The sequence below is a fragment of the Salmo salar genome, unplaced genomic scaffold (assembly GCF_905237065.1).
Source record: "Salmo salar unplaced genomic scaffold, Ssal_v3.1, whole genome shotgun sequence".
NCBI lineage: Eukaryota > Metazoa > Chordata > Actinopteri > Salmoniformes > Salmonidae > Salmo > Salmo salar.
Genome location: NW_025550623.1, coordinates 1 through 51034, shown reverse-complemented (window position 1 = coordinate 51034; position 51034 = coordinate 1). Strand labels below are relative to the sequence as shown.

The 51034-nt window shown below is 42.8% G+C and overlaps 1 protein-coding gene across 1 annotated transcript; it reads left to right on the top strand.

Moving 5' to 3' along the window:
* The first annotated feature begins 1740 nt into the window (after positions 1–1740).
* On the top strand, positions 1741–17012 carry LOC123739581 (isoleucine--tRNA ligase, cytoplasmic). The gene is made up of 6 exons (XM_045713896.1): positions 1741–1988; positions 2388–2508; positions 3488–3613; positions 10237–10383; positions 10777–10929; positions 16333–17012. Exons 3-6 carry the CDS (start codon positions 3535–3537, stop codon positions 16413–16415), a joined length of 462 nt encoding a protein of 153 aa, XP_045569852.1. The 5' UTR covers positions 1741–1988; positions 2388–2508; positions 3488–3534; the 3' UTR covers positions 16416–17012.
* The last annotated feature ends 34022 nt before the right edge of the window (positions 17013–51034 follow it).

Here is a 51034-nt window from a genome sequence, read left to right as displayed (position 1 = left end):
CAGTTACAGGCCATAGCTTAGACAATGAGTCCTGTCCATCTTCCTCCTGAAGCTAGGGACAGCAGAGTCCCTGTCCATCTTCCCCCCCCTGAAGCTAGGACAGCAGAGTCCCTGTCCATCTTCCCCCCTGAAAGCTAGGACAGCAGAGACCCTGTCCATCTGCCCCCTGAAGCTAGGGACAGCAGAGGCCCTGTCCATCTTCCCCCCTGAAGCTAGGACAGCAGAGTCCCTGTCCATCTGCCCTCCTGATGCTAGGACAGCAGAGTCCCTGTCCATCTGCCCCCCTGAAGCTAGGACAGCAGAGTCCCTGTCCATCTTCCCCCCTGAAGCTAGGACAGCAGAGTCCCTGTCCATCTTCCCCCCTGAAGCTAGGACAGCAGAGTCCCTGTCCATCTTCCCCCTGAAGCTAGGCCAGCAGAGTCCCTGTCCATTTTCCCCCTGAAGCTAGGACAGCAGAGTCCCTGTCCATCTTCCCCCTGAAGCTAGGCCAGCAGAATCCCTGTCCATCTTCCCCCTGAAGCTAGGACAGCAGAGTCCCTGTCCATCTTCCCCCTGAAGCTAGGACAGCAGAGTCCCTGTCCATCTTCCCCCCTGAAGCTAGGACAGCAGAGTCCCTGTCCATCTTCCCCCTGAAGCTAGGACAGCAGAATCCCTGTCCATCTTCCTCCTGAAGCTAGGACAGCAGAGTCCCTGTCCATCTGCCCCCCTGAAGCTAGGACAGCAGAGTCCCTGTCCATCTGCCCCCCTGAAGCTAGGCCAGCAGAGTCCCTGTCCATCTGCCCCCCTGAAGCTAGGCCAGCAGAGTCCCTGTCCATCTTCCCCCCTGAAGCTAGGACAGCAGAGTCCCTGTCCATCTGCCCCCCTGAAGCTAGGACAGCAGAGTCCCTGTCCATCTTCCCCCCCTGAAGCTAGGACAGCAGCGTCCCTGTCCATCTTCCCCTGAAGCTAGGACAGCAGAGTCCCTGTCCATCTTCCCCCCTGAAGCTAGGACAGCAGAGTCCCTGTCCATCTTCCCCCCTGAAGCTAGGCCAGCAGAGTCCCTGTCCATCTTCCCCCCTGAAGCTAGGACAGCAGAGTCCCTGTCCATCTTCCCCCCTGAAGCTAGGACAGCAGAGTCCCTGTCCATCTTCCCCCCTGAAGCTAGGACAGCAGAGTCCCTGTCCATCTGCCCCCCTGAAGCTAGGACAGCAGAGTCCCTGTCCATCTGCCCCCTGAAGCTAGGCCAGCAGAGTCCCTGTCCATCTTCCCCCCTGAAGCTAGGCCAGCAGAATCCCTGTCCATCTTCCCCCTGAAGCTAGGCCAGCAGAGTCCCTGTCCATCTTCCAAAAACCACCTGAAACCCTACCTCTTCAAAGAGTATCTTAAATAAATGTACCACCCATCAATAAGATCAAATGAAGGTCACTTTAGTTCCGTCTGATGAGATCACAGTGTGCTACAGCTGTGAACGAGCAGTATATTCATTTTTACCTGAACGACAAGGCGATTCAGTAATCCAATAGATGCAGACCTTTCTTACCTTTCTTGGGTAACACCTGGTGCCCTCAGATGAGATCACAGTATACCAAGGTTGGGCTCCATTCCATTTCAATTCAGAAAGTAAACCAAATTCAACATTTTCCCCATTGAAAAGCTTGGAAGATAATTGACATAATTCAGTGCACTTCCTGAATTGAAATGGAATTGACCCTGATCCTGCAGTGTACTACAGCTATGAGCCCGGCAGGTGATTACCTGGACAGTGTGATCCAGGTCCGAGGCCCTGTTTTGATCCAACCCTTTACCCTGTCTGTGTATTTACCTGTCTACAGGGTCACCTGGTGCCGTCTGATGAGATCACAGTGTACTACAGCTGTGAGCCTGCAGGTGATTACCTGGATAATGTGATCCAAGCCCACACGGACTTCATCCTGGCAACCACCAAAGCACCACTCAAGACCTACCCCGTCCCCAAGGGCTCAAGCGTCATCGTGCAGGAGAAAACACAGGTTGGTTGGGTTGACATTAAACACCACATTATGAGACAGAACATAAAGTGCTTTCAATCCCTCCATGTGGGTTGGGTTAAAGCAACAAACTAATATATATATTAATGTAATTTAAAAACTCCTGTTTCTAAATATGAATGGTTTTCATGTTTCTCCCTCTGTGGTTGTATCTACATTTTACATGTCTACATTTTAGTCATTTATCAGACGCTCTTATCCAGAGCGACTTACAGTAGTGAATGCATACATTTCCATACATTTTTTTTCTTCTCCATACTGGTCCCCCCGTGGGAATCGAACCCACAACCCTGGCGTTGCAAACACCATGCTCTACCAACTGAGCCACACGGGACTGTCGGTTTTCCTAATGTTTATTCTGTGGTTGGTACTGTAATATAGTTGAAGGGTTCGGACCTGGACCTGACCATAGTGAAGGGAGCAGCCGCTTCTCGAGCTCCTCTGACTGGACCAGCCTGTGCCTACATCAACCTCCAACTCAAACTCAACAACAAGGAACAAGGTATATTTAGACTTATAATTAGATTGACTGAGCTTTTTACATTACCTTTGGTCGTGGTCCCACTATTGGAGGCACCCAGGGCTCAATTGGATTGGAACACAATTCTGTGTTTGTTTATCTAAATTGTCAGTATTGGTGTGTAATGGAACACAGTATAGCAAGGGGTTAATTTTATTTCATTAAATTTGGGATGTAAATTGAAATTCCAATTCAATAATGGATGAATCCTCACCCTAAAAGCACCAAGAGAGGTACATTTTTTTGTATTTTTTTTAAAGTATAATTTCGAACCCCTTTTTTTTTTTTAATCCTTCTGAAATTGGTGGACTTGGAGGAATGAAAAATAATCTATTGTATACTAGTCGTGGCTTTAAAGGTGGACTCGATAGTAAATAGAAATGTGATAAAAGCACTAAATTTGGCAACAGAGGGTGCGTTCAGAAAGTATTCAAACCACTTGACTTTTTCCACATTTTGTTACGTTACAGCCTTATTCTAAAATCGAAATTAAATAAAAATTAAAACATCACAATCTACACACACTACCCCATAATGACAAAGCAAAAACAGGTTTTTAGAAATGTTTGCAAATGTATTAAAAATAAAAAAACAGATACCTTATTTACATTAGTATTCAGACCCTTTGCTATGAGACTTCAAATTGAGCTCAGGTGCATCCCGTTTCCATTGATCATCCTTGAGATGTTTCTACAACTTGATTGGAGTCCACCTGTGGTAAATTACATTGATTGGACATGATTTGGAAAGGCACACACCTGTCTATATAAGGAACCCACAGTTGACAGTGCATGTCAGAGCAAAAACCAAGCCATGAGGTCGAAGGGATTGTCCGTAGAGCTCCGAGACAGGATTGTGTCGAGGCACAGATCTGGGGAAGGGTACTAAAAAAATAAAAGCCCTGTTCATGCTTTTAGGGTTTAAACAAATAAATGCTAATGTTTTGTTCTGTCTCTGTCAGAGGGTGTGGCTCTCCTGGAGAATCCTAAAGGAGATCTCTGTCTGGACATGTTTAAGCTGAGACAGATCTGCTCCAGTCTCTTTGGTCTCAACAACACCAAGCTCTGTGTTTTCAACGGCAAGACTGGTAAGATGGCACGATCACACTTTTTGAATCCTAAATCAACCCCTATGTCAATAGAGCACCACAGTGGAGGTGTGTGTCATAATTACCCATAAAACCTAGCGGTCAAACAAGGGAAATGTTTCCAATTGTTTTTCCACCATTTGTTTTTTTTTCCCCACATAAGTGATTTTAGAAACTAGGTCTGTGTTTCGTGTAGGTTTACCCTGTTTTGATAACCGTGTAAATCTCTAGGACAAGGAGACTTTTATCAATATATTTTCGGCTCTATTTACTCTCCGATTCAAAAATGCTAATTAGCATCAAAGTAGACATCATGCAAAACTACAAATCCCTGCAAGCTGCTGGACGTTGTCTCGGACACTTTTGCTCACAAGTATTGCCAATTTAAAATGTGTTCACAGAATTGTCCATTGAAAGAAATGTAGCCATTTATTTATTTTTTTAATTACTACATTTAATTAACATTAGATAGTTCATCCAGAGATTCTTACCTATGCCTCGATTCGTCAGTCTCGTACAGATCATCATGGTATTTGTAGTTCTTTATGATAGCCACGTTAGCAGCTAATTAGCTTTTCATTTTTGGCAGGTAAATATGGGCGAATATATTGATGAAAGTCACCTTGTCCTAGAGAGATTTATACGGTTATGAAAACGTCACACCAGGGTAAGAAACACAGCCCTTATTTTTAAGTGTTTCTAAAATGATTGGAATCATTTCCCTGTTTGACCTCTAGGTTTTATGGGGTATTATGACTCGTTCTGTGATACTCATTATATACACTAGTAAGATGGGACACTCACAAGCCTCCTATCTATCTATCTATCTATCTATCTATATATATATATATATATACATGCCTTCAGAAAGTATTCACACCCCTTGACTTTTTTTACGACCCAAATTTAAAATTGATTACGTTTCAAAAAAAAAAAAATTGTCACTGACCTACACACAATACCCCATAATGTGGCAGTGGAGTTTAACATTTTATTTGACTAATTAATAGGAAATAAAAAGCTGAAATGTCTTTAATCAATACGTATTCTACTCCTTGGTTATGGCAAACCTAAATAAGGAAGAAGAGATTTCACCATGAGGCCAATGGTGACTTTAAAACAGAGTTTAATGGCTGTGATTGGAGAAAACTGAGGATGGATCAACAACATTGTAGTTACTCCACAATAATAACCTAAAGGACAGAGTGAAAAGAAGGAAGCCTTTACAGAATACAAAATATTCCAAAACATGCATCCTGTTTGTAACAAGGCAAGAAAAGGCTGCAAAAGAATGTGGCAAAGCATTTAACTTTTTGTCCTGAATACAAAGTGTTGTGTTTAGGGCAAATCCAATACAACACAATACTGAGTATCACTCTCCATATTTTCAAGCGTAGTGGTTGCATCATGTTATGGGTATGCTTGTAATCGTTAAGGACTAGGGAGTTTTTCAGGATTAAAAAGCTAAGCACAGGCAAAATCCTAGAAAATCTGGTTTAGTCTGCTTTCCAATAGACACTGGGAGATGAGTTCACCTTTCAACAGGACAACAACCTAAAACACAAGGCCAAATCTACACTGGGGTTGCTTACCAAGACGACATTGAATGTTCCTGAGCGGCCGAGTTACAGTTTTGACGTAAATCTGCTTGAACATCTATGGCAATTCCTGAAAATGGTTGTCTAGCTATGATCTTACAACCAATTTGACAGAGCTTGAAAATGTTTGCACAATCCAGGAGTGGAAAGCTCTTAGAGATTTACCCAGAAAGATTCACAGCTTTAATCACTGCCAAAGACTTTTCTAACATGTACTGACTTATCAAATAAAGACATATTAGTGTTTTATTTTTCATGATTGTTTTTTTACAAATGTTTGAATTTTTTCTTCCACGTTGACAGAGTATTTTGTGTAGATCATGAACAAAAATGTAATTAAATCCATTTTAATCCTACAACAACAAACAAATAAAGGGTTTGTGAATACACAGTAGCTCAGTAACCGTGTTCTGTCTGTCAGTAACTCCCACGAAACGTCAGAATTATTGTCATCATGAAATGTTTACTAACCCATTCAACCTCCCGGCCTTAAGAGTTTGGCGGTATTCCCTGCCTATGACTAGAGACTGACGGGGGATTTTTAGAATCACTCTCGTGATGAGGTAGCCCAGCTTGAGACTTGTATAGTGCATCTTTGGAAGAAATTAGCTTTAAAACTACTACATTACTCTCAGCCCCATGATAAAAATGCGTAGGGTGATGGCTCGCTGGACTGGAGTAGCTTAGCCTGCATGTTGGGTGGTTCTGGAGAGTATCCCATCCTGCATGTTGGGTGGTTCTGGAGAGTATCCCATCCTACATTTTGGGTGGTTCTGTCTCTAGCTTAGCCTGCATGTTCGGTGGTTCTGGGGACAAGCCACTAGCTTAGCCTGCATGTTGGGTGGTTCTGGGGACTAGCCACTAGCTTAGCCTGCATGTTGGGTGGTTCTGGGGACTAGCCACTAGCTTAGCCTGCATGTTGGGTGGTTCTGGGGACTAGCCACTAGCTTAGCCTGCATGTTGGGTGGTTCTGGGGACTAGCCACTAGCTTAGCCTGCATGTTGGGTGGTTCTGGGGACTAGCCACTAGCTTAGCCTGCATGTTGGGTGGTTCTGGGGACTAGCCACTAGCTTAGCCTGCATGTTGGGTGGTTCTGGGGACTAGCCACTAGCTTAGCCTACATGTTGGGTGGTTCTGGGGACTAGCCACTAGCTTAGCCTGCATGTTGGGTGGTTCTGGGGACTAGCCACTAGCTTAGCCTGCATGTTGGGTGGTTCTGGGGACTAGCCACTAGCTTAGCCTGCATGTTGGGTGGTTCTGGGGACTAGCCACTAGCTTAGCCTGCATGTTGGGTGGTTCTGGGGACTAGCCACTAGCTTAGCCTGCATGTTGGGTGGTTCTGGGGACTAGCCACTAGCTTAGCCTGCATGTTGGGTGGTTCTGGGGACTAGCCACTAGCTTAGCCTGCATGTTGGGTGGTTCTGGGGACTAGCCACTAGCTTAGCCTGCATGTTGGGTGGTTCTGGGGACTAGTTTAGCCTACATGTTGGGTGGTTCTGGGGACTAGCCACTAGTTTAGCCTGCATGTTGGGTGGTTCTGGGGACTAGTTTAGCCTACATGTTGGGTGGTTCTGGGGACTAGCCACTAGTTTAGCCTACATGTTGGGTGGTAGCTAGCTGGACTAGTGGTTCTGTCTCTAGCTTAGCCTGCATGTTGGGTGGTTCTGGGGACAAGCCACTAGCTTAGCCTACATGTTGGGTGGTTCTGGGGACTAGCTTAGCCTACATGTTGGGTGGTTCTGGGGACTAGCTTAGCCTACATGTTGGGTGGTTCTGGGGACTAGCTTAGCCTACATGTTGGGTGGTTCTGGGGACTAGCTTAGCCTACATGTTGGGTGGTTCTGGGGACTAGCTTAGCCTACATGTTGGGTGGTTCTGTCTCTAGCCTGCATGTTGGGTGGTTCTGGGGACTAGCCACTAGCTTAGCCTGCATGTTGGGTGGTTCTGGGGACTAGCCACTAGCTTAGCCTGCATGTTGGGTGGTTCTGGGGACTAGCCACTAGCTTAGCCTGCATGTTGGGTGGTTCTGGGGACTAGCCACTAGCTTAGCCTGCATGTTGGGTGGTTCTGGGGACTAGCCACTAGCTTAGCCTGCATGTTGGGTGGTTCTGGGGACTAGCCACTAGCTTAGCCTGCATGTTGGGTGGTTCTGGGGACTAGCCACTAGCTTAGCCTGCATGTTGGGTGGTTCTGGGGACTAGCCACTAGCTTAGCCTGCATGTTGGGTGGTTCTGGGGACTAGCCACTAGCTTAGCCTGCATGTTGGGTGGTTCTGGGGACTAGCCACTAGCTTAGCCTGCATGTTGGGTGGTTCTGGGGACTAGCCACTAGCTTAGCCTACATGTTGGATGGTTGTCAGTGATGACAGGCATCATCCTGGGATTGAGACTAGTTCTATTCATAATATGTAACTCTCCTGGGACCCCTGGACCAATATAGTACTGTACCATTCCCTGCCTGGTTTCCCCTACAAACCTGCTGTTTCTCCCACACACACACACACACACACACACACACACACACACACACACACACACACACACACACACACAGGAATACAACAACAAACAACATTGGAGGAGTCATGAAATGATTGATTTTATTGGACAGGTTAGTGATGAACAGATGGTGTTTTAAAGAGCAGTTCTCACACAACTCAAAAAAAAAATGTATTTTCCTCATGTGAATTATTACAAGAGATTGAAGTGTGTTGTATGTTTCAGACCTGTCCAGTAAATGAGGGCTGTATGTTTCAGACCTGTCCAGTAAATGAGGGCTGTATGTTTCAGATCTATCCAGTAAATGAGGGCTGTATGTTTCAGACCTGTCCAGTAAATGAGGGCTGTATGTTTCAGACCTGTCCAGTAACTGAGGGCTGTATTCAGACCTGTCCAGTAACTGAGGGCTGTATGTTTCAGACCTGTCCAGTAACTGAGGGCTGTATGTTTCAGATCTATCCAGTAAATGAGGGCTGTATGTTTCAGACCTGTCCAGTATATGAGGGCTGTATGTTTCAGACCTGTCCAGTAAATGAGGGCTGTATGTTTCAGTCCTGTCCAGTATGTTTCCGACCTGTCCAGTAAATGAGGGCTGTATGTTTCAGTCCTGTCCAGTATGTTTCAGACCTGTCCAGTAACTGAGGGCTGTATGTTTCAGACCTGTCCAGTAAATGAGGGCTGTATGTTTCAGTCCTGTCCAGTATGTTTCAGACCTGTCCAGTAAATGAGGGCTGTATGTTTCAGACCTGTCCAGTAAATGAGGGCTGTATGTTTCAGACCTGTCCAGTAACTGAGGGCTGTATTCAGACCTGTCCAGTAACTGAGGGCTGTATGTTTCAGACCTGTCCAGTAAATGAGGGCTGTATGTTTCAGACCTGTCCAGTAAATGAGGGCTGTATTCAGACCTGTCCAGTAACTGAGGGCTGTATGTTTCAGTCCTGTCCAGTATGTTTCAGATCTATCCAGTAACTGAGGGCTGTATGTTTCAGACCTGTCCAGTAACTGAGGGCAGTATGTTTCAGACCTGTCCAGTATGTTTCAGACCTGTCCAGTAACTGAGGGCTGTATGTTTCAGACCTGTCCAGTAACTGAGGGCAGTATGTTTCAGACCTGTCCAGTAAATGAGGGCTGTATGTTTCAGACCTGTCCAGTATGTTTCAGACCTGTCCAGTAACTGAGGGCTGTATGTTTCAGACCTGTCCAGTAACTGAGGGCAGTATGTTTCAGACCTGTCCAGTAAATGAGGGCTGTATGTTTCAGACCTGTCCAGTATGTTTCAGACCTGTCCAGTATGTTTCAGACCTGTCCAGTAACTGAGGGCAGTATGTTTCAGACCTGTCCAGTATGTTTCAGACCTGTCCAGTAACTGAGGGCTGTATGTTTCAGACCTGTCCAGTAACTGAGGGCAGTATGTTTCAGACCTGTCCAGTAAATGAGGGCTGTATGTTTCAGACCTGTCCAGTATGTTTCAGACCTGTCCAGTATGTTTCAGACCTGTCCAGTAACTGAGGGCAGTATGTTTCAGACCTGTCCAGTATGTTTCAGACCTGTCCAGTAAATGAGGGCTGTATGTTTCAGACCTGTCCAGTATGTTTCAGACCTGTCCAGTATGTTTCAGACCTGTCCAGTAACTGAGGGCAGTATGTTTCAGACCTGTCCAGTATGTTTCAGACCTGTCCAGTAACTGAGGGCTGTATGTTTCAGACCTGTCCAGTAACTGAGGGCAGTATGTTTCAGACCTGTCCAGTATGTTTCAGACCTGTCCAGTAACTGAGGGCTGTATGTTTCAGACCTGTCCAGTAACTGAGGGCAGTATGTTTCAGACCTGTCCAGTAAATGAGGGCTGTATGTTTCAGACCTGTCCAGTATGTTTCAGACCTGTCCAGTAACTGAGGGCTGTATGTTTCAGACCTGTCCAGTAACTGAGGGCAGTATGTTTCAGACCTGTCCAGTAAATGAGGGCTGTATGTTTCAGACCTGTCCAGTATGTTTCAGACCTGTCCAGTATGTTTCAGACCTGTCCAGTAACTGAGGGCAGTATGTTTCAGACCTGTCCAGTATGTTTCAGACCTGTCCAGTAACTGAGGGCTGTATGTTTCAGACCTGTCCAGTAACTGAGGGCAGTATGTTTCAGACCTGTCCAGTAAATGAGGGCTGTATGTTTCAGACCTGTCCAGTATGTTTCAGACCTGTCCAGTAACTGAGGGCTGTATGTTTCAGACCTGTCCAGTAACTGAGGGCAGTATGTTTCAGACCTGTCCAGTAAATGAGGGCTGTATGTTTCAGACCTGTCCAGTATGTTTCAGACCTGTCCAGTATGTTTCAGACCTGTCCAGTAACTGAGGGCAGTATGTTTCAGACCTGTCCAGTAAATGAGGGCTGTATGTTTCAGACCTGTCCAGTATGTTTCAGACCTGTCCAGTATGTTTCAGACCTGTCCAGTAACTGAGGGCAGTATGTTTCAGACCTGTCCAGTATGTTTCAGACCTGTCCAGTAACTGAGGGCTGTATGTTCTTGTTATTCCAGAGTTGACTGGTAAGTGTGATCTGCTGTCTCTGAATGGGAAGACCCTGTCGGTGACATCAGGCTCCAGTCCCAGTGACTCGTCTCCCAACTCGGACTCTCTGTTGTGCCCCTTCGTCAACCTCCAACTGGTCAACTGTCAGCCTGCTGGTATGTTTAACTGTTCCTCCTCTCGCTCCACTACACACCTGCTTCCCATTTCAATCAACTTTTTTTGAAAGGTTAGTTTTCAGTTCGTTATGTCAATGCATCTTCAGACATGTATGATGTTATACTAGTATATTGAGATGAACAAGGTCCTACTGGTTTACACCAAACCCCTGCCAGCAAGTGACTTGGGGCCCAATGGCAACTACGATTTGATACCATCAAATATCCGGTTGCCAGCTCATTTCCTGACAGATTTTTCTTTTTGCCGCCTCGTCAGACCCAGGATTCGAACTGGGAACCCTCCGGTTACTAGTTTGGTTTGTCTCTCTAACCGCTAGGTTACCTGCTGCTACTGATTTCTACTGATACTATGTATGTCCTGTGTCTCTGTAGAGTGTCAGAGTGGAGATGTGGGGACCCTGCTGCTGGTCAATCCTGTCGGACACGACTGCCTGACCCACAATGCTTTGCTGTCTGAGACGGCCAAGTTGTTCGGCCTCCGCGGCCGTAGGCTGAAGCTCTACGTGGACGATGCGCTCACCCAAGGTAAGAACGACACCACCAGACCGAAGTCCTATTTTGGTTCTGTCTCCGGATGGCTACAGGCCAGGTCTAGCATTGCTCAAAGAAATGTTGCTGGGAAAACGCTCTCTTGACTTGGCAAGAGCAGGATCTTGGAAGCTCCACTTGAACAGTACTTGTGTCCTGCTTTAGCTGTGTTCTTTCTGCTACTGCTACTTTCCACCTACCCACATCAATCCAACTGTGTTTACGTTCAGGCTAGAGGACATTTACTGCTCTACTACTCTTTTTTACTGTAGCCTGTACTACCACCTCCTCTACACGTTTAACTGTAGCCTGTACTGCCACCTCCTCTACACGTTTAACTGTAGCCTGTACTACCACCTCCTCTACACATTTAACTGTAGCCTGTACTACCACCTCCTCTACACGTTTAACTGTAGCCTGTACTACCACCTCCTCTACACGTTTAACTGTAGCCTGTACTACCACCTCCTCTACACATTTAACTGTAGCCTGTACTACCACCTCCTCTACACGTTTAACTGTAGCCTGTACTACCACCTCCTCTACACGTTTAACTGTAGCCTGTACTGCCACCTCCTCTACACGTTTAACTGTAGCCTGTACTACCACCTCCTCTAGACGTTTAACTGTAGCCTGTACTACCACCTCCTCTACACGTTTAACTGTAGCCTGTACTACCACCTCCTCTACACGTTTAACTGTAGCCTGTACTACCACCTCCTCTACACGTTTAACTGTAGCCTGTACTACCACCTCCTCTACACGTTTAACTGTAGCCTGTACTACCACCTCCTCTACACGTTTAACTGTAGCCTGTACTACCACCTCCTCTACACGTTTAACTGTAGCCTGTACTACCACCTCCTCTACACGTTTAACTGTAGCCTGTACTACCACCTCTACACGTTTAACTGTAGCCTGTACTACCACCTCCTCTACACGTTTAGCTGTAGCCTGTACTACCACCTCCTCTACACGTTTAGCTGTAGCCTGTACTACCACCTCCTCTACACGTTTAGCTGTAGCCTGTACTACCACCTCCTCTACACGTTTAACTGTAGCCTGTACTACCACCTCCTCTACACGTTTAACTGTAGCCTGTACTACCACCTCTACACGTTTAACTGTAGCCTGTACTACCACCTCCTCTACACGTTTAGCTGTAGCCTGTACTACCACCTCCTCTACACGTTTAGCTGTAGCCTGTACTACCACCTCCTCTACACGTTTAACTGTAGCCTGTACTACCACCTCCTCTACACGTTTAACTGTAGCCTGTACTACCACCTCCTCTACACGTTTAGCTGTAGCCTGTACTACCACCTCCTCTACACGTTTAACTGTAGCCTGTACTACCACCACCTCTACACGTTTAACTGTAGCCTGTACTACCACCTCCTCTACACGTTTAACTGTAGCCTGTACTACCACCTCTCTACACGTTTAGCTGTAGCCTGTACTACCACCTCCTCTACACGTTTAGCTGTAGCCTGTACTACCACCTCCTCTACACGTTTAACTGTAGCCTGTACTACCACCTCTACACGTTTAACTGTAGCCTGTACCACCTCCTCTACACGTTTAACTGTAGCCTGTACTACCACCTCCTCTACACGTTTAACTGTAGCCTGTACTACCACCTCCTCTAGACGTTTAACTGTAGCCTGTACTACCACCTCTACACGTTTAACTGTAGCCTGTACTACCACCTCCTCTACACGTTTAACTGTAGCCTGTACTACCTCCTCTACACGTTTAACTGTAGCCTGTACTACCACCTCTACACGTTTAACTGTAGCCTGTACTACCACCTCCTCTACACGTTTAACTGTAGCCTGTACTACCACCTCCTCTACACGTTTAGCTGTAGCCTGTACTACCTCCTCTACACGTTTAACTGTAGCCTGTACTACCACCTCCTCTACACGTTTAGCTGTAGCCTGTACTACCACCTCCTCTACACGTTTAACTGTAGCCTGTACTACCACCTCCTCTACACGTTTAACTGTAGCCTGTACTACCACCTCCTCTACACGTTTAACTGTAGCCTGTACTACCACCTCCTCTACACGTTTAGCTGTAGCCTGTACTACCACCTCCTCTACACGTTTAACTGTAGCCTGTACTACCACCTCCTCTACACGTTTAACTGTAGCCTGTACTACCACCTCCTCTCCACGTTTAGCTGTAGCCTGTACTACCACCTCCTCTACACGTTTAACTGTAGCCTGTACTACCACCTCCTCTACACGTTTAACTGTAGCCTGTACTACCACCTCCTCTACACGTTTAACTGTAGCCTGTACTACCACCTCCTCTACACGTTTAACTGTAGCCTGTACTACCACCTCCTCTACACGTTTAACTGTAGCCTGTACTACCACCTCCTCTACACGTTTAACTGTAGCCTGTACTACCACCTCCTCTACACGTTTAACTGTAGCCTGTACTACCACCTCCTCTCCACGTTTAGCTGTAGCCTGTACCACCTCCTCTACACGTTTAGCTGTAGCCTGCTAGCCACCGCTCTGTAGTTTGCTAACCCTGTGCCAGTGATCCTTGACTTTTAAACTTGGTTTAATGTTGACCTTGAACCAGCAGCAAAGCAGAAAGTCCTGGGCTGTGGAAACCTCTCTGTCCAATTACTGTGTTTGACAGACTGCCTGACTGGCAGGTTTGACTTTACGGCTCATAGGTCTTCCTACCTAATTAGGTGGGACTTGAGAAGCGTAACTCGCGACTGTAAATCTTTGTCGTACTTGTTCTCGTTCTTCACGCGCGCTGCTCCTCTTACACGTTCAAGCTAGAAACGTCGTTCAAACTTTTAAAACGTTTGGAATGATCTGGAATAGTGTGCTTACATTTTGACTTTTAGATTTTTAAAAAAATACTTTTTTAACTATAAAATGTTGCCTTTTTTTCCATTCATGTTAATGGGACTTTCCCCCCCCCCCATTCATGTTATTGGGACTTTTCCCCCCATTCATGTTAATGGGACTTTCCCCCCCCCCCATTCATGTTAATGGGACTTTCCCCCCATTCGTGTTAATGGGACTTTCCCCCCATTCCTGTTAATGGGACTTTTTCCCCCCCATTCCTGTTAATGGGACTTTCCCCCCCATTCATGTTAATGGGTCTTTTTCCCCCATTCCTGTTAATGGGACTTTCCCCCCCCCATTCATGTTAATGGGTCTTTTTCCCCCATTCCTGTTAATGGGACTTTCCCCCCCATTCATGTTAATGGGTCTTTTTCCCCCCATTCCTGTTAATGGGACTTTCCCCCCCATTCATGTTAATGGGACTTTCCCCCCCATTCATGTTAATGGGACTTTCCCCCCCATTCATGTTAATGGGACTTTTCCCCCCATTCATGTTAATGGGACTTTTCCCCCCATTCATGTTAATGGGACTTTTTCCCCCATTCCTGTTAATGGGACTTCCCCCCCATTCATGTTAATGGATCTTTTCCCCCCATTCATGTTAATGGGACTTTTCCCCCCATTCATGTTAATGGGACTAATGGGTAGCTAGCTGTAGTCAGGCAACATATGTGATGTAAATGAGCAACATTTAATTCCAAAGTCGGAGTGTATTTTCTACCAAGAAACACAACACAACCTAGAAACACCACACTACCTAGAAACACCACACAACACTACCTAGAAACACCACACTACCTAGAAACACCACACAACACTACCTAGAAACACAACACAACACTACCTAGAAACACAACACAACACTACCTAGAAACACAACACAACACTACCTAGAAACACAACACAACACTACCTAGAAACACAACACAACACTACCTAGAAACACAACACAACACTACCTAGAAACACAACACAACACTACCTAGAAACACAACACAACACTGCCTAGAAACACAACACAACACTGCCTAGAAACACAACACAACACTGCCTAGAAACACAACACAACACTACCTAGAAACACAACACAACACTGCCTAGAAACACAACACAACACAGCCTAGAAACACAACACAACACAGCCTAGAAACACAACACAACACTACCTAGAAACACAACACAACACTACCTAGAAACACAACACAACACTACCTAGAAACACAACACAACACTGCCTAGAAACACAACACAACACTGCCTAGAAACACAACACAACACTGCCTAGAAACACAACACAACACTGCCTAGAAACACAACACAACACTGCCTAGAAACACAACACAACACTGCCTAGAAACACAACACAACACTGCCTAGAAACACAACACAACACTGCCTAGAAACACAACACAACACTGCCTAGAAACACAACACTGCCTAGAAACACAACACTGCCTAGAAACACAACACTGCCTAGAAACACAACACAAGACTGCCTAGAAACACAACACAACACTGCCTAGAAACACAACACAACACTGCCTAGAAACACAACACTGCCTAGAAACACAACACAACACTGCCTAGAAACACAACACAACACTGCCTAGAAACACAACACAACACTGCCTAGAAACACAACACAAGACTGCCTAGAAACACAACACAACACTACCTAGAAACACAACACAGCCTAGAAACACAACACAACACTGCCTAGAAACACAACACTGCCTAGAAACACAACACAACACTGCCTAGAAACACAACACAACACTGCCTAGAAACACAACACTGCCTAGAAACACAACACAACACTGCCTAGAAACACAACACAACACTGCCTAGAAACACAACACTGCCTAGAAACACAACACTGCCTAGAAACACAACACAAGACTGCCTAGAAACACAACACAACACTACCTAGAAACACAACACTACCTAGAAACACAACACTGCCTAGAAACACAACACAACACTGCCTAGAAACACAACACAACACTGCCTAGAAACACAACACAACACTGCCTAGAAACACAACACAACACTGCCTAGAAACACAACACAACACTGCCTAGAAACACAACACAACACTGCCTAGAAACACAACACAACACTGCCTAGAAACACAACACAAGACTGCCTAGAAACACAACACAAGACTGCCTAGAAACACAACACAAGACTGCCTAGAAACACAACACAACACTACCTAGAAACACAAGACTGCCTAGAAACACAACACAAGACTGCCTAGAAACGCAACACAACACTACCTAGAAACGCAACGTAAAACATAACAATGAATGGAAGTTAACAGAGTAAAGTGCATTGCATAAAGAGAGTTTGAAAGAGCAGTCAGTGGTCAGCAGCCCTCCAATAGGTGATTTCAAACCGCTCAGAAATAAAATGATCTAGTTTCACGTAGTGGAGACAGAGCTTTGACAGGCTGCTCTCTTTCTTTTGCCAGGAGATTGTTTTCCATCATACTTTTCAATCATTTGTATATGTGTTTCAGAAATCCCAGCAGAGTGGTCAGTGAAGATGCTGGACAGGAAGACTCTGTATGTTGGAGTTCTGCCCACCACTGCAGAGGCATAGGACCGGGAACAGCCAGGCTGAAGAAGAGAGAGAGGCTGTGTCCCAAATGGTATCCTATTCCTTGTATAGTGCACTACTGTTGACAAGGGCCCAATGGCGCTTTGAGCAAAGCTAGTGCACTACTGTTGACAAGGTCCCAATGGCGCTCTGAGCAAAACTAGTGCACTATAGAAGAATTGGGTGCCATTTCAGAAACAACCAGAGAGAACGTCTAGCTTCAAACTTCAACGAAAACCCAACATTTTGATATTAAAGTGTTTCTGCTGCTCTGTATTCCCCCCGTAAACTCTTTCACTGTCCGATTCATCCTGTAGTCCAATCTCCAGTGACTATCCTATGGGCTTTAACACGAGTTTATTAGTTAACCTCAACCTACTCTGTACCAAATAGTGTTGACGAACCAGCTCTGTTTGCAGACAGTACAGTGGATTATTCTGTGGGTAAGAAGTAACATTCAGTAGTGTCTACCTTCTTTTTTCCCCCCAAGTGTCTGTTGTAAACAAACGTTTCAGAACAACAATAAAAGAGAAAGTGCTATTTTTGGTGAAATAAATAAAGGAACAATGGAATAAAAGTGAAACCACAATGGAGAAATTACAGATGTTTGTTTTTTTCCCTTTCTTGCAAAGAAACCACAGATCCACAGCATACAGCCGGGCGTCTGCAGGGCACCGGCCGGGCGTCTGCAGGGCACCGGCCGGGCGTCTGCAGGGCACCGGCCGGGCGTCTGCAGGGCACCGGCCGGGCGTCACCAGGGCACCGGCCGGGCGTCTGCAGGGCACCGGCCGGGCGTCTGCAGGGCACCGGCCGGGCGTCTGCAGGGCACCGGCCGGGCGTCACCAGGGCACCGGCCGGGCGTCTGCAGGGCACTTTGTGACAACTGCTAGATGTAAAAAGGACTTTATAAATACATTTCTGCCATTCTGCTTTTTATTATACAATTCCTCAGCAGTTATACAGCAGGTAGCCTGTCAGTTAAACAGCCTATCGGTTGGAGTCAGTTAAACAGCCAGGTAGCCTATCGGTCAGAGCGTTGGGCCAGTAACTGAAAGGTCGCTGGCTCCGATATCCGAGCCGACAAGGTGCAAAATCTGCCGATGAGCCATTGAGGAAGGCACTTAACCTTAATTTCTCCTGTAAGTCTCTCTGGATAAGAGTTTCTGCTAAATTACATCTATGTAACACTTGGAGAAGTGACTGACTGTCTGTGTTGGGCCTGAATACTGTTCAACTGGGGTTGGAAGAAACAATTCTCTGGCCCTCTATCTTGTCCCCCATCTAGCCAACGAGGTTATCTTACTGATAGGCTGCTATGTTCTGAGTACCACTGATCTGGTATTACAGCTGCCTATGGTAAAATGTTTTCATCTTTTCCTGGTACCTTTCAGGTCATCCATTTCCTTTTAAACCATAGGAGTATAGGAGGTGGGTAAAGTGAAGTTGCCCCTGGACACAAAAAATGGAATCAAATGTTTATTTGGTATTATGCACATGTTTCAGCAGATGTTATTGCAGGTGTAGCGAAATGCTTGTAAACACACCAATACATTATTATACTGTAAAGTTGGTTAGGAGCTGGAAACAGAATGGCCATGTCTGTCGCACGCCATCTTGTCATTAATGGTTTAGGTCAATCTTTTCACTCGGGGAGGGTCTCCTTTCCAGCGTTGGGTAACATCTCGCGCTCCTGCATGCATCACGTCTAATTCTATAGGTACAAGCACTGTTCATGACAACAAACTGTTCATAAACTTCTTGTTGGTGGGAGAAAACATTTTGTAGGTTTAAAGATTATTTCCTGCAGTTCTACACGTTTTGTCATGGGGTGCAGAGAACATGTTGCAGTTTTTAATATATATACTGCTCAAAAAAATAAAGGGAACACTTAAACAACACATCCTAGATCTGAATGAAAGAAATAATCTTATGAAATACTTTTTTCTTTACATAGTTGAATGTGCTGACAACAAAATCACACAAAAATAATCAATGGAAATCCAATTTATCAACCCATGGAGGTCTGGATTTGGAGTCACACTCAAAATTAAAGTGGAAAACCACACTACAGGCTGATCCAACTTTGATGTAATGTCCTTAAAACAAGTCAAAATGAGGCTCAGTAGTGTGTGTGGCCTCCACGTGCCTGTATGACCTCCCTACAACGCCTGGGCATGCTCCTGATGAGGTGGCGGATGGTCTCCTGAGGGATCTCCTCCCAGACCTGGACTAAAGCATCCATCAACTCCTGGACAGTCTGTGGTGCAACGTGGCGTTGGTGGATGGAGCAAGACATGATGTCCCAGATGTGCTCAATTGGATTCAGGTCTGGGGAACGGGTGGGCCAGTCCATAGCATCAATGCCTTCCTCTTGCAGGAACTGCTGACACACTCCAGCCACATGAGGTCTAGCATTGTCTTGCATTAGGAGGAACCCAGGGCCAACCGCACCAGCATATGGTCTCACAAGGGGTCTGAGGATCTCATCTCGGTACCTAATGGCAGTCAGGCTACCTCTGGCGAGCACATGGAGGGCTGTGCGGCCCCCCAAAGAAATGCCACCCCACACCATGACTGACCCACCGCCAAACCGGTCATGCTGGAGGATGTTGCAGGCAGCAGAACGTTCTCCACGGTGTCTCCAGACTCTGTCACGTCTGTCATATGTGCTCAGTGTGAACCTGCTTTCATCTGTGAAGAGCACAGGGCGCCAGTGGCGAATTTGCCAATGTTGGTGTTCTCTGGCAAATGCCAAACATCCTGCACGGTGTTGGGCTGTAAGCACAACCCCCACCTGTGGACGTCGGGCCCTCATACCACCCTCATGGAGTCCTTGTACAAAGGCGGAGGTAGCGGTCCTGCTGCTGGGTTGTTGCCCTCCTACGGCCTCCTCCACGTCTCCTGTTGTACTGGCCTGTCTCCTGGTAGCGCCTCCATGCTCTGGACACTACGCTGACAGACACAGCAAACCTTCTATCCACAGCTCGCATTGATGTGCCATCCTGGATGAGCTGCACTACCTGAGCCACTTGTGTGGGTTGTAGACTCCGTCTCATGCTACCACTAGAGTGAAAGCACCGCCAGCATTCAAAAGTGACCAAAACATCAGCCAGGAAGCATAGGAACTGAGAAGTGGTCTGTGGTCCCCACCTGCAGAACCACTCCTTTATTGGGGGTGTCTTGCTAATTGCCTATTATTTCCACCTGTTGTCTATTCCATTTGCACAACAGCATGTGAAATTTATTGTCAATCAGTGTTGCTTCCTAACTGGACAGTTTGATTTCACAGAAGTGTGATTGACTTGGAGTTACATTGTGTTGTTTAAGTGTTCCCTTTATTTTTTTGAGCAGTGTATAATTTTCTTGCAATTCTATAAATTTTTTACACGTCTAAATGTGTATTCATGTGATATTTGAGTGAAAAATAAAAACTACAACACTATCTATGGACTAAAGAAACTACAACACTATCTATGGACTAAAGAAACTACAACACTATCTATGGACTAAAGAAACTACAACACTATCTATGGACTAAAGAAACTACAACACTATCTATGGACTAAAGAAACTACAACACTATCTATGGACTAAAGAAACTACAACACTATCTATGGACTAAAGAAACTACAACACTATCTATGGACTAAAGAAACTACAACACTATCTATGGACTAAAGAAACTACAGCACTATCTATGGACTAAAGAAACTACAACACTATCTATGGACTAAAGAAACTACAACACTATGGACTAAAGAAACTACAACACTATCTATGGACTAAAGAAACTACAACACTATCTATGGACTAAAGAAACTACAACACTATCTATGGACTAAAGAAACTACAACACTATCTATGGACTAAAGAAACTACAACACTATCTATGGACTAAAGAAACTACAACACTATCTATGGACTAAAGAAACTACAACACTATCTATGGACTAAAGAAACTACAACACTATCTATGGACTAAAGAAACTACAACACTATCTATGGACTAAAGAAACTACAACACTATCTATGGACTAAAGAAACTACAACACTATCTATGGACTAAAGAAACTACAACACTATCTATGGACTAAAGAAACTACAACACTATCTATGGACTAAAGAAACTACAACACTATCTATGGACTAAAGAAACTACAACACTATCTATGGACTAAAGAAACTACAACACTATCTATGGACTAAAGAAACTACAACACTATCTATGGACTAAAGAAACTACAACACTATCTATGGACTAAAGAAACTACAACACTATCTATGGACTAAAGAAACTACAACACTATCTATGGACTAAAGAAACTACAACACTATCTATGGACTAAAGAAACTACAACACTATCTATGGACTAAAGAAACTACAACACTATCTATGGACTAAAGAAACTACAACACTATCTATGGACTAAAGAAACTACAACACTATCTATGGACTAAAGAAACTACAACACTATCTATGGACTAAAGAAACTACAACACTATCTATGGACTAAAGAAACTACAACACTATCTATGGACTAAAGAAACTACAACACTATCTATGGACTAAAGAAACTACAACACTATCTATGGACTAAAGAAACTACAACACTATCTATGGACTAAAGAAACGACAACACTATCTATGGACTAAAGAAACGACAACACTATCTATGGACTAAAGAAACTACAACACTATCTATGGACTAAAGAAACTACAACACTATCTATGGACTAAAGATACTACAACACTATCTATGGACTAAAGAAACTACAACACTATCTATGGACTAAAGAAACTACAACACTATCTATGGACTAAAGAAACTACAACACTATCTATGGACTAAAGAAACTACAACACTATCTATGGACTAAAGAAACTACAACACTATCTATGGACTAAAGAAACTACAACACTATCTATGGACTAAAGAAACTACAACACTATCTATGGACTAAAGAAACTACAACACTATCTATGGACTAAAGAAACTACAACACTATCTATGGACTAAAGATACTACAACACTATCTATGGACTAAAGATACTACAACACTATCTATGGACTAAAGAAACTACAACACTATCTATGGACTAAAGAAACTACAACACTATCTATGGACTAAAGAAACTACAACACTATCTATGGACTAAAGAAACTACAACACTATCTATGGACTAAAGAAACTACAACACTATCTATGGACTAAAGAAACTACAACACTATCTATGGACTAAAGAAACTACAACACTATCTATGGACTAAAGAAACTACAACACTATCTATGGACTAAAGAAACTACAACACTATCTATGGACTAAAGAAACTACAACACTATCTATGGACTAAAGAAACTACAACACTATCTATGGACTAAAGAAACTACAACACTATCTATGGACTAAAGAAACTACAACACTATCTATGGACTAAAGAAACTACAACACTATCTATGGACTAAAGAAACTACAACACTATCTATGGACTAAAGAAACTACAACACTATCTATGGACTAAAGAAACTACAACACTATCTATGGACTAAAGAAACTACAACACTATCTATGGACTAAAGAAACTACAACACTATCTATGGACTAAAGAAACTACAACACTATCTATGGACTAAAGAAACTACAGCACTATCTATGGACTAAAGAAACTACAGCACTATCTATGGACTAAAGAAACTACAACACTATCTATGGACTAAAGAAACTACAACACTATCTATGGACTAAAGAAACTACAACACTATCTATGGACTAAAGAAACTACAACACTATCTATGGACTAAAGAAACTACAACACTATCTATGGACTAAAGAAACTACAACACTATCTATGGACTAAAGAAACTACAACACTATCTATGGACTAAAGAAACTACAACACTATCTATGGACTAAAGAAACTACAACACTATCTATGGACTAAAGAAACTACAACACTATCTATGGACTAAAGAAACTACAACACTATCTATGGACTAAAGAAACTACAACACTATCTATGGACTAAAGAAACTACAACACTATCTATGGACTAAAGAAACTACAACACTATCTATGGACTAAAGAAACTACAACACTATCTATGGACTAAAGAAACTACAACACTATCTATGGACTAAAGAAACTACAACACTATCTATGGACTAAAGAAACTACAACACTATCTATGGACTAAAGAAACTACAACACTATCTATGGACTAAAGAAACTACAACACTATCTATGGACTAAAGAAACTACAGTGAGGGAAAAAGTATTTGATCCCCTGCTGATTTTGTACGTTTGCCCACTGACAAAGAAATGATCAGTCTATAATTTTAATGATAGGTTTATTTGAACAGTGAGAGACAGAATAACAAAAAAATCCAGAAAAACGCATGTCAAAAATGTTATAAATGGATTTGCATTTTAATGAGGGAAATAAGTATTTGACCCCCTCTGCAAAACATGCCTTAGTACTTGGTGGCATGAGAAGATACCATTGAAATAGCATTTTGGTCCAGGACCTAGTCGGTTTAATCTGCGCCCCGGGAAACTGGCCCTTAACCCGCTGAGCAGTGAGAGACAAATGTTAGCATTTGAAACAGGTGGTTTTATTGTGGAGGGAAGGAGGAATGAGTACATCTGGAAGAACTGTTTATTATTCACACCTTTACGTAAATCACATCAACGCAGGATCAGACAGACACCGCTACATACATATAGTGCACTAGTTTCCCCACTACATCTCATCATATATTCCCTATATAGTGCACTAGTTTCCCCACTACATCTCATCATATATTCCCTATATAGTGCACTAGTTTCCCCACTACATCTCATCATATATTCCCTATATAGTGCACTAGTTTCCCCACTACATGTCATCATATATTCCCTATATAGTGCACTAGTTTCCCCACTACATCTCATCATATATTCCCTATATAGTGCACTAGTTTCCCCCACTACATGTCATCATATATTCCCTATATAGTGCACTAGTTTCCCCACTACATCTCATCATATATTCCCTATATAGTGCACTAGTTTCCCCCACTACATCTCATCATATATTCCCTATATAGTGCACTACTGTCCCCACTACATGGCTGGGGCTTAGCTGAGTGAGCATTAAACACACCTTATCCCATCTGTTCACAATTCTCTCTACACACACACACACACACACACACACACACACACAGAGAGAGATATCACTCTGAAACATTTACATCTGCGGGGACACACACCATGCCAGCCAGTGAGAAGTCTTCAGGCATCAGAAGTAATTGTATCAGAGAGACTGAAACGGAGAGCTATGATTCCATTAGATTGGAGTGTTTTTTTGTTTGTTGATACAACCTGTTTCATCATGCCATAGATCCTGATCTAAGTTCACTTACAGGTAGGTGTGTGTGTTGTGCTAAAGGGGACCATTATTAGAAGTCTTCGGGAAAACCTAAAGTACTCCCAAGAGACACAGTAGCCGGGTTTAATTTCCAATGCATTATTGCAAGAAGGGGAAACTAAATAAAATGCTTTGAATTATATTACTGTGTTTATAGAACTTGCAGCATCATTAGCAATTGTGGTAGACCAATGATAGCTGCGTCTCCAAAGGTCAAACTGTGGACATTAATAATAGCCTATATAGTATGACCAATATGCAGCTGTAATAAACATTTTATGTGCCTATGTCCTCTCGAACCCACACTGTTTTCTAGTGGGGCGATTCTCACGGCTCTGTCTTCGGTCAATGAAAACACATTTTACGTCCCAAATGGCATCCTATTCTCTATATGGTGCACTACTTCGTTTGACCAGAGCCCTGGTCAAAAGTTGTGCACTAAATAGGGGAATCGGGTTCCATGGGATGCTGCTGCAGCCGTCATAATGCGCCCACTTTGTTCTAAACCCCCCCTGGGCAATATGGTACGCAATGGAAAAATCTCAGTCACTAAATCAACTTTTAGGGTCTCTTATCCTGCGTTGACAGGATCTTTAGCTCCGTGGATAGACAGCCATCCCAGGACCGCCAAAACACACACTAGGAACGTGACATAGGTAAGGAGACATCTTGGTTAAAAAAGGATGGTGACTTTATATACTGTAGTTCGGTAGGATTTTTTTTCCTCCAGAGGGCGAGGATACACGTTTTGAAATGATGTGAGAGAAATGTTACTACATGGTGTTACGTTGCACTGTTTGTTCCCTTTTGTAGTCCAGTAAGCGCTTTAGGAACACGGACTAATATGCCGACCTATGTAGTGCATTTAAACTATTTCATGTTCATTCGAAGTTTTTGGAAAAGTTCGGTCATTGCTGAGTAATTTTGCCTCGTTTTGTGTATTTCTGATTTGCATTGATTGTTGTCACACGTGTTGAATAGTCACATAAAGAACTAAAACGTGTCCCATAGGCCTACCCAATATTACCTAAAATAAAAGAAACAACACGATTCGAGTCAAACCAATAATATTTGCAGAAATTCAAGCAACTGGTGTGCATCTTTCCTTAGCCCACAAGTACGTGGCTACTCAAAAACATGCGACAAATGAGTTAGTCATTCAAACGATCTTTTGGGACGTGATTTTCACAGCGCAAACGGACTATCATTGTTCGGACAGCAGTCGTTATAAATGCTGCGTCTCCCTTCTGAAACAGCGGGTACAGGTAGGACACGACAGCTGGTCCTAATACACAGATAACGTTACCTACATGTCTTGCTTACAGATGTCAGCGGTTCGTATGATCATTTTTTAATAGCCTAGTAAGGCGCTACGCTGCGGTTTTCATTTTACCGCTGTCAGCTGTCATACGACTGGTAATAGTCATGAGGACCAAGAGATGATTTTATATTTTAGGAGGCATCTTAAAGGATGAGCCGGTTAGGAAAGTCACACTGTTGCTACCCTGTACTCTCTTCTCATTCAGTGGAGCCGATCATTCATATCATAACCTCCTAAACCTTTTGATGTGTGAGTATTTTCCTACTGAGAAAAACACTGATCAGCATTCGTTGTATCGGTCTGGTTGTTGCTTCTAGTGATCACGCCAGTATATTTCAGTGATGGATGATGGATAGTGCGCAACAGAGCACATCCAGTTGGGGAACCTCGTTATTTTTTTACGGCCTTCATACATTAGACATTTTGTTGATAATAGCAGACGCTTTTATGCAGAGCGACATACAGTTAGTTAGTGGATGAATCTTGATATAGCTAGATAAGCATGAGTGTAGGTGGGACAACCAGGTTCAGATAATAAGATAGAATAGAAGCCATTAATATTTCAGTTGGGATATTGAATAGAATTAAATAAAAGCCATAGTACACCCAATATTATTTCGTTTTTAGTGCTGGCTTTAGCTGAAGCTAGATTGACACTGTTTGATGCCCTTGTATGCATGAAGTACTTGCATTTTAAATGCAAATTCTTCTGTTTGTAGGCTATACATTCTTTATGTATACATAGCCAGACTATACATATGGAAGGCCAGAGAGGACATATGAATAAAAACCCATATTCCTTATTTATTTTTCTCATGATCACTACATAACAAAAGTTGTTTTGTTAATATCACCAGGTAATTTATCTCATGATAATGACATATAACACAGGTGTTTTATCAATACCACCAGGTAATTTATCTCATGATAATGACATATAACACAGGTGTTTTATCAATATCACCAGGTAATTTATCTCATGATAATGACATATAACACAGGTGTTTTATCAATATCACGACTTATTTATCTCATGATCACTACATAACCAAATTTTTGTAATTTTTTGTATTCTTCATATGTCCTCTCTGGACTTCCGTATACACATCCTGTTTAAACTATGTTACCCAGGAAACGTGATTAATTAACGTCTGTAAATAGTCCCACCGCCACCTAGGTCACACCAATTAAATTGTACTTATACAACCTTACAAGTTAACCATACAACCCCTTTCTCCCTCTATTAAAGTGAAAGTGACAACATTTGAGCAACATTAAATCTTATTAAAATCTGTTCACCCCCAGGAAAAATTACACTATTTTCTTCTTCTTCTTATTATTATTTTCTGACATATTTTCTAACATCTATTATGGTTATTTTTCGTTTTCATAAATTCATAGAATTTTGGGGAATTACGTATACTAAAGCAATTGTGAAAAGCAGTATAGGGTAGGAAAGCGGCTGTGCGTTTTGGACAATTTAATAGACACTGCAGCGAATAAAACCTAATAAAAACATCTGTCTTGTCCAGGACCAGAGTCTAGGTACGCAGACCGGTGCGCCATAGCCAATCAGAGCTACAGTAGGCCTTTATGCAAACGAGCCATTTGCCACAAGGGCCTGTCATCATTCACTTTGAACTGGACTGTGTGTTTACAGGAAGTAGGGACCTGTCATCATTCACTATGAACTGGACTGTGTGTTTACAGGAAGTAGGGACCTGTCATCATTCACTATGAACTGGACTGTGTGTTTACAGGCAGTAGGACCTGTCATCATTCACTATGAACTGGACTGTGTGTTTACAGGCAGTAGGACCTGCCATCATTCACTTTGAACTGGACTGTGTGTTTACAGGCAGTAGGACCTGTCATCATTCACTATGAACTGGACTGTGTGTTTACAGGCAACAGTGCAAATAGATCATTAGAACACATTCGGCAAAAGCCACAAAATACACTTGAATGGATTTCTGCAAACATGTAAACACCACGGGAGTTGTCTTTTACATTTGGGAACTTTACAGTCCTATTGATCAATCATAAAAAGGTTGACTATTTTTCCTTATATGCACATCAAATACAAGATCAATAACTAACGTTAATGCTAACCAGAGCGAGATGAGCTAAAATCTAACGAAGGAACATTTAGATAATCCATATCAAACGTTTCCAGCTAGTTGCCTGTCAAAATTACACTGATTTAAACAATGCTCTTCTTTCTTCAGCTTCAAATCAGATGTTATTGGTCACATCCACGTGGTTAGCAGATGTTATTGGTCACATGGTTAGCAGGTGTTATTGGTCCATACACATGGTTAGCAAGTGTTATTGGTCCATACACATGGTTAGCAGATGTTATTGGTCACATGGTTAGCAGATGTTATTGGTCCATACACATGGTTAGCAGGTGTTATTGGTCACATGGTTAGCAGATGTTATTGGTCACATGGTTAGCAGGTGTTATTGGTCCATACACATGGTTAGCAGATGTTATTGGTCACATGGTTAGCAGATGTTATTGGTCCATACACATGGTTAGCAGGTGTTATTGGTCACATGGTTAGCAGATGTTATTGGTCACATGGTTAGCAGGTGTTATTGGTCCATACACATGGTTAGCAGATGTTATTGGTCCATACACATGGTTAGCAGGTGTTATTGGTCACATGGTTAGCAGATGTTATTGGTCACATGGTTAGCAGGTGTTATTGGTCCATACACATGGTTAGCAGATGTTATTGGTCACATGGTTAGCAGATGTTATTGGTCACATGGTTAGCAGGTGTTATTGGTCCATACACATGGTTAGCAGATGTTATTGGTCACATGGTTAGCAGGTGTTATTGGTCACATGGTTAGCAGATGTTATTGGTCACATGGTTAGCAGGTGTTATTGGTCCATACACATGGTTAGCAGATGTTATTGGTCACATGGTTAGCAGATGTTATTGGTCACATGGTTAGCAGGTGTTATTGGTCACATGGTTAGCAGATGTTATTGGTCACATGGTTAGCAGATGTTATTGGTCCATACACATGGTTAGCAGATGTTATTGGTCACATGGTTAGCAGGTGTTATTGGTCCATACACATGGTTAGCAGGTGTTATTGGTCACATGGTTAGCAGATGTTATTGGTCACATGGTTAGCAGGTGTTATTGGTCCATACACGTGGTTAGCAGATGTTATTGGTCACATGGTTAGCAGATGTTATTGGTCACATGGTTAGCAGATGTTATTGGTCCATACACATGGTTAGCAGATGTTATTGGTCCATACACATGGTTAGCAGATGTTATTGGTCACATGGTTAGCAGATGTTATTGGTCCATACACATGTTTAGCAGATGTTATTGCGGGTGTAGCAAAGTGCTTGTGCTCTAGTTCCGACAGTGCAGTAATATCTAACAAGTAATGTTAGCAGTGACAGTTTCACAACATATACCCAAAATACACGTAAATCTAAGTCCCACGGGGGACCAGTACGGGAAAAAAAATGTATGCATTCACTACTGTAAGTCGCTCTGGATAAGAGCGTCTGCTAAATGACTAAAATGAAATGAAATAAAGAATGTGTCACGTCCTGACCAGTTTAGGTATTAGTTGTATTGTAGTTTGGTCAGGACGTGGCAGAGGGTGTGTGATTTGTTAGTTCTGGGTTTTGGGTATGTTCTAGGTTGTATTTTCTACGTTCTGTCTAGTTTAGTTTTTCTATGTTTAGGTTTGGGTGTGGACTCTCAATTGGAGGCAGGTGTTTCTATTTTCCTCTGATTGAGAGTCCTATATACAGGTATGTGTTTGGGGTTGTTTATTGTGGGTAGTTGTATTTCGCACTGCTGTTATTATTCAGCCTGTAAAACTGTCGGTTTGTCGTTCTTTGTTTTCTTGTTTTCCGTGTTCACATTTATTTAATAAATTATAATGATGAGCACGCAACCCGCTGCGCCTTGGTCCTCTCTCTCCTACGACAGCGTTACAGAATGGATTAAGAGTATGTGTATGTATGTATATATATATATATGTCAGTCAACCAAGCACCCATAGAGCGCAGGGATGTGACCTATAAGGAGCGTTGGTGGCAAATCTGATGGCCGAATGGTAAAGAACATTTAGCTGCAGCTAGCGACTGGAACGAGCTGCAACAAACACTCAAACTGGACAGTTTTATCTCAATCCCTTCATTCAAAGACTCAATCATGGACACTCTTACTGACAGTTGTGGCTGCTTTGCGTGATGTATTGTTGTCTCTACCTTCTTGCCCTTTGTGCTGTTGTCTGTGCCCAATAATGTTTGTACCATGTTGTGTTGCTACCATGTTGTTGTCATGTTGTGTTGCTACCATGCTGTGTTGTCATGTGTTGCTGTCTTGCTATGTTGTTGTCATGTTGTGTTGCTACCATGCTGTGTTGCTACTATGCTGTGTTGCTACCATGTTGTTGTCATGTTGTGTTTCTACCATGCTGTGTTGTCATGTGTTGCTGCCTTGCTATGTTGTTGTCTTATGTCTCTCTTTATGTAGTGTTGTTTCTCTTATCGTGATGTGTGTTTTGTCCTATATTTATATTATAATTTTTTACCTACGTTTAATGACACCAGTCATATTCAGCGAGTCTTGAGCGTTCATAAATTCTCCAGTTATTCTGCTCTCTGGCACAGTCAGACGAGAGTGCTCTGAAATCGGAATAAATAGCTAACCAGAGTGAATTTGCGTACGCAAGAGAAATGCTAATTGGATAACAAGTGATTCACATTTTCTCACCCACTCGTCCAATGACGTGAAGTCCTCCTAGCTAGCTAGCTAGCTAGCTATCGTTAGGCTCTGTGTTTTTAGCTTGCTACATAAATAGATACGCTAGCCTATTAGCCATGTTATGACTGACTTGTGATCGTTGCCCTTGCTAGTTTGATTGTATTGACATTCCCAGCCTTAGTTACGTTCCTGGTTTTTGTCCAAAATGTTGACTCATTGAAACTGAAACGGTACATCCTGAATGGGTGGAGGCAGCAGACAATGTACCAGACCAACTGTGATTTACAATCTAATAATATATTTTGGGACTACCAAGCAATCTATTGGTGAATTATTTTAATCATTGAACTGCATCCGTCTATTCTGCCAACAACGCCTTACTGTACGTCATGGAAATCTTGAGTCAAATAGAAACTATTTTTAAAACCTTTTATAAAGTCGGTTTTGTAGCATAAACTGGGCATTAGATATTGTTGACTGATATTATGATTGTCTGTTTGTTTCATATCTGCAAAGCGGTTAAAACGCTGTCAGTTCCACTTTAAATAATTCTACATATACTGTACAGTACATTTTTCTGTTTCCATCCTTGTAGTCACCTTTAGTGTATTCTATTGTGTTCTATTTTATCTCCTTCTGGGAAGACAGTGACAGGAAGAGGCTACCTGCTGATTGTTGAACTAACTATTTTCTGTACTAAACTATTTCTGTACTAAACTATTTTCTGTACTAAACTATTTCTGCACTAAACTATTTTCTGTACTAAACTATTTTCTGTACTAAACTATTTCTGTACTAAACTATTTTCTGTACTAAACTATTTTCTGTACTAAACTATTTCTGTACTCAACTATTTTCTTTACTAAACTATTTTCTGTACTAAACTATTTTCTGTACTAAACTATTTCTGTACTCAACTATTTCTGTACTCAACTATTTTCTGTACTCAACTATTTTCTGTACTCAACTATTTTCTGTACTAAACTATTTTCAGTACTGAACTATCTAAAATGGTAAATATACTATTGCTGTTTATGTTTGGTAAACTACTACTACACATGACCACAATCTGATAGAGAGAGAGTGTGATCAGTCATACTGTATAAGAAAGGTCCCCTTTTTTATTTAGCTGATCATTAAATATGAATTTAAACAAAAACTGTCTCATTAATAACATGTATTCTAATGAGACAGCTGTTGATTAGTGTTTTATACAGTACGGTGACTCTGTCACTCATCTGCATATTATATGATAGTAAATTAATCATAATGAATTAACTATGACAAGTGATAATGGTGAAAAATAATAATAAAGAATCAGGGCATTATTTAGTAGATTTTATATCCGGTGCACATGAGAACACGATTACTCATCTCCTCCACTTCCAGCAATTTATTTGCTGATTTGTTGAAAAATTGTTAACTCAGGAGTTACCATGTGACCGATATCAACAGATGTAGTATTTAGCGCTCTTCTTGATTTCTGCTCAGATTATCAATGGGACCCTGACTGTGTTTGTTTGAAGGGATTAATATCTGAACAGTGACCCTTGATATCAATAACACTTTTATTATTCTCTTGAGGACAAAAAGAAACTTTGTTTTTACAGCTTTTTCATTTGTTGTTACATTTACGTTCTACACACATTCTACACACATGACATTTACATTCTACACACATTCTACACACATGACATTTACATTCTACACACATTCTACACACATGACATTTACATTCTACACACATGACATTTACATTCTACACACATGACATTTACATTCTACACACATTCTACACACATGACATTTACATTCTACACACATGACATTTACATTCTACACGCATTCTACACATATGACATTTACGTTCTACACACATGACATTTACGTTCTACACACATTCTACACACATGACATTTACATTCTACACACATTCTACACACTGACATTTACATTCTACACACATTCTACACACATGACATTTACATTCTACACACATGACATTTACATTCTACACACATTCTACACACATGACATTTACATTCTACACACATGACATTTACATTCTACACACATTCTACACACATGACATTTACATTCTACACACATGACATTTACATTCTACACACATTCTACACACATGACATTTACATTCTACACACATGACATTTACATTCTACACACATTCTACACACATGACATTTACATTCTACACACATGACATTTACATTCTACACACATTCTACACACATGACATTTACATTCTACACACATGACATTTACATTCTACACACATTCTACACACATGACATTTACATTCTACACACATGACATTTACATTCTACACACATTCTACACACATGACATTTACGTTCTACACACATGACATTTACGTTCTACACACATTCTACACACATGACATTTACATTCTACACACATTCTACACACATGACATTTACATTCTACACACATTCTACACACATGACATTTACGTTCTACACACATTCTACACACATGACATTTACGTTCTACACACATTCTACACACATGACATTTACATTCTACACACATTCTACACACATGACATTTACGTTCTACACACATTCTACACACATGACATTTACGTTCTACACACATTCTACACACATGACATTTACATTCTACACACATTCTACACACATGACATTTACATTCTACACACATTCTACACACATGACATTTACATTCTACACGCATTCTACACACATGACATTTACATTCTACACACATGACATTTACATTCTACACACATGACATTTACATTCTACACACATGACATTTACGTTCTACACACATGACATTTACATTCTACACACATGACATTTACATTCTACACACATTCTACACACATGACATTTACATTCTACACACATTCTACACACATGACATTTACATTCTACACACATTCTACACACATGACATTTACATTCTACACACATGACATTTACATTCTACACACATGACATTTACATTCTACACACATTCTACACACATGACATTTACATTCTACACACATGACATTTACATTCTACACGCATTCTACACATATGACATTTACGTTCTACACACATGACATTTACGTTCTACACACATTCTACACACATGACATTTACATTCTACACAAATTCTACACACATGACATTTACATTCTGCACACATTCTACACACATGACATTTACATTCTACACACATGACATTTACATTCTACACACATTCTACACACATGACATTTACATTCTACACACATTCTACACACATGACATTTACATTCTACACACATGACATTTACATTCTACACACATTCTACACACATGACATTTACATTCTACACACATGACATTTACATTCTACACACATTCTACACACATGACATTTACATTCTACACACATGACATTTACATTCTACACACATTCTACACACATGACATTTACATTCTACACACATGACATTTACATTCTACACACATTCTACACACATGACATTTACATTCTACACACATGACATTTACATTCTACACACATGACATTTACATTCTACACACATTCTACACACATGACATTTACATTCTACACACATGACATTTACATTCTACACACATTCTACACACATGACATTTACGTTCTACACACATGACATTTACGTTCTACACACATTCTACACACATGACATTTACATTCTACACACATTCTACACACATGACATTTACATTCTACACACATGACATTTACAAATGTCACAGTAGTTACATAGCAAGAATAAAGTCATTTGATATACGTTACATCTGGATAGATAATAAGATAGATAATAATGATATATTGTGTTTTCAGTCATAACTACTATAGAACATGAGCTTTTAACTCCACCCCTCAGCTACTCTCAGTCCATCCCACCTATCACCTTAACCCCTCAGCTACTCTCAGTCCATCCCACCTATCACCTTAACCCCTCAGCTACTCTCAGTCCATCCCACCTATCACCTTAACCCCTTAGCTACTCTCAGTCCATCCCACCTATCACCTTAACCCCACCCCTCAGCTTCTCTCAGTCCATCCCACCTATCACCTTAACCCCTCAGCTACTCTCAGTCCACCCCACCTATCACCTTAACCCCTCAGCTACTCTCAGTCCATCCCACCTATCACCTTAACCCCTCAGCTACTCTCAGTCCATCCCACCTATCACCTTAACCCCTCAGCTACTCTCAGTCCACCCCACCTATCACCTTAACCCCTCAGCTACTCTCAGTCCATCCCACCTATCACCTTAACCCCTCAGCTACTCTCAGTCCATCCCACCTATCACCTTAACCCCTCAGCTACTCTCAGTCCATCCCACCTATCACCTTAACCCCTCAGCTACTCTCAGTCCATCCCACCTATCACCTTAACCTCTCAGATACTCTCAGTCCATCCCACCTATCACCTTAACCCCTCAGCTACTCTCAGTCCATCCCACCTATCACCTTAACCCCTCAGCTACTCTCAGTCCATCCCACCTATCACCTTAACCCCTCAGATACTCTCAGTCCATCCCACCTATCACCTTAACCCCTCAGCTACTCTCAGTCCATCCCACCTATCACCTTAACCCCACCCCTCAGCTACTCTCAGTCCATCCCACCTATCACCTTAACCCCTCAGCTACTCTCAGTCCATCCCACCTATCACCTTAACCCCTCAGCTACTCTCAGTCCATCCCACCTATCACCTTAACCCCTCAGCTACTCTCAGTCCATCCCACCTATCACCTTAACCCCTCAGCTACTCTCAGTCCATTCCACCTATCACAGTAAACCACCCTCTTATGATGTCCATGTGCCATATTTTTTTCAACTGTGCTGTCATGTTTCACATCAATTCTGAGCCCTTTCTAATCACATATATCTATAGATTGTAAGTTAAAGATACGTATTTGTTGACTAAAAGTATTACATTGTTGATTGATTCACTCTGAGTTTCCGAATCTCCCAACAGTGCTATCTGAAGGTTTGATTTTAGATAAATGTTGAAATTTTTTCAGCCATTCTTGAATTTGTGACTAGAATCAAGCTTACATAAAGGGCGATGGCAAAATAAGTTATCTAATGTCTCTTCGTAGCAAAATCTGCAGAGCTGAGATGGTTATGTGCCCCATATACATAACTTTTGTGTTTGTGACATGAATTGTGTACAATCATTTAAATTGTAAAACTCTTAAATTTTTGAATCAAGCGTATTGTGATTTACTGCTGCACCTGAAATCACCCCCCTGTATATAGGACCCATAGGAATGTGGTCAAAGGCACAGTAGAGCACTACATAGGGAACAGGGAGTGATTTCAGACTCCCATATTAACACATCACCTCTCTCCCCTTCCTGTCATATACTGTCGTTTAGTGGCTTAACATTCCAGTCATACTTCGAGTACAGTAGCCTACCTCTGAAAACGGCCACATAAGATCTACAAGTCAAAGGGTAAATCTTAACGTGAGCCAAGGCTATATGAAACAGAAAGTCTAAAGCCTTAACGTGGAACTGACAGCGTTTTAGCAACATGAAATCTTATTAAAATCTGTTTATATACACTGCCAGGAAGAATGACATTTTCTGACAAGCAGGGGTACTTAGATATGGACATTTTTAACGTTTTTCATACGTTTTCATACGTTTTCATGCGTTTTCATGAAATTCATAGAATGTTTGGGAATTACTTATACTAAAGCATTTGTGAAAATTCCATAGCAATATAGAGTAGGAAAGCGGCTGTGCGTTTTGGACAATTAATAGACACTGCAGCGAATAAAACCTAATAAAAACATCTGTCTTGTCCAGGACCAGAGTCTAGGTACGCAGACCGGTGCGCCATAGCCAATCAGAGATACAGTAGGCCTTTATGCAAATAAGCCATTTGCCACACCGGCCTGTCATCATTCACTATGAACTGGACTGTGTGTTTACAGCAGTAGGACCTGTCATCATCACTATGAACTGGACTGTGTGTTTACAGGCAGTAGGGACCTGTCATCATTCACTATGAACTGGACTGTGTGTTTACAGGAAGTAGGGACCTGCCATCATTCACTATGAACTGGACTGTGTGTTTACAGGAAGTAGGGACCTGTCATCATTCACTTTGAACTGGACTGTGTGTTTACAGGAAGTAGGGACCTGCCATCATTCACTATGAACTGGACTGTGTGTTTACAGGAAGTAGGACCTGTCATCATTCACTATGAACTGGACTGTGTGTTTACAGGAAGTAGGACCTGTCATCATTCACTATGAACTGGACTGTGTATTTACAGGAAGTAGGGACCTGTCATCATTCACTATGAACTGGACTGTGTGTTTGATAAACCCTCTAAACCTTTTCCAGCTAGTTGGCTGTCAAAATGTCACTGATAAACGATGGGGAATCGTAGCCTGCTTGTCTTTCTGCAGCTTGTCTTTCTGCAGCTTGTCTTTCTGCAGCTTGTCTTTCTGCAGCATGTCTTTCTGCAGCTTGTCTTTCTGCAGCTTGTCTTTCTGCAGCATGTCTTTCTGCAGCTTGTCTTTCTGCAGCTTGTCTTTCTGCAGCTTGTCTTTCTGAAGCATGTCTTTCTGAAGCATGTCTTTCTGCAGCTTGTCTTTCTGCAGCTTGTCTTTCTGCAGCTTGTCTTTCTGCAGCTTGTCTTTCTGCAGCTTGTCTTTCTGCAGCTTGTCTTTCTGCAGCATGTCTGCAGCAAATAAATGGGGGAATCCCAATATCTGACCGGCCAGCAAGTAGTACCCTAGTAAAGCTCCTTGCCTCCTAAGAAAAATGAATTAAAAGACTAGAACTTCCTTACTTGCTAACTACAGTAAATGCAAGGCTAAATCTTTGCGGCAGCTAGCTATGCAACTGACGGGATGAATGAATAGAGGAAGAATTCCCTATATGACTGAACAGCACTTTATCTCTTGGAATTGCTTCCACCTCCATTATGAGTAATAAAAAAAAAATTATACTTTCTGGTACTTATGTAGCAGAAATGAGTGAGACTCATGGTCTCCTGATGAAGTATTTCCTATTGGGCTAAAGGTTGAGACATTGGTTTCTCCCATTAAAGACCAGGGTGTTGATCCCACCTATAATGCTTAAAGAATTCAAGGGGTCCTGAAATGGATCCCTATCCCCCTATAGTACCCATAGGACTCCGGTCAAAAGAAGGGCCCTATATAGGGAATAGGGGGTCATTTTGGACACGCATACTAAAATCCATGTAACTAATCACCTCTCTCTACCATATACTGTAGTAGTCCAATCACCTCTCTCTCTCTCTCTCTCTCTACTATATACTGTAGTAGTCCAATCACCTCTCTCTCTCTCTCTCTCTACTATATACTGTAGTAGTCCAATCACCTCTCTCTCTCTCCACTATATACTGTAGTAGTCCAATCACCTCTCTCTCTCTCTCTCTCTCTCTACTATATACTGTAGTAGTCCAATCACCCTCTCTCTCTCTCTACTATATACTGTAGTAGTCCAATCACCTCTCTCTCTCTCTCTCTACTATATACCGTAGTAGTCCAATCACCTCTCTCTCTCTCTCTCTCTCTCTCACTATATACTGTAGTAGTCCAATCACCTCTCTCTCTCTCTCTACTATATACTGTAGTAGTCCAATCACCTCTCTCTCTCTCTCTTTCTACTATATACTGTAGTAGTCCAATCACCTCTCTCTCTCTCTCTCTCTCTCTCTCTCTCTCTACTATATACTGTAGTAGTCCAATCACCTCTCTCTCTCTCTTTCTACTATATACTGTAGTAGTCCAACAGCTTAACATTCCTGCCAAATTGCTGAATTGCCACTCTACGGCTAAATCTTAAAGGGTAGTTAAGCATAAACGTAACCACATGTAACATTATGGATTTGCATTAGTACACACATCAAAAGTCCCAAAGCAAAGTTTATACTTATTTGTGGTGTGTTTTTTCATATCAGCCATTTTGTTCTTCCATTCACACCTTCACACTGTTTTTACCAGGTTTTTTAAACCTGTACTTTCACGTCTGTTCTTTGGTGAATAAATAAATGAAACCTACAAACACCTCACTTTTTTTTTTATATATTTCTCGAGTTATTACATAAAACCAATCAGAATTGCCAAAGTCATGGCGGAAAAAGTTTTTTTTGCGGGGTGTTGCGCAATATGTGGAATCCGGCAAGCCAGCTTTTTCCCTATAATGTAAACTCCAATATCAATAACTTAAAATGTGTAACTTCAAATTAAACCAAATCATTTGTTGTCACGACTACAGGATTCAATCAAATTTTCAGACAACTTACAAGTAAATACTTTATGATTTATTGTTACAAATCTGTTTGCAAGGTTGCTTGCCAACTAGCCTGCTAACGTTAGCCCTGCTAGCCTGCTAACGTTAGCCCTACTAGCCTGCTAACGTTAGCCCTACTAGCCTGCTAATTTTAGCCCTACCAGCCTGCTTACGTTACTTTAGCACTGCATCAGTCAGCCAGTTGCTATCAACACCTAGCTTACAGCTAAATTAAATCAAATCAAATTTTATTTGTCACATGCACGAATACAACAGGCCCTTTACCAACAATGCAGTTTAAGAAAATATTTACTAAATAAACTAAAGTAAAAGTAACACAATAAAATAACAATAACGAGACTATATACAGGGTATTACGGTACAGAGTCAATGTGGAGGCTATATACAGGGTGTTACGGTACAGAGTCAATGTGGAGGCTATATTCAGGGGGTACCAGTACAGAGTCAATGTGGAGGCTATATACAGGGTGTTACGGTACAGAGTCAATGTGGAGGCTATATACAGGGGGTACCGGTACAGAGTCAATGTGGAGGCTATATACAGGGTGTTACGGTACAGAGTCAATGTGGAGGCTATATACAGGGGGTACCGGTACAGAGTCAATATGGAGGCTATATACAGGGGGTACCAGTACAGAGTCAATGTGGAGACTATATACAGGGTATTACGGTACAGAGTCAATGTGGAGGCTATATACAGGGGGTACCGGTACTGAGTCAATGTGGAGGCTATATACAGGGGGTACCGGTACAGAGTGAATGTGGAGGCTATATACAGGGGGTACCGGTACAGAGTCAATGTGGAGGCTATATACAGGGGGTACCGGTACAGAGTCAATGTGGAGGCTATATACAGGGGGTACTGGTACAGAGTCAATGTGGAGGCTATATACAGGGGGTACCGGTACTGAGTCAATGTGGAGGCTATATACAGGGGGTACCGGTACTGAGTCAATGTGGAGGCTATATACAGGGGTACTGGTACAGAGTCAATGTGGAGGCTATATACAGGGGGGTACCGGTACTGAGTCAATGTGGAGGCTATATACAGGGGTACCGGTACTGAGTCAATGTGGAGGCTATATACAGGGGGTACCGGTACAGAGTCAATGTGGAGGCTATATACAGGGGGTACCGGTACAGAGTCAATGTGGAGGCTATATGCAGGGGGTACCGGTACAGAGTCAATGTGGAGGCTATATACAGGGGGTACCGGTACTGAGTCAATGTGGAGGCTATATGCAGGGGGTACCGGTACTGAGTCAATGTGGAGGCTATATACAGGGGGTACCGTACAGAGTCAATGTGGAGGCTATATACAGGGGGTACCGGTACAGAGTCAATGTGGAGGCTATATGCAGGGGTACCGGTACTGAGTCAATGTGGAGGCTATATACAGGGGGTACCGGTACAGAGTCAATGTGGAGGCTATATACAGGGGGTACCAGTACAGAGTCAATGTGGAGACTATATACAGGGGGTACCGGTACTGAGTCAATGTGCGGGGTACAGGTTAGTCGAGGTAATTTGTACATGTCGGTAGGGGTAAGGTTTCTATGCGTAGATAATAAACAGTGAGTAGCAGCAGTGTAAAAACAAAGGGTGGCCATTTGATTAGCTGTTCAGCAGTCTGATGGTTTGGGGGTAGAAGCTGTTCAGCAGTCTGATGGCTTGGGGTAGAAGCTGTTCAGCAGTCTGATGGCTTGGGGGTAGAAGCTGTTCAGCAGTCTGATGGCTTGGGGTTAGAAGCTGTTCAGCAGTCTGATGGCTTGGGGTAGAAGCTGTTCAGCAGTCTGATGGCTTGGGGGTAGAAGCTGTTCAGCAGTCTGATGGCTTGGGGTCAGAAGCTGTTCAGCAGTCTGATGGCTTGGAGGTAGAAGCTGTTCAGCAGTCTGATGGCTTGGGGGGTAGAAGCTGTTCAGCAGTCTGATGGCTTGGGGTTAGAAGCTGTTCAGCAGTCTTATGGCTTGGGGTAGAAGCTGTTCAGCAGTCTGATGGCTTGGGGGTAGAAGCTGTTCAGCAGTCTGATGGCTTGGGCGTAGAAGCTGTTCAGCAGCCTGATGGCTTGGGGGTAGAAGCTGTTCAGCAGTCTGATGGCTTGGGGGTAGAAGCTGTTCAGCAGTCTGATGGCTTGGGGTAGAAGCTGTTCAGCAGTCTGATGGCTTGGGGGTAGAAGCTGTTCAGCAGTCTGATGGCTTGGAGGTAGAAGCTGTTCAGCAGTCTGATGGCTTGGGGTAGAAGCTGTTCAGCAGTCTGATGGCTTGGGGTAGAAGCTGTTCAGCAGTCTGATGGCTTGGGGTTAGAAGCTGTTCAGCAGTCTTATGGCTTGGGGGTAGAAGCTGTTCAGCAGTCTGATGGCTTGGGGTAGAAGCTGTTCAGCAGTCTGATGGCTTGGGGTAGAAGCTGTTCAGCAGTCTGATGGCTTGGGGGTAGAAGCTGTTCAGCAGTCTGATGGCTTGGGGTAGAAGCTGTTCAGCAGTCTGATGGCTTGGGGGTAGAAGCTGTTCAGCAGTCTGATGGCTTGGGGGTAGAAGCTGTTCAGCAGTCTGATGGCTTGGGGGTAGAAGCTGTTCAGCAGTCTGATGGCTTGGAGGTAGAAGCTGTTCAGCAGTCTGATGGCTTGGGGTTAGAAGCTGTTCAGCAGTCTGATGGCTTGGAGGTAGAAGCTGTTCAGCAGTCTGATGGCTTGGGGGGTAGAAGCTGTTCAGCAGTCTGATGGCTTGGGGTTAGAAGCTGTTCAGCAGTCTTATGGCTTGGGGGTAGAAGCTGTTCAGCAGTCTGATGGCTTGGGGGTAGAAGCTGTTCAGCAGTCTGATGGCTTGGGGGTAGAAGCTGTTCAGCAGTCTGATGGCTTGGGGGTAGAAGCTGTTCAGCAGTCTGATGGCTTGGGGGTAGAAGCTGTTCAGCAGTCTGATGGCTTGGGGTAGAAGCTGTTCAGCAGTCTGATGGCTTGGGGGTAGAAGCTGTTCAGCAGTCTGATGGCTTGGGGTAGAAGCTGTTCAGCAGTCTGATGGCTTGGGGGTAGAAGCTGTTCAGCAGTCTGATGGCTTGGAGGTAGAAGCTGTTCAGCAGTCTGATGGCTTGGGGTTAGAAGCTGTTCAGCAGTCTTATGGCTTGGGGTAGAAGCTGTTCAGCAGTCTGATGGCTTGGGGTAGAAGCTGTTCAGCAGTCTGATGGCTTGGGGTTAGAAGCTGTTCAGCAGTCTTATGGCTTGGGGTTAGAAGCTGTTCAGCAGTCTGATGGCTTGGGGTAGAAGCTGTTCAGCAGTCTGATGGCTTGGGGTTAGAAGCTGTTCAGCAGTCTGATGGCTTGGGGATAGAAGCTGTTCAGCAGTCTGATGGCTTGGGGGTAGAAGCTGTTCAGCAGTCTGATGGCTTGGGGTTAGAAGCTGTTCAGCAGTCTGATGGCTTGGGGTTAGAAGCTGTTCAGCAGTCTTATGGCTTGGGGTTAGAAGCTGTTCAGCAGTCTGATGGCTTGGGGGTAGAAGCTGTTCAGCAGTCTGATGGCTTGGGGTTAGAAGCTGTTCAGCAGTCTGATGGCTTGGGGTTAGAAGCTGTTCAGCAGTCTTATGGCTTGGGGTTAGAAGCTGTTCAGCAGTCTGATGGCTTGGGGTTAGAAGCTGTTCAGCAGTCTGATGGCTTGGGGGTAGAAGCTGTTAAGGAGCCTTTTGGACCTAGACTTGGTCGGTCCGGTACCTCTTTCCGTGCGGTAGAAGAGAGAACAGTCTATGACTACGGTGGTTGGTGTCTTTGACAATTTTTAGGGCTTTCCTCTGACACTGCCTGGTATAGAGGTCCTGGATGGCAGGAAGCTTGGCCCCAGTGATGTACTGGGCCGTACGCACTACCCTCTGTAGTGCCTTGCAGTCGGAGGCCGAGCAGTTGCCATACCAGGCAGTGACGTAACCCGTCAGGATGCTCTCGATGGTGCAGCTGTAGAACTTATTGAGGATCTGAGGGCCCATGCCAAATCTTTTCAGTCTCCTGAGGGGGGAAAAGGTGTTGTCGTGCCCTCTTCACGACTGTCTTGGTGTGCTTGGACCATTATAGTTTGTTGGTGATGTGGACACCAAGGAACTTGAAACTCTGGACCCGCTCCACTACAGCCCCGTCGATGTTAATGTGAGTGTGTTTGACCCTCCTTTTCCTGTAGTCCACAATCATCTCTTTTGTCTTGCTCACATGGAGGGAGAGGTTGTTGTCCAGGCAACACACTGCCATGTCTCTGACTTCCTCCCTATGAGCTGTCTCATCGTTGTCGGTGTTCAGGCCTACTACAGTTGTGTTGTCAGCAAACCTAATGATGGTGTTGAGTCGTGCTTGGCCATGCAGTCGTAGGCGAGCAGAGAGTACAGGATGTGGACTAAGTACACACCCCTGAGTAAACCAAAGTTCTGGAAATACATAACGGCATCTAACCAGTTAGATAATGTTACCGGGAAAAAGCAGTTATGTTAGCCAGCAAGCCTTGACAGCTAAAGTTAGTTAACACAACCACCACGGTCGACATAGCTAAGTAGCAAGCCAGAGAACAACTCCAACAAGCCTAGCACAGGCATGAACCTGTAGCTCTAGTACTAAGCTAAGGTTAAAAACACTTCACGGAGATCATGTGATTTGTTGATTACATCACACCTCCTCGTGATTGGTGTGTATTGTAGCTCACTACTGCCAACACTCGATCTGCATGGCTAGTGGCTAGCATTAGCCACCTCGAGCTAACTAACACGGAATAGATTCTCCATATGACGTTGAGAAATGGTTTCTTTGTGGGTAGTTTAGAAGTTATCCAGGAAATAAGTTAATAAATATGTAACAACCCCCCAAAACATAACTATGTTTGTACTTATAGGTAATCAGATCTAACAACAGCTAAGTTATTAAGTCTTTGACCAAACTGTGCTGTTACATTGGTGAGGAAAAGCTCATGCTTCCTACCCTTTAACTAGATCAGATGTGTTGTTACTTTGGTATGCGAGACAGGCAGCTGCTGTACAGTATGGAACAGAAAACTAGAGCATCACACAATAGAATGGCAATCCCAGTTTCTGATTGGTCAGCTATAGTCTAGTAAAACTCCTCCCAGTATCTAACTGGTCAGTTATAGTCTAGTAAAACTCCTCCCAGTATCTAACTGGTCAGTTATAGTCCAGTAAAACTCCTCCCCTCACAGTATCTAATTGGTCAGCTATAGTCTAGTAAAACTCCTCCCAGTATCTAACTGGTCAGTTATAGTCTAGTAAAACTCCTCCCAGTATCTAACTGGTCAGTTATAGTCCAGTAAAACTCCTCCCAGTATCTAACTGGTCAGTTATAGTCCAGTAAAACTCCTCCCAGTATCTAACTGGTCAGTTATAGTCCAGTAAAACCCCTCCCAGTATCTGACTGGTCAGTTATAGTCCAGTAAAACTCCTCCCAGTATCTGACTGGTCAGTTATAGTCCAGTAAAACTCCTCCCAGTATCTAACTGGTCAGTTATAGTCTAGTAAAACTCCTCCCAGTATCTGACTGGTCAGTTATAGTCCAGTAAAACTCCTCCCAGTATCTAATTGGTCAGTTATAGTCCAGTAAAACTCCTCCCAGTATCTAATTGGTCTGCTATAGTCCAGTAAAACTCCTCCCAGTATCTAATTGGTCAGTTATAGTCCAGTAAAACTCCTCCCAGTATCTAATTGGTCTGCTATAGTCCAGTAAAACTCCTCCCAGTATCTAATTGGTCAGTTATAGTCCAGTAAAACTCCTCCCAGTATCTAATTGGTCTGCTATAGTCCAGTAAAACTCCTCCCAGTATCTAATTGGTCAGTTATAGTCCAGTAAAACTCCTCCCAGTATCTAATTGGTCTGCTATAGTCCAGTAAAACTCCTCCCAGTATCTAATTGGTCAGTTATAGTCCAGTAAAAACTCCTCCCAGTATCTAATTGGTCTGCTATAGTCCAGTAAAACTCTTCACCTCTAAGAGTTCAGCAGGGCAAAGAAACTAATTAAATGACTAACACCTTACTACAGGAAACAATTTCTCCATGTTTTTACGGGTTACCTATCTATGACTGACTTAGTGAGAATAAAACAACCAATCACAATTGAGTCTACAGTCACTAGAAGAGTGCAGTCCAGTTATGGGAGCCAGTGCATTGTCACTGTGGCTGTACTACTCCATAAAACAATGGGGTTAAAAGGTCAAAAAGGTTGTGTAAAGGTTGAACAATCGACTATGTGTTACTACCTACACTGCCTGCCTTCGTTTCTGTGACTGGTTGATGTGATACAGTGAGCACCAAAAGTATTGTGGACAGTGACAAATGTTTAGTTATTTTGGCTGTGTACTCCGGCACTTTGGATTTGAAATGATACAATGACTAGGAGGGTTTAGTTCAGGCTGTCAGCTTCAATTTGAGGGTATTTTCATCCATATAGGGTGAACCGTTTAGGAATTAGAGCACTTTTTTGTACATAGTCCCCCCCATTTTAGGGTTATTAGTTTGTGTGTGTGTGGGTGGGTGGGTTATCAGTTTGTGTGTGGGTGGGTGGGTTATCAGTGTGTGTGTGGGTGGGTGGGTGGGTTATTAGTTTGTGTGTGGGTGGGTGGGTGGGTTATCAGTGTGTGTTTGTATGTTTCTCAGAGTAAGGAGATAGTAGGCGCTACATTTAGATAAAACGTTTTTCCCAGCAGCTGTCAGAACATTGAACCTTTACTAGCCCCCAATTTTTGGTAAATATATGTATAAAATATATTTGTAAATATATTTTCCTTTATTATGTTCCCCTAACCCTACCACCCCTTCCCTAATTGGAATAAACTGATAGACAATAACACTTAGGCTTCCATTTCCAGTTTATACTGGATACATTTACGGACAGTATATTTTACAATAGTTTTCTATTGTTTGTTTTTTGTCCCATCCTTCAGCTCCCCTCAACCCCTCCCATCTATCTCTGACCACCATCCAGTCCCATCCTTCAGCTCCCCTCAACCCCTCCCATCTATCTCTGACCACCATCCAGTCCCATCCTTCAGCTCCACTCAACCCCTCCCATCTATCTCTGAAGACCATCCAGTCCCATCCTTCAGCTCCATCCAGTCCCATCCTTCAGCTACCCTCAACCCCTCCCATCTATCTCTGACCACCATCCAGTCCCATCCTTCAGCTCCACTCAACCCCTCCCATCTATCTCTGAAGACCATCCAGTCCCATCCTTCAGCTCCATCCAGTCCCATCCTTCAGCTCCACTCAACCCCTCCCATCTATCTCTGAACACCATCCAGTCCCATCCTTCAGCTCCATCCAGTCCCATCCTTCAGCTACCCTCAACCCCTCCCATCTATCTCTGAACACCATCCAGTCCCATCCTTCAGCTCCCCTCAACCCCTCCCATCTATCTCTGACCACCATCCAGTCCCATCCTTCAGCTCCCCTCAACCCCTCCCATCTATCTCTGAACACCATCCAGTCCCATCCTTCAGCTCCACTCAACCCCTCCCATCTATCTCTGAACACCATCCAGTCCCATCCTTCAGCTCCACTCAACCCCTCCCATCTATCTCTGAACACCATCCAGTCCCATCCTTCAGCTCCACTCAACCCCTCCCATCTATCTCTGAACACCATCCAGTCCCACCCTTCAGCTCCACTCAACCCCTCCCATCTATCTCTGAACACCATCCAGTCCCATCCTTCAGCTCCACTCAACCCCTCCCCATCTATCTCTGAACACCATCCAGTCCCATCCTTCAGCTCCATTCAACTCCCTCCCATCTATCTCTGAACACCATCCAGTCCCATCCTTCAGCTCCATTCAACTCCCTCCCATCTATCTCTGAACACCATCCAGTCCCATCCTTCAGCTCCACTCAACCCCTCCCATCTATCTCTGAAGACCATCCAGTCCCATCCTTCAGCTCCATTCAACTCCCTCCCATCTATCTCTGAACACCATCCAGTCCCATCCTTCAGCTCCACTCAACTCCCTCCCATCTATCTCTGAACACCATCCAGTCCCATCCTTCAGCTCCACTCAACCCCTCCCATCTATCTCTGAACACCATCCAGTCCCATCCTTCAGCTCCATTCAACTCCCTCCCATCTATCTCTGAACACCATCCAGTCCCATCCTTCAGCTCCATTCAACTCCCTCCCATCTATCTCTGAACACCATCCAGTCCCATCCTTCAGCTCCACTCAACCCCTCCCATCTATCTCCTGACCACCATCCAGTCCCATCCTTCAGCTCCACTCAACCCCTCCCATCTATCTCTGAACACCATCCAGTCCCATCCTTCAGCTCCACTCAACCCCTCCCATCTATCTCTGAACACCATCCATACTGGATTTCTATGTGCCATATATATATTTTTCAACTTTGCTGTGATGTTTCACAAAAGTTCTGAACCTTTCTATTCTCATAGTTTCTACAGATTGTAAATTAAAGTGAAACATTTTTACTAAGAGTATGGCTTTTTAAATCACCCAGCAGTGCCATTTGCAGAGTAAGCTACAGGAACATTTTGCAATTCAGCCATTCCTGGACCTGTGACCAAAAACAACTACATATGGACAGTACCAAAACAAATGATCTAATGATTCTGTCTCTTCACAGCAAAATCTGCAGAGCTGGGAAGATTGTATCCCCATATATATATATATAACATTCTATTGGTTGCAAGAATTTTGTGTTATAATTTCAATTGTAAAACTCGGAATCCAGCTTCGTTTTGTGTATTAATTCATAAACCATGTGCCATGGAATCGGGTACATCGAAAAATCTCTTCCCAACTATTTTGCAATCCAATCCTCATAGCTGTCAATTTGTTGGTTCCTTAAATGAAACTGGTATACATTTTTATGTATCAACATTTTCATTAACCAGTTTTGTTTTTGCCTTCTCCCCTTTCCACTTGCCTCCTCCATTTATTTATTTTTGCGGTAATGCTGCAGTCGGTTGTAATTTTGGGTAGAGCAGACATTTCCATATGTTTTTGTTTAGCTGCATGTGTGACGTAACTCCACCAGTCCTATTTATGACATAATTTACAAGATTCTTCCGCTTTAAACATTCTATATTTTCTGGTGTATTAAACTGGACTGTGGACTTTATGGATGATTGAATTTTAATATTTATGAATTGTGGCCATGCTATTCTAGCTGCTTGACACTACTTTGTGAATTCGTGAATGTACCCACTGTGTACATTTAAATGAATGCGGGGTGAATGTTTGTTGTGTGAGGCTGAGGTATACATCTGTAATCGTCACTCAGAGCTACCATGCTGTAGCGTTAAACAAGCACCACCAACCTTGGTTGCAGTGGCAATAAAGTATATTTTGACCTTTGACCTTTTTCAAGGTGGTGATCATGTTCACCAATCGTCAGAGAGGGTCTAGGTGTTTCCACTGGTCTTCATCAATTAGCAATACAGATGGATAATGTACCTGTGTGTTTCTAAGAACTACTCAGGGCTGTGGATTGTAAACAACATATCAATACAGATGGATAATGTAACTGTGTGTTTCTAGGAACTAATCAGGGGCTGTGGATTGTAAACAACATATCAATACAGATGGATAATGTAACTGTGTGTTTCTAGGAACTACTCAGGGCTGTGGATTGTAAACAACATATCAATACAGATGGATAATGTACCTGTGTGTTTATAGGAACTAATCAGGGCTGTGGATTGTAAACAACATATCAATACAGATGATAATGTAACTGTGTGTTTCTAGGAACTACTCAGGGCTGTGGATTGTAAACAACATATCAATACAGATGGATAATGTAACTGTGTGTTACTAGGAACTAATCAGGGCTGTGGATTGTAAACAACATATCAATACAGATGGATAATGTAACTGTGTGTTTCTAGGAACTACTCAGGGCTGTGGATTGTAAACAACATATCAATACAGATGGATAATGTAACTGTGTGTTTCTAGGAACTACTCAGGGCTGTGGATTGTAAACAACATATCAATACAGATGGATAATGTAACTGTGTGTTTCTAGGAACTACTCAGGGCTGTGGATTGTAAACAACATATCAATACAGATGGATAATGTAACTGTGTGTTTCTAGGAACTACTCAGGGCTGTGGATTGTAAACAACATATCAATACAGATGGATAATGTAACTGTGTGTTTATAGGAACTAATCAGGGCTGTGGATTGTAAACAACATATCTTGTAAACCCTGTAGAGTAGGGGCTGTGTGATATATCATATTTTAACAAATACCGGTATGTATAAAACAACCAGAATGGATAAAAACCTATTCAAACCACGTGGAATTCATTTGTTGCCGTCTTAGGGGTGATGAAAACACGCAGAGTCATAAAATACAGTCAAATACCGTAATGTCAAAAATCATACCAATATTGTGATATACATTTTGACCACACAACCCTACTATGGAGGCTGCTTTGCTTTACAAGGAGGATACCTGCAGATCAGGGGTAACAGCTCTGTTCCTGGAGGGAGGTGAAGGTACTGCAGGATTCTGGCCCAACTCCAGTTCATTTGGAAAGTATTCAGAACCCATTTACTTTACCGACATTTTGTTACATTATAACCTTATTCTAAAATGGATGAAATAAAACAAAATTCTCAACAATCTATACACAGTACCACATAATGACGAAGCGAAAACAGGTTTTTAGAAATGTTTGCAAATGTTAAAAAATATATAATAAATAGGAATGCCTTATTTACATAAGTATTCAGATCCTTTGCTATGAGACTCGAAATTGAGCTCAGGTGCATCCTGTTTCCATTGATCATCCTTGAGATGTTTCTACAACTTGATTGGAGTCCACCTGTGGTAAAATCAATTAATTGGACATGATTTGGAAAGGCACACACCTGTCTATATAAGGTAGACAGTGCATGTCAGAGCAAAAACCAAGCCATGAGGTCGAAGGAATTGTCCGTAGAGCTCCGAGTCATAGATCTGGGGAAGGGCACCAAAAAATGTCTGCAGCATTTAAGGTCCACAAGAACACAGTGGCCTCCATCATTATTAAATGGAAGAAGTTTGGAACCACCAAGACTCTTCCTAGAGTTGGCCGCCCGGCCAAACTGAGCAATCGGGGGAGAAGGGCCTTGGTCAAGGAGGTGACCAAGAACCCGATGGTCACTCTGACAGAGCTCCAGAGTTCCTCTATGGAGATGGAAGAACCTTCCAGAAGGACAACCATCTCTGCAGCATTGCAACTCTCTTGACCTGAATGTCAAGAATCATGTCTGGAGGAAACCTGGCACATTCCCTACGGTGAAGCATGGTGGTGGCAGCATCATGCTGTGGGGATGTTTTTCAACAGCAGGGACTGGGAGACTAGTCAGGATCAAGGGAAAGATGAATGGAGCAAAGTACAAAGATCCTTGATGAAAACCTGCTCCAGAGCGCTCAGGACCTCAGACTGGGGCGAAGGTTCACCTTCCAACAGGACAATGACCCTAAGCACACAGCCAAGACAATGCAGGAGTGGCTTTGGGACAAGTCTCTGAATGTCCTTGAGTGGCCCAGCCAGAACCCGGACTTGAACTTGATCGAACACCTCTGGAGAGACCTGAAAATATCTGTGCAGCGATGCTCCCCATCCAACCTGACAGAGCTTGAGAGGATCTACAGAGAAGAATGGGAGAAACTCCCAAATACAGGTGTGCCAAGCTTGTAAAGCTCATACCCAAGAAGATTCGAGGCTGTAACTGCTGTCAAAGGTACTTCAACAAAGTATTGAGTAAAGTGTCTGAATACTTATGCAAATGTGATATTTACGTTTTTTAATTTATAAATTTGCAACATTTTCTAAAAACAATTTTTGCTTTGTCATTATCGGTTATTGTGTGTAGTAGATTGATGAATGAGCCTGTAACGTAACAAAATGTGGAGAAAGTCAAGGGGTCTGAGTACTTTCTGAATGCAATGTAGCTCTGTGTTTGTAAACAACATTTCGGTTTACTTGAACAGGTTGTTACATATGCAGAAATATGATGTCATAAAATACAATGTCATACATTTTAAAAAACAAGTAAAATATATGATCAGCCTATCATCAATAAATCATAAATCATTAGAAAAACTAATTGACATATCACCAAATAAAGAAATATGCATATCAATCTCTTTAGTGATAGTGCCATTGGAATAGTTGAGAGCTCTTGCCAAGAAGGATGTCTGGTGTCTTGTAGCGTGGCTTGTTGCAATAGAGTGTTGCCTTGAACTCCTCACAGATCCTACAGTCTCTGTATATAGTGGTTGCAGGAGCGCTTTTTAAGGTCTTCCCTGTTTATTTAACACACAAATAACAATAACACATTGTTATTTACAATGACGCCTGGCCTGTTGCTTTATCCCGTAGGCTCTTCAGAGATGGGAGGGAGTTGTAGGTAGTGCCAATGATGTGGCAGCATCATGTGTCTGAATGCCGTGTAATACCCTCGTTATGCTGGTAGTCGGAACTAGGAACCTACAAGTAAAATTAACGTAAATGATTGCGTACAGCTTCCTATTGGTTGATTCTGATACTTCCTAAGTAGGAAACACTGGATAATTTTTTCTACAATGAGTTAGCAAGCGGAAATGTCAAAGTTCACTAGTTCCCCGAGTAGTACTTCAACGCAGCTTTTGTACTTAGAGAGAGACACACTTTGGAAGCCCGGGCCTTACTGGGCGAAGTTTTCTCCCCTACACTCCATGATTGGTCAGATGAAGGTCAGGTATACCTACAGTAGACTTCAGTTGGGAGGGCCAACTCAGGTTTCTACACTTAGATAGTAGATCCTGGGTTGAAACTTTTTTAATGATAT

Excerpts from the sequence above, each read along its gene's own strand:
- LOC123739581 (XM_045713896.1), top strand. The coding sequence starts at position 3,535 with ATGTTTAAGCTGAGACAGATCTGCTCCAGTCTCTTTGGTCTCAACAAC. Across the intron at positions 3,614-10,236 it reads TGTTTTCAACGGCAAGACTG|AGTTGACTGGTAAGTGTGAT; the intron begins GTAAGATGGCAC and ends TTGTTATTCCAG. Across the intron at positions 10,384-10,776 it reads GGTCAACTGTCAGCCTGCTG|AGTGTCAGAGTGGAGATGTG; the intron begins GTATGTTTAACT and ends GTGTCTCTGTAG.